The sequence below is a fragment of the Pteronotus mesoamericanus genome, unplaced genomic scaffold, assembly GCF_021234165.1.
Source record: "Pteronotus mesoamericanus isolate MK-2021 breed Mesoamerican mustached bat unplaced genomic scaffold, CSHL_Meso_final contig_246, whole genome shotgun sequence".
NCBI lineage: Eukaryota > Metazoa > Chordata > Mammalia > Chiroptera > Mormoopidae > Pteronotus > Pteronotus mesoamericanus.
This window is the reverse complement of record NW_026555104.1, coordinates 11728265-11800353: the sequence shown is the minus strand read 5'-3', so window position 1 is coordinate 11800353 and position 72089 is coordinate 11728265. Positions and strand designations below refer to the sequence as shown.

The following is a 72089-nucleotide window of genomic DNA, read 5'->3' as shown; positions in this document are numbered from 1 at the left end:
TGTGTGTGTGTAAATGGAGTAAGTCTGAACATACTATTTTCTAACCCAGTGGTTCTTAAACTTCACTGCACATTAGAATCATCTGGAGGCTTTGAAAAAAACCCAGTGTCCAGGTGGTGTTCCTATCAATTAATAAGAATTCCTGGGGGTGGGAGCAAGGCATTGATAATTTTTTAAAGATCTCTAGGTGATTCCCATGTGCAGCAAAATGTGGTAACCATCATTTTAAGCTTTTCCTTTTTTTAGTTAATAATGCACTATGGATCTTTTCCCTTGTAAAACCATATAGACCGATACAACTATTTTAATTTATTGCGAAGTATTTCATTGTATTGATATAACATTTATAGCCATTTAGATTGTTCACTCTTTCTTAAATAGTTTCTTTCTGCATTTCCAGGTTCTGTTTTAACTGTGAATGGTAAAACTGAGAACTTTATTCTGAACACTCGGATTGGCGCCGAAGAATCTCTGAAATGTGATGTTCAAAACCGCACTGGAGATGAAGGACTTCTCTGGTACCGAGAGCAGGGGTCCGTGGATTTGAAGGCTGGAAACAAAATCAATTCCAGCTCTGTCTGTGTGTCTTCCATCAGTGAGAATGACAATGGAGTCACCTTTACCTGCAAATTGCAGAGGGATCAGTCGGTGTCCGTATCAGTGGTGCTGAATGTCACTTGTGAGTAAGGGCAAAGAAGCTGCCAGTCAGTCTGTGTTGTGTGTGCTACATTAAGTAGGAGTCGAAATCTCAGTCCAAAGAGTATGTGCAGCCCTGACCACTGTGGCTCAGGAGTATTGGCCTCTGCACTGCAAAGGCTGCAGGTTCGATCCCTCAGGGTGTGTACAGGAGGCAACCAACCAATGTTTCTCCCGCGCGCGCTCTCAGCAATGAAAGAATGTCCTCAGGTGAGGATAAAAAAATTAAAAAGTGTGTGCATTTTAACATTTGCTCGATATTGCTAGGTTGTGCTATTTACGCTCCCACAACAAAGCATGAGAGAGCCTATTTCCCCACACTCTCATGAGCACTAAATTTGAAATTTGCCAGTCTGATACGGTATTTTATTTTAATTTTCTAAATTAAGAACGAGGGTGCTCACCTTTTCATAAATGCATTGGTTGTTCATATTTAAAACCTCAAAAGATGAAGCTTTTTGATGGCTGGGTTGCAGGAATTGGTAACCCACTGATGGAACTTGATGGCATTAGGAGACCTGCAAGTGACTCTACGGAGGTGATCGCGGTCTGGGTGGAAAGCTGGTTACTCATGAGGGTGGTACGGATGGTGGGGCGGGGGGTGATGTGGGTTAGGGGGTAATGGGGTATGATTTGGTAGAAAGAGTTCTGGACTTGAGTTCAGCAGACTTTTCTGTGAAAAATTGATGCCATTGCTCTTGCTATAAAAGGGGAGAGGAAATGCCAAGGAATCCAGCTCTGGAAAAACCTGGCAACCTGCAGCTTGAGTTTCCAGAGTGAATCATTTGCTCGTTACTGGGAAAAGGAGTTTTGTGTTTTACTTGCTGTGAATTAACAAATTGTGGTTTTTTTAAAAGCAAGCTTCCTCTTGTGCACTTTGATAGAACCTGAAACTATTAGGGGCCCTTGGAGGCCCTGTAATCCCTATAACATGACAGATGATGACACAGGCTCAGACTGCGAGCCTGAATTATCACAGCTGGCGCTGGGAACAGAACACAAACCCCAGGCTCCTAACCGAACGCCCTGCCCATTGTATCTTCCTAAGGGAGACATGGCAGAAATACCAATGTGATTTGATGGCTTTAAAAAATGATTTTCGGTTTTCCAACCTAAATCCACATTCAAAATCATCTTTATAACAACCTTGTAAATGTTGTTGTTGCTAAGCACATATGAAAAAACCAACTGGTCAGTGATTCATAGTGACAAACTGACACAAACTCATCAATCAATAAATCAAAATGAGGTACTAAAAACTGGCAAGAATAGCATGTGCAGCCCTGAGAAAGTATTATAATAATAAATAATAATAATAAATGATAATACGTTATTTGGGGGAGTGTGTGCAGAAACAGATCCTTTCATACATTGTTGCTGAAAGTATAAATTAAGGCCACCTCTTTTGCAATATCTATCAAAATTTAAAGGGTGCCTACCCTGTGACACCCAGCGTTTCTACTTCTGTTGGAGAAACACGTGCACGTGTGCATAGACACGTACAAGCATATTTACTGAAGCATTAATATTTAAAAAATGAAAACAACCAATTTACATCAAAATAAAATGATTAGAGAGTCATATATTATACTATAGCACTCTTAAAGCAATGAACTAGAACTCTGTGATTCAATGTGGGTATATCTCAAAAACATTCAAGTCATTGAGAATGAAGTCTTTCATGTAAACCCTCTCACCCTCCTAAAACAATACAATATATTTCCTATGGGCACATTATATGTATAAAAACTACTTTTAAAAAAAAAAAGATGCAAGGAGCCCTGGCTGGTGTGGCTCAGTGGATTGAGTGCCGGCCTGCGCGCCCTGGGGTTGCCAGTTTCATTCCCAGTCAGGGCACGCGCCTGGGTTGTGGGCCAGGTCCCCAGCAGGGGGCTCGTGGGAGGCAACCACACATGGATGTTTCTCTCCCTCTCTTTCTCCTCCCTTCCCCTTTCTCTAAAAATATATACAATCATAAAAAGAAAAAGATGCAAGGATTTCTGTCAAACCCATAACAGTGACTATCTCTAAGGAGTCAGGGAATGATGAGGATAGAGTCAAGGACAACCTGAACTTTATCTGAAATGTATTAATTTTTTAAAAAGGGAATGTTCACATATGGCTGATAAGCTTAAAATTAATTTTAAATCGTTAAATAAAAAGGAACAACTAATAGGACCGGCAGAATTGGTATATTTGGCAGTTATGTTCTATATTCTAGCAGCATCCTGCTTATCTGAATACCATATAACACCCTTGCTGGATAAAGATATGGAATTCAAGCTCATTCAAAGAACAACAAAATGTCATTCTCCTGAGTGTTATTAATAGCACAGCCTACTCAGGGTCTAATTATTCAGTGTGCAGTTTATACAAGCTCCTTTTCCCCTCCTTCTCCACCTTTCCCTCTTCCCCACAGCCCACTTTTCAAGCATTTTATTACTCTTTTGCACCTTAGCCAAAAAAATGCAAAGGGCATGGAGGGGAGGGGAGAATCAGTCAGCTCAGCCATTCCTCCTCCTAGATGCTGGAAAGGGCTGCTGGGGACAAGGACTGAAATTATTTGGTGAAGATAAATGTGTCTGACTATCCGTGGGTCTACAACTGTCCTTATCATAGAGGAAGTAAGGAGTTGTTCACACAGGGGGTGACAGGGAGGTGACAGGGCCTCAGAGTCATGTTCACCTTCCATTGATGTCAGAGTTGCCACAACTAGAACACCTTCTAAGAGGAAGACATTATTTCTAGAGGATTTTTTTTAAGGATTTTATTTATTTATTTTTAGACAGAGGAGAAAGGAGAGAGAAAGAGGGAGAGAAACATCAATGAGCAGTTGGTCTCACACGTCCCCTACTGGGGACCTGGCCCACAACCCGAGCATGTGCCCTGACTGGGGATCGAACCAGTGACCCTTTGGTTTGCAGGCCGGCGCTCAATCCATTAAGCTACACCAGCCAGGGCTATTTCTAGAAGATTATTGAGGAAATGCAAATATGGGTTGGTAAAATATGTGTCTGGGGTAAAAGTAGTTAAACAAAATGTGAAAAGAGAGGGTGTGAGGAGCACGTAAAGCTACTACCGCCACCACAATAATAGTACTAATTAGCACTGTGGTCAATTCTCTACAGGCATTATCTCATTTAATCTTCACAGTAATCCATGTGGTGGCTATTCTCCCATTTTTTTTAGACGAGGACACTGAGCAGTAAATTAGCAACTAAATGACTTTCCCAAGATCACAGTAAGTGATGTAGATGGCATACGGTCTAACTGCAAGGTCTGCTTTCTTAATATTATACTGTTTTATCCAACACTAGCAGATTGGTTTATTATATTAATTCTCAGAGAGCAAAGACTCAAGGCTTATACTCTTGGGTAGTGTTACAAATAGGTGCAGATTCATTATTATGTATATTTGTTTCATGGTCTGTCTTCTCTGTCACATTAAAAGTTCTGCTAGGTTTGGAAATGGATGTATGTTATTTACAATTGTATCCTTGGTTCCTAGCCCAGTGCTTGGCATACAGTAAGGCATTCTCATTTAATAAAGAAATTTTTGTCAAATGAATGAATTACTACATGAGATAGACTGAAGGCAGGTCTTGAATTCTGACAGTAAACTACTGCTTATCTACTGAATAAACGTAAACGCTTGAATCTTGCAGTTCCTCCTCTCCTAAGTGGAAAGGACTTCCAAACAATTGAGGAAGGCAGTAGTGTGACGCTGGTTTGCAATGTGAAATCCAACCCCCAGGCTCAAATGATGTGGTACAAAAATGGTAGCATCTTGATCTTAGAGAAAAACCATCACCAAGTCCAACAGACAAGTGAGTCTCTTCAACTGTCAATCACTAAGGTCAAGAAATCTGACAATGGAACATACAGCTGTGTTGCACGTTCATCTCTGCAAATAAAGACCAAGGACTTTCACCTCTCTGTCAAAGGTAACTCTCTTTTTAAATAACATCCAGCACAGAGAAAAACTCAGAATAGATGGTTGGTAAATATTTTTCATGACAATTATGATTAGTAGCTAGGATTTTCTATGGAGAATTACCCCATTCAAGGAGTTTTCCAGTAAGGATTCTAGTCCTTCCTTTTACAACAATTATGCCCATTCCATATAGGACACTGCTCTTTGAGCAAAGGTCCTTTTCTAGAACTATGTGGGAGAAGATGATGCTGGTAGGCTTTTCGGGAGGAGTATTTCCATGAATTCTTCTGGGCAACAAGGTTGGTAAGAACTGAACTTCTGAATTCATAGCCTAATAACAAACACAAGAGCAGTCAGAAACACAGTACCTGGACAAGAAAAGGAATCTCTAAAATCACGCCTAACTCTCAAGTTGTAACATATAGGCTAATCAGAAGAGGGAGTGGGGGAAAGTGGGAGGGGGGAGAGTTCTTTCTCAGCTTCATGCTTCTCCCACCCAGGTTTATCACCTCTATAATAATGGAGTGATCTTCCCTCCTCATAGTTCTTATTCATGCAAAAAGAGAAAGGCGACCTACCTGTTGTAGCAGATGCAGAAAATTCTCACGCAATTTCTTGGTCTAGGGCCAGTATGCTAGGAGCAAACAAACAAGCTGACGCTCCCATAGCTTGTTAGAACATTATTCACTTTGTCATTTGCCCACTTATTGCCTTCCTTGCCAGTTCCCAAGAAGCCAGCTGAACCCTGGCCAGGAGTGTTGGACTGGTGTGACCATAGGGCTTTTTATTCCTCCCCCTCTGGGGGGTCTAGGCCACCAACAGAGTGGCTGTCGGGGAGGAAGAGCTGCTGCTGCCCATCACTGTGATTACTGGCATGTTCAGTAATTTGTCCTGCAGAACAGCAAGAGCATGCCCACGGCCTACTTGCTTTAAAAACCAAACCCACAAATAAGCTAAGTACTCATGGGATAGAATCAGGGGAAAGGGCACCACATTGAAGCCTGTCGCTATTCATTCCTCCAGAACCACAAAAGCAGGGCTGGTGGGGCCTCAGGCCATGCCATTTCAACTGGCTGTAAACACCACACGGGATAATGGGAGAGTGTATCATCCCTCTTGGTTAAGAAGGAATCGAAATTGCACTGTGTCACGTGAAAAATACACAGCTTGTATGGCAAGCAGGATGCCAGCTTGACAAATTGGCTTGCAGGTGGGCAGAATCCTGTTTGGGGTGGAGCTCTTCCAAACCAACTTGTTTTTTCTCATTTCTTCCTGCTTTATTACTTCCCTGGTTGTTGACTGCCTTCACAGCATTAGCCCTCTGCTGCTGGTGGCCAGGTTTGCCATGAGCCTCTCTTGGTTGCATAGCCCAGGGGGGTAGTTTCTCAATGAGGCCATGCGGAGCTGGAAACGACATCACACATCTTTTTTCTTAAGTGCATGTGCTGGGATTATTTGACCTGTGAATTTGGAAGGAAACACCAGGTCTAGTTCAAATAAGAGAATAAAACAGGACAAAGGGAGAGATGCAGTTACACTCGCCAAAGTCACTTTTAGTAGAAGCTTGGAATCCAAAGTGAGCCAATGGTCAGGCAGTCGGTTTCGGCTTGTTTGTAGAGTGAAAGACATCATGTGTGTCTTCATTTTATTCAGCTTGGTTAAAAAAAAAAAATTCCAACTTGTGACTGAATTCTGATTTCCTAGTTGTCCCACTGTTGCCTCCTCTTCATTTTAATATCCCTCCTTGGCACTGCAAGTAGAAGGGGTCCCCCGAAAGGTGGAGGCCCTTTGGTGTGTCCCAGGGCTGGCAATTTAGCAGTTTCTCCAGAGGGTTGATGCACCACACACCCTCGTGAGAATAATTTCTAACAACCACCAAAGAGTAAGAGTAAAGGATGCCTAATCCATGTACTTCCCAAAATTATCCTGAGCAGGAACTGGACAAAAATGGGGAAGAAAACAGTTAAAAGGCAATTGGTTAGTGGGTCATACAACTATAGAGGGATAAAACCTATTTCATAATCTTGAGGTATGTGGAGCTTGGGCTTTAAAATTAGATTTATTTAAAGACTCTTCCTTCCCATCCTCCCCACCTTTTACCCCTCCTATATGGTCTCATGACCCTGTGTTCTTTATAATACTTATCTCAGTTTGTAGTTTTTCCTTGTTTACTGTCTGTCTCCCCAACAAGAATATGAGCTCCGAAAAGGCAGAAGCCTTCCATGTCTGCCTTATTTTTCCAAGGCCAGCCACAGCACCTAATACACCAGAATCATTCAGTAAATATTTGTTGACTACCTTTTTCCACAAATTCAGTTGTACAATATACAGTACACTCTAAATTCCTACAGTGTTATCTTGACCGTGATTGGAGTCCCTTCCCCTCCTAAGCTGGCGTCAGATTCTGGGGTCATTAAAATAACTGTTGACCTTAAGCACTCTTACTTTTGAAAGTTTCATCCCAGGTTGTATCAAACATAGTAAAATGAAGCGTACATTATGCCATATACTTTTCTGCTGTACCAGTTTTGAAAGGATGTTTATAACTTGCATATACTTTAACTTTTATTATAAGTAAATTATTAATGTGGTTCTTAAGGTTTAAATATTACTATTATTTAATAGTCGGGTTATAGTTGACACAAAGTTACATTTTATAGAAGTTTAAACATTGACTAATTTTGAATCATTTTGCCATTTTTTAATATTTTGGAGCCAATAGATCTTTTTTTTTAAGTTGTCAAATGTTTTCATTGGCCCTTGGAAAGCTCCACGTCCCAGCACCTGTGCCCTCAGTGCCTGATGGAGGACATGGCTCCGAGGCCACCTGCTGTTCAGAAAACCAGGGACTGAGATTTCATTGCCTGGTTGGCATGGTTGCTGCTGATCTCTCCCTAGTCCACATTAGGAGTAGGCTCTCTGTTCTTCCACGTCATTTAGAGAGAGATGAAAATCTTTGCCCGGGTGGGGAGCGGAGGGGCAGACTGGTGCTTAGAGTCGTACTTCCGCAAGGTCACCATGCAGCCACCTTCTATAGTGTCTTGTCAGCTGCTTGGGGTGTCATCACGGTATAGCTACAGGGGTCCCCGCTGTTTCTGGAGCCCACAGACCTCTCTCCCCTTTGTCCAGTGGGCTCTTCACCTTTTCTCTTCTTACTCTTAAACCTTCCCTCCCTCTCCCTCACTGGGGTACCTCCAAATATCTTTTGGACTTTTCAAAAGGCAGAAGAGACAATTGACTTTAGCCTACTTCAGCTTCCTGCATGGCAAAAAATATGGATGAAGAGAGCTCCAAACGCTCTGACTACTTGCTTGGGGCAGTTATTCATACGACCATAATTTGTCCTTCCACAAAGACATAGATTCAAAACTTGTCTCTGCCAGTTACTAGTTCTGTAACTTTGGACACACAAACTAATCTCTTAAAGCCCCTGGTTCCTTGCCTGTAAAAGGGGGATAATAATACCTACCTTTTGAGATTGTTGGGAGGATTTAATTAAGAGGATGATAACATCAAGTACAAGGCACCAGGACCAGGACATATGAGAAGTACATAAGTTAGATGCATACAAATGTTAGTTCTCATTCTATATGCTTACATTTCCAACAGACAGAGCTGCGACTGTACCAATAGAACCCATTATTGCTGCAACTGTGGTGGTTTTTCTGACGGTGTGCTTTGGACTAATTGCTAGAAGAGAAAGAATAATGAAGGTATCTAAGTATTCTAAGCTATTTTGATAAAAAGCCATCTAAATAAAAGCCAAGAACTAGCTCTATTAGTGACTAGAGTTAGGAGCCATGCTTGAACAACCAGGTCTCCCTACCATATGATCTAAAATGGAAGTTGCTTAAAGGAATGAAAATCGTTTGTGTATTATCAGTATAAAACAAAGACTAAAAGTGCATTTGCAATAGAAGACAAGAAGGACAATTGCTGTGGTGGTTGGGGTAGGGGACTTGGGCTGATTTGTCTTCCTTTTAAATGCCCCTTTGTTGCCACAGTGGCGCCTTTGGTACAATAAATAACTATAGAGAGGAGCATCTGCTCTAGACTTAGGGATCTGCAGGAGAAGGATGGCGCTTGGGCTCACCTTCAGAGCGGCCCCGGCTGTGGCGGGCTGGAGTTTGAGTTGTTGAATAGTTAACCTTTTTGGTTAGCATGATGCCGAGTATGCACATGCATGGGTTAATGCCAGACGTTTGACTCCACTAGTTAATCCAGTGCAAAGGGAGGCAAGTGTGGTGGGAGGCCTCAAAAGAAAGGTGAGTGGGGCCTAGCTGAGTTCATTATCCAGCAAAGGCCATTCTTCTTGAAGCACATGGCAACTGGGTGTTATTCAAGGCAACAATGTCTTTCAAGAAGAAATTTATCCAGCCTCTGATCCAATCCAAAGCATATTTTTTTTTCCTACGAGAAAAGAAAGGAAGGAAAGAAAGAAATACTCAATTGTGTAAGAATTCTGGAAGCATTTCTAATTAAGAATTATTAATATATCTCCTCTAGATTTAATAAAAATGATTAATGTGGCCAAAGGAATAAGACCTGGACCAGTGCAGAGGCAGCTGTATATTCTAGCCACTTCTGTACTGGTGTGTATTTTTCTAGGTTGGAGATTATCAGACATTTGAGTTTCCTGTCCCTTGAGCCATCTTGATGCATTCAAAATGTTGACCCATGGGCCTTAAAAAAGCCAGAAAACTCATTGCTCTTGTTTTGTTTGCCTTTAGCTCTGCATAAAGGATGAAACTCCTCAAAGAGATACAGCTTTGTAAGTACTCTGGGCTGGGGCCAGTGATCTGCCATAAGCAGCCAGGTAGCAGTGCCCATCCCGGGCAAACTCCTCAGCAGATGGGAGGTGCTGGAAGGTGAAGAAGTTCAGAGGAGAATAGAGGGTGGAGGAGGAATCTGTCTCTACCTACAGGAAGACAGGTGAGGCAGGTTGGAAGGTTGCCTAGAACTAAGAATATCTTTGGTCTGAAGCCTACTCTATCTTTAAACAATTTTAGGTTAATGCTTGTGCAACTGCATTTTATTGCCCCACAATGTAAATGACTGGGAGGCCCTACCCTAAGTGGAAGCCATTTGCTGTGTTCTCCTTCACAACCAAGTCAGAGGCCAAACTCCTCATCCTCAACCCTGCCTTCTCTGTGGTGCTCCCTTTGGTCTGTTGGCTCCAGCATATGCAAAATGGGCAATGGGGGGAAAAAAACAACCAAAGGTGTTCTTTCCAAGAGTATGAATTTACTTTTGAAATTTTTTCTTATTGTTATGATCATCACTATAATTAATTTCTTGGTTCATTTCAGATGAGAAAGCTGAGATGCCATCCAATACAGCAAGAATTGTGCACCAGGACCTCCTGATTTATGTAGCCCCATCTGTATTTATTGCTATTATTAAATTCACTCCTGTCAAATTGTCAGAGGTTATGAAGAAGTGTTTCATTAAGCACTTAATGGTAGTTGTCATGACTAATTTGATATGCTTGTGGAACAATTTTGTGGAGAAAGCTGTTAAGTATGAAAAGTAAGATTTTTGTTAAGTCTTTCCCTTAAAGGATATGTTAATTGAAATTTGTTCCAAAAAGGTAGGTAACTATTTACCGTTTAGAATATATTCTTCTAGGTAGGAGATTAGCAGATACGTGGGTATCACAAATCAGTGCAACACCACACACAAAAAATATGGGGCAACATAGAGTGATCAATTTTTTAAGTTGCCAAGGAAGCCCATAAAAAACATCAATTATCATCTACTTTCACTGTCATTTTAGAAAAGGAATGTTTTAGGGCTAAAAAAGGAAGGATGTAATCTCAGAATTTAAAATACTCCTTTAAATGGAAGAAACTTAGTATTATGAAAAACTCAGCATATGTCCTTATTTTTCTCTCTCTCTTTATGATTGACACAATCACAAACTTTGTGAACCTTATATAATGAGGAGGATGTGAAAGCAACAGGGGACATGGGCCGGACAGCATGTTTGTATAGAAGTATCCTTTGCTTATTTTTGCATAGTCATCTGCATAGATCTAGTTACTGTATTTCACTTATGAGTCAGACTGTGCTCTTCTCATATACTTCAATTTTAAATTGCAGCTCTTTTATCATTTATCACTGACTTCATCTGCTTCCATACTGTCTTCATTTTTCCCCTAAGAGTCTCTACTTTGCTTTCCCGCACAACTGGGGTGTTTTAAGAAGGGAGGCAGCCCTGGCCAGAACTGCCTTTGATGTCTCTGCCCTGCTCCCCTCCTCCCACTTTGTATTTAGGAAAAAAATGATTTTGTCTGATATTACAGTAGCTAAATGTGTCCAAGAGAGAGAAATGGGGATGAAGGATCTGCTGTCAGGTGTTAAAAGCCTCATATTGACATAGAAGAAAAGAAGAAATGAGCAGAATATATGAAATCTCAACAGACTTGTTCCTATGAGGAACAGGCATACCCTTCTGTTAAGCTTCTCTTTGAAACTTCAGCATGGAATGGACAGAGAGAGAGAGAGATCTCTGTGGTTTACAGATTTCTGTCTTCTCAGAAGCCCCAATTGGTTTTTGTGGGGAAGGCTTCAGATCTCATCTCCCATTCAGTGTTTCTCGAAGCAGAATTCAGAAGCCCTGTTAAAATGCTGTAAGGACAAGGTAGGAGGATTGTGAAAATCTGAATATTTAGACAATTAAGTAGAAGCCTAAAGACTATAAAGAAAAAGAAAAAGAACAGATCTCAGACAATGGTGTCTTGGGATACTGTAAAGTGGAAGAGGAAACAGAAAACATCCATATCTAATTGGACCTGGGATCAGGAGAACTGAGTTCCAGTCTTGGCTGTGTTACCTTGAGCAAGTCCTTTTTCTTTTCTTGGGCCTTTGGAAAATGAGTAGATTGGATTAGGAGGAGATTTAGGATTAATTTTCAAGTTAGTTTGAAAATTCTCAAAAGATTCCCACATAATTTAGTTAAATGCTGGAAGCAGTTGGCAAGGAAGACTGAGGACATAATACCTTTGCCCCACCTAGTAGAATAATGAATCAGTTTTGTTCCAGGACACGTAATAAGTTCTAGGGAATTACAGGTCATTAGGAAAAAGTTTCTTCACCCTAAGAAATTCAGTGACCTTGAACACTAGCACAGACAAGGAATATTAACTAGTTTCAACAGAGTGCAGCAATATCATAAATGGTCATTGCATTTCATTTTGCCTGTATTAAAAACTATATTTACTTTAAACTTAGACTAAAGCCTGACTTAGAAGGACATGACATTCAAAAGAAGCAGCCATAACCTTTTCCCAAATGTCTTTTCTACCTACTATGTGATACCTGAAATTCCAGCAATCATTCTCCTGGTTTGACTCTTAGGATGATAAACACTAGTGGACAAAAGACAGACAAATCTGGTTGCTCTCTCCCCCGGTTTTCTACCAATAAAAGCATATTTCATACTATTTTTCTCCTCCTGGGCCCCATTTTTGGGAAAGAACTGGTCTATCAAGCAAACTTTATTTAATAAATAATAGTAATCTGTTTTCCCAACTTTAAAAATTTTTATCAGAGATATTTATTTGCCAATCTGAATTTCTTTCATGACAACATAATTACCTTCCTTATGTAAATCCACCTAAAAGCAAAGAGATCTAGTACTTTAGTTAACCGGTGCAGGCTTTTAGTGGTTAACAATATAATCATTAACATTAGGCTTTTTGAATCATTGAAAACAATTTATAATCTACCTTCCTCACCAATTTTTACCCTTATCATCACCATCATCATGATTACTTTCCTGGGTTTTTTGGCCAGGGGTCTAATAGGGGCCAGGGAGATCAATGCGTATAGCAGCCTAGATATAAAACATCAGGGAGTAATGAGGACTATGGCAACTAGAGAGCACATTCTATGTCGAAAAGAGGACCAACAGATCTGATCCTTTAAAGAAGTCCAAAATATAGATTTTTATGTGTAATTCTTCTAATTAGAAAAAAAATTAAATCCCATGTGTCTGGGAATAGCTGAATCCTCTCACCCCAATGTATGCCAGTATCTGTTAGGTAAGTTATGACTCAGTGTTGATGGGCTTTCATCATCTGATGGAGATTTTTGTGACACAGCTCTAGCAGTTTTTATTTCTAGCCTCCCTCCCCCAAAGCTCAGGCATGATCGCAGGGAACTAAGTCAGAAGACAGTCAGTTATACTGTGCTGAGGACTTTATCTGCAACTTGATCCTGTAAACAACCCTATGAAGTAGTCATGATTGTCCCAACTTTGAGGAGGAGAACACTTGGGCTCAGAATGCTTAACTAATTTACAGAGAGTGACTAAGCTGGGATTTACACCAGGCTAATCCAAAACCTGGAGACTGGAGTAGGGGAGAAGATACCACAGAAAGGTCAAAGGTTGAATAATAAAGACAAACTTCAACTCTCTCACAGTTTTCAAAGAGTGATGTCAGTATCAATCCTACTTCTAGTGACTTGCAGAAAATTTATTTGATTGGTAGTAAGTAAAGGGAATTTAAAATAATCTTAGTTGAAGTGTTTTGAAAATGTTACACTTCTTGAGATAATTTGAGATATCCTGAAGTGTTGCAAGACTGGAGCTGAGAATTACTGCCTTAAATATTTTCTTGTCCTTCTGATGATACCAATAAACAAAGGGTTTGTTCAGATAATTTCTTATTGCAACAACTAATAAGATAATAAGATAATTTCTTATTAGCAACAACTCTAAAAGGTAGGTGTTGGAATCCCCATTTTATAGATGGTGAAATTGAGGATTAGAAAAACAACTTGCTCAAACTCACAACTAGCATGAGGTACAATTGGGGTTCAAACCCAAGGCAGTCTTACCCCTCAGTTCATGCTCCTTCTCTACCCTGCACTGTCTTGGGGCAAAGGGTGGGGATAAAACTACTGGAATGTGATTGAAGACATTTTACTGCTTTAGAGGTCTGGGAGGTCTGGGGTTTGTGGCAGAAATATTTATCATTCACTGAATATCCATGTGCTTTTCGTATTTCCTTTTCTCCAAAAGTCTATGTGGCTAGTTCTAGTCAAGGGGTCATGGGCAGATATAATGGTGTCACTTCCGGGCAAAGTAAAGCAGAATGGGTGCATGTTCTTTAGGTGCTTTCTTCCCCTGACATGGCAACTATGGAGAGATACTGGAGTGGAACAGAGCTACCTGCTCACATGGAAGTGAGAAATAGACCCTTGCATTAACCCACTAGATTTTAGGATTAATCTGTTACTGCAGCATAAATTAGCCAATCCTGATTAATATATGTATTTTCATTATAATAAAAATTCATGAGAAAATGTTACCTAGCTTAATGAAAGAATGTTTAATTTCAGGGGCAAATTCATAATAACCCCCATCCCTCCCATCAGGGACCCTGCGTCATATAAAATGCTGAATACCCTGCAATAAAATCATGTTTTCCCCTTCGACTAGACTTATATCTATTGACAACATATGACTCATATATTTAAAAAATTAGGGTCACAGTAGTGTAAGCCAGAAAAAACTAATTTGTCTTATTTTATTAAAAAATTATATTTAATCTCATACCAGTGACTATAGAAAAATAAAACCTATACATTAATCACAAATTCCTTAACACTCAGGTAATCTTTTCTCAAGAGCTTGTCTTTGCAATATCAAGGCTGTTATGTAGCAAACAACTTCTATCATGGGTAGTTTTTATTTACATAATATCGGAACATCTGGAGGATACTACTGAGATTCCCAGAAACCTGAGTTTTCGGAGAACTGTGTATCTGTGAAAAAAGTAATTGTAGATCTGGTGTTCCTGCCAATAGGTTCCTACAGGAAAGTGTTACTGTGGAAACTCATGAATTGTTTGTCTTTATTTCTTTGAATGCTCTAGATAGCAAAAACAGTGTCAGCCTCTGTTTAAATTATAGTTATTAACAACAACCTCATACATTTTCATGTTACCTAATAGTTTATAGAACATTTTAATACATATCTTTGATCCTCACAGATAATCGGTGAGATAGGAAGTGCTGTCCTTATTTAGGATTTGCAACTGGAGATACTCACGTCCAAGATCACACAGCTAGTAAGAAGAGTCATTCCTCTAATCACCCTGCCTCTTGGCTCTAAGTAAGCACTACAATTGCTTTCAGTTTTGTACAGGACAATCATTCAGCACTTTTGCCTTGCAGGCGATCGCTATATGCCAGGAAGAACAGAGACCAGAGATGAGAAATTAAATTAAGCACACACAGTTGTTGGGAATTGTCAAATTTTAGTTCTCTGAGTTACCTGAAGTATAGTGACTTCACCTAACGATAGTTCTACTCCTATAAGCACTTACATTGTACTTTAAAATACATTATGACTCAGTCCTTATAACGATCACATAACAAGGGTTCTATTTTATTATGACCATTTTACAGGGGAGGAAAATGGAAACACAGAGAATTTGTCATGTCTCCTGAGTCAAACAGCTTGTTAGTGGCTGAACTAGGACTCAGACCAAGGCAGTATGGCTCCTGGGTCCTTAACCTCTCAGCAAATTGCCCCTTACATTAATAACTAACTTATATAATATATCTTATATGGCAGGAACAAGCATGTATAGGCTCACTTAATCCATATTAGTGACATTTAACATTTGAATTCAAATAGAAAGTAGATAAAAGGAGACAGGGAGAAAGGGGAGGCTGAGTTTAAAAAGGCAGGATGGGGGAGGGAGAGGGAGAAAGAGAGACAGGGAGAACAACTTAAAAGTGCCTACTGATTAATGATGTTGAGCAACTGTTCATGTATATTGTCCATCTGTGTGTCTTTTTTTGGGCAAGTGTCCACTCAGGTCTTCTGTCACTTTTTAATCAGGTTATTTGTTTTTCTGGTATTAAGTTGTCTGAGTTCTTTATAAATTTTGGATAATAATCCCTTACCAAATGTATCACTGGCAAATATCTTCTCCTGTTCAGTAGTCTTTTTGTTTTGTTGGTGGTTTCCTTTGCTGTGCAAAAGCTTTTTAGTTTGATGTAGTCCCATTTGTTTATTTTTCATTTGTTTCCCTTGACTGAGGAGATATATTAGAAATAATATTTTTAATAGATATGTTAGAGGATTTACTGCCTATGTTTTCTTCTAGGATTTTTATGGTTTCGAATCTTACATTTAAATCTTTAATCCATTTTGAGTTGATTCTTGTTCATGGTGTAATAAGGTGATCTAGTTTTATTTTTTTACATATGATTTCTCTTATATGTAGAATTTAAAGAGCAAAATAAATAAACAAAATAGAAACAGACTGACGGATACAGAGAACAGACTGACAGCTGTCAGAGGGAAGGAGGTTGGTGGGCCGGGTGAAAAAGGTTAAGGGACAAGGATGTACAAATTGGTTGTTACAGAATGCTCCCAGAGATGAGGATTGCAGCGTGGGGAATATGGCTGATGATATCATGGTTGCTGTGTGTGGAGCCAGGTTGGTGTTTGGAGCATCAGGGAGACCACTCTGCAGAGGGCATGAATCTGTAGCCACTGTGCTATATGTCCGAAGCCGATACAGAATCATGCTGAATGTAGACTGTGATTCAAAAAATTGCCTGCCATTAGGCTTGCCATTCAACTCAAAGAACATGTATCCTAAAGTGAACGTGAGACAGGGAGGAGAATCAGCTCTCCTGGTCAGCCTTAGTTCCCTCATGACTCTTAAAGAGTGAGCCGTTCGTGTGCTATGAGTCTAGTGTTCAAGGATTCACATGTTTCATACAACATGGCCCCTAAAAACAAGCCAACTACTGCATTTTGTTCTCAAATGGAATAAAAACCTGCTCCGCTGTGCTTTTTAAGAGGAGGTGTTTAGGTCTTTGAAATGATATTTTCCCAAGGAATTTCCAAGGATAATTTTGACTACAATTAATTTTTGCCTGACTTTGGAACTTAATCCTTGAGTAAACCGCGGCCCACTTGTTTAACACGATCGGTGCTGAAGGGAGTAGTTGGAGTCGTAGTTTGTAATGCAGCTCTGTTATGTATAGTAAAAAAGTTTTATGAAAAAGTTTTAGCTACCAGGCATACATGAAGCTACGAGATGTACAAACAGTTGCTTGGAAAAATGGGCCTCTCCTCCTAGCTTGGCCACTAGAGAGCTTCTTACCACAAGGATACCCCATAATCTTTCAGACACTTCAAACTGAAGTATTAGATCAAAAGATAACAAAAGATAACCTCTAAGACCCTGTGAGCCCTCATATTATATGATTGATATTTAAATAAATTTAATGATAATGAAACAACTTTTAGGAGGCCTTACTGTCTCCTTGTGTGTTGTTTTGAAGACAGTATGTTCTTTCTGTAACAGATTCTCAGCCCTAAACAGGTCATTTCATTCCAGCTGTCATTTGTAGGTTTTATAGGCAGCTCAAGGACATCATTTAAAACATTCCACTAAAAAAGGATATAAACTTTGTTATCACTAAAGAATCATAGCCTTGAATTTCTGAATTTTATAGTTATAGTACTCATAAAAGTGTGTAATAACAAACTTGGCTCACTTGGAAATGACCAGTCTAAAGGACTTTGCTCCTATTTGACATGTGGATTATATTTATTTTTAAGAAAATATTTAATGATTTATTAACAAGTTCATAATTCTGCTAAAGATTTCTATACAATCTCTTTTGATCACTCTAAATGTAGGCATAATGCATTTTATGATTCCAAAATGCTATCAATCATCTAATTAAGGCTTCTATCATTGCTCTTTGTCACCCTGAGTGGTCATCATGATTCTCTAACCTATGTCAGACAATTAAAATGGGACAGTGTGTTGGAGGGGAGCAGAGGGATTGAGTAAAAAAAAGAAAGAAAAAGGACTCATAGACATGAACAACCGTGTGGTGATTACAGGAGGGAGGGGGATGGGTAGAGGTGGAAGAGGGTTTAAGGAGGATAAACAGTAATGGAAAAATACAACACAAAATAAACTATTAAAAAATGGGACAATGTGAAAACTTACCATCTGCATATGTGTGTGCTTTGGGAGCAAGAAAAGCTCCCTGGTTAGGTTCCATTTGTCAAAGTGTAGAGTAAAAGTGCCCATAAACCTAAACCATCCACCAGTGGAATATCTACAAACGGTTGCTTTGTTGCAAGTTGAAAAATAACATACAACAACACTTAGCAGTTTATAAATCTGCAGGTTTACTGTTTAGAGGGCATGTCTAAAATACTTAAGTTTCAAAATGCTTTCACTTACATTATATCTTTTGACCCTGATCCTTAGGCTTAGAGGGCTTAAATTCTTAGTCTTTGGAATCAGGTACCTGGGTATATATCCTAACTCTACCACTTTACTAGCTGTGTGAGGATATGCAAGTTTCCTAACCTCTCTGTTCCTAAATTTCCTCATCTGTAAAACAGGGATAGTACTAGATCTACCTACTGATTTTTGGTTATTGTAAAGAATAAATGAGCTAAAATTTGTATATTGTAAGACCTGCAGCATTTTAAGCACTCGATGAATTTTAGCTATTATAACTAGACTCCCACTTTTCAGAAAAGGAAACTAAGACTCAGATTAAATGACTGTTTATGCCTGTAATTAGTAGTTAGGACTTAAAGCCAGGTTTAATGGCCTTCAAACCTTGGCCTCTTAAGTACATGCACCTTTCTTATTTAATATAAGAATTCAGGTTTGAGGGCTTTTAAGGAACAACATTCCCTCCATCCGCCCAGTTCCTAAATAGAGAGACACCATGGTTTTCATCTACTTTCAGGGAGTGATGCATGTTATCTTTTTTTTTAGTTTTCCATGTATCCTGTGAGCGTGTTCAGTTTTACTTCTGTCTGATGAACCATTCTTTTTGGAAGAAGGAAGACAGAAAATTAAATTAAAAAATAAGTTGAAAAGCAAAATTGGAAATTTGATAAGAAAACATTATAAAGAGTGTACTTTGGAAAAGGTGGATTTGGGTCACCAACTCCTGCTTATTAACTTTATTCTGAGATTCTTATGCTTCGTCTCAAGAAAAGCCTCTGAAAAGAGAACAAGAATGCCATAATTGTTATATTTAAATATTTGCTTCAAATACTAAAAATCACAGTTCATAAAAAAAAGAAAAGAATTTTATAAAAAGCTATGGGTTTGTTCATTGAAGCTTTAAATAAAGCCAGTCTAAAGCATTCTGAAAAGGAAACCTGGGTATATGGTCTCCAATGGTATTTAATTATTATTTCTTCAAAGGTCCAATTTCTCCTGAAGCATCTCTGCCATTTTTTCTTCTATTTGCCCTTCTTTTCCTTTTTTCTTCATTTCGATCCTTCTCTAATTCCACAAAATTTAGGTTTTGGTAATCATAGGTGCAAAGAAAAGCTTTTTCAGAGTAGTCCAGCCAGGACCTCTTTGTGGCTAGCTTCTTGCAATATTCTATCAGTGCCTCATTTTGCTGTTCACAGGGATCTTCCTTTCTCCCTGGGAAAGAAAAATAGAGGCAATTTCCCTGCTTGTTTCAGAATAAGATCTCCACCCCTTGGTGGGCACAGCTGGCTTTCCCTCTTTGGCCCCTGCCCTTGCACTCTTTAGTTCCCCAAAAGAGACTTGCTGATTTAAGATCTTTGCATATGCTATTATATCCAACGAGAATACCTTCCCTCAGTCATTAACACGTAACAAAGTCTTGATTGTCCCAAACTCAGGTGATTGTCATCTGTTCCAAGAAGCTTTCCCTGAAGTTCCCAGTCTGACTTGGATATTCCCCTTCCACGCTCCACATCGCACTGTATAAACCTCTACCAGAATGTAATGATTAGGGTCAGAGTTAGGGTTAGGGTGATTCACCTCTAAAATATATGCCATCTTTATCTACTTCTTTTCAACTCCTCTGCTGCTTTCTTGATCCAGGTCACCATTCACCTTTTGCCTGGATAAGTTGTAGTCTCCTAAGGAGTCTCTTGCTTATATTCCTGTCTTTCTCCGGCCCATTATGTATACTGCAATCAGAGTGATCTTTTTTTAAAAAAAATTCAAGTATACAAAAATATATATGATGTATAAATTAGATATAACAAATAAACACCCATATACCCATGATAAATGTTTAAGAAATAAAATATTGCCAATATCTTTGAAGCTGACTGTATCTCTCCCTCAAAGATAAATACTATCTTGAATTTGATGTTTCATATGCTCTTGTTTTTTTTATTTCTTTTACCCCATATGTATATATCTTAAACAATACACTATTTAATTCTCCTTGCTTTTGAACGTTTAAAAATGGCTGCCTGCCATTTGTTTTGCCATTTGCTTTTTGCTCTCAACATTATGTTTCTGAAATTCATCCATGTTGATTTCCACTTCTGTGTAGTATTCTATTATATGAATATGTCATAATTCATGCAAATTCCTGTTGATAAACTATTGATATTTTCCAGGTTGTATGTATTCACCAACAATGTTGAAGTAAAGTCATGGTTTTGACTCCTAGTGCACATATACAAAATTCCTCTAGGGCAGGGCTAACAGAACTTCCCGTGATGATGAAAATTTTCTGTATTTATGCTGTCCAATACAGTAGCCACATGTAGTTACTGAGCACTTGAAATGCAACAATTGAGAAAGTAAAATTTTAATTGTATTTAATTTTAATTATTTTTAATGTAAATGGCCACAGTGGCCAGTGACTACTCTATTGGACAGGGTAGGTTTAGAATATATACCCAGGAATAAAGTTGCTACCTTATAGAGTATGTAAATCTTCAACTTTACAAAATATTCACAAATGTTTTCCAAAGTGGTAATTTTAATTTACAGGCCCACAAGCAGTGTGTAAGAATTCTCAATTGTACTTTTTAATGTCTGCCTTTAAAATGTTTGCCTATCTAGATATAAAGTGGCATCTTATTACAATTTTATTTTGCATTTTCATCATTACTGTTTATTTTCCATTCTTTCATTTAGTGAAATGCCTAGTTAGGGCTCTCCATGTGCCACTCCCCGCCCCCCCCCCCCCCATTTCTCTATTGTGTTGCTTGTCTTTTTCCTATTTTTATTTAGGACTTCTTTATATTTCTAATGTTATTTTTTCTAATTAAATATGTTGCAAATATCTGCGCTGTATGCTTAAAAACATAAATCAGATCATGCTCTTTCACTCCTTCCTATTGCACTTGGAATAAAATCTAAACTCCTTACTATAGCGCAGTGAACATTATAATTGACTCTCAACATCCATCCCTCTCCCCCTCCCCAAACCCCCAGCCGTTCTACTTGCACTCGGGAGAAGCAATGCAGCTTGGAGAACTGATTACTGCTGTGGGAATTAGACTGGCTGATATAAGGGTAATCCCATTCCCCTAGCCAGAGATTGGTTTAGGAAAAATCATGTGACTTCATTTTAGACAATAAAATCCAGGGAGAAATTTGCTGATAGCTTTTGAGTAAAATGGTCTTCTCTCTTAGGAGCGGTGAGAAAAATCCAGACCTCTCCCCACTGGACTTGAAGGAGGAAGCGTGAGGAGGAGTCCAAGGGGGGCGCTAATGCTGTGGGGGGCAGATCCCAGGGCTGTAGAAAACCTGGGTTCTTTATGACCTTGGTGGGCCCTGCTTGTTCCTATCCTGAGGCCCTTGCACTTGCTTTGTCCTCTTCTTGCACCTTTATCCCACCAATCCTCATATAGCCAGATCTTTATTGGTCACTTCCTCAGAGAAACTATTTATACCACCACTATCCCTGGCCAGTCACTAATACATTATGCTGTTTTAGTTTTTTTATCCCAATATTGAATATCTGCATATTTATGTTTGTGATGTGTCTCCCGCACTAGAATGTAAGCACCAGGAGGACAGGAACCTTGTCTGTCTGGCTTTCCTGTTTATTTCTATATCTAATACAGTACCTGACACATAGTGAGTGCTCACTGAATATTATTTTGTATGAATCAAACAAACTGATTAATTTCCTTTTTTATTTTCCACTGGATTGAAACTCCTGGAGGTCAGGGACTAATGTCTTATTCATTTTTGTATTTCGAGTGCCTCATACAGTTTAAACAGTGGCCCTGGACAGAACACAGGTGGTGGCTGACCTTGCCCTGTACCTTCTGGAAGGCTCCAGAGCCTGCCTACCCAGTGGACAGCAACTCGCCATGTTGGAACACCAGCACCCAAACACATCCTCAAGCAAGACACTCAAGAGGTGGACTCAGTGGGCACCAGAGCCTTGCTGAAGTAAGTCCTGCTCTGTGGAGTGGGCTCCTCCACAGCTGAGCCTCCACGGTAGTTGCAGATAAGTGGTCAGTGGTCATAGCCAGTCCTTGCAGCTGACTGCCCTGGGTAAATCCCTTCCATTGACCTTCCAACAGCAATCAGGGCTCAACTACAAGAGGAGGGTGTACTCAGCCCATGCAGTGGGCACACCTTGAGTACCCAGCTTGGATGATAGAGGAAGCTGTGTCATTGGACCCTACAGGATATGTACTACGTTAGGCCACACTACCAAGCCAGGGAATCATAGCAGCTCTGCCTAATGCATAGAAGCAACAAAAGGAGGCTGCCAAAATGAGGAGACAAAGAAATATGGCCCAAATGAAAGGACAGAACAAAACTCCAGAAAAAGAACTAAACAAAATGGAGACAGGGAATCTATCAGATGCAGAGTTCAAAACACTGGTTATAAGGATGCTCAAGGATCTTAGTGAAGACCTCCACAGCATAAAAAAGATCCAGTCAGAAATGAAAGATACGCTAGTTGAAATAAAGAACAATTTACAGGGAATCAACAGCAGAGTAGAGGAAGCTGAGAAACAAATCAACGATTTGGAACATAAGGAAGCAAAAAACAATCAATCTAAACAAAAAGGAAAAAAAACAATCCAAAAAATTGAGGATAATACAAGGAGCTTCTAGGACAATTTCAAGCATACCAACATTTGCATCATAGGGACATCAGAAGGAGAAGAGAAAGAGCGAGAAATTGGAAAGCTATTTGAAAAAAAAATAATGACCAAAAACTTCCCTAATTTGGTGAAGGAAATAGACATACAAGTCCATGAAGCACACAAAGTTCCAAACAAGATGGACCCAAAGAGGCTCACCCCAAGACACATTATAATTAAAATGCCAAAGGTTAAAGACAAAGGGAAAATCTTAAAAGCAACAAGAGAAAAGCAGTCAGTTACCTACAAGGGAGCCTCCATAAGACTGTTCGCTGATTTCTCCCAAGAAACTTTACAGGCTAGAAGGGATTGGCAAGAAATATTCAAAGTGAAGAAAAGCAAAGACCTACAACCAAGATTACCCTACCCAGCAAAGCTATCCTTTAGAATCAAAAGGCATATATTTAATCTCTCACCTGTCCTGCATTTCATTCTCTAGGTAGACATAAGTTTTCCTTTTCTTCCAAAAGAGTTTACCTGATGTTTCCTTTCCTTTCAACTTACTCCAGTGTGGCTTCTGTCCACCTTGCCCTTCCTCTCACCCAGTTTGCCAAACTCAATCTTATTTGACTGAAATTTTCAGGCCCATTCACCATCTTCTTGCCTGAGATTCCAGGACATAACTCTCCAGGCTTTTTCCTACCTCTCTGATTGCTGTACCTTTTTCTGCTGGCTCTTTTGTCTTCACCCAGTCTTTAAAGTTTACTGTTTCCAGAGCTAATGCCACCCCCATTTGGCATCTTGGTAAGAAGTAGTAAATGGTGCACCATACTGCCTGGGCACAGATCTGGGCTGGGGTGCATGGCTTGGCAAGTGGAGCGTGAACTGAACTTCAGGCCACATTCACCCCACTCAGCCTGGCCCCTTGTGCTGTGAACACCCCGTACGACTGCATGCTGCCACCTAGGGTGCTATTCTCGGTCCTCATCCCTTTTTTGTTTTTCTCTCTTTCCCTCTGCAAACTTGTTGCTTTCATTGTCCCAAGATCTCTGGTCCTATTTAATCTCTAGACGTCTTTTAATTGGCCTCCTGGACTTTTCCTGGGTGTCCCGTGAGAACTCCAAACTTGCCAAGGCCCAAACTGAATTCATTAGCTGCTCACTCACATACTACCAAACATGTCTATTTCCCTGTATTCCCCTTCTTGGTGAATGATACCACTATCCATCCTCTCATTCAACTGAAAACTTCCAGATTAACTGTGCCTCTTTTCCTTCCACGGTTCAAGGATTTTGTCATTTCCCAAAGGGATTACTGGAATAAATAGCCTTCTAACTAGTTCCTTATCTCCAGAATCTCTCCCCTCCAAATCATCCTCCCACTGCTGCTGGGTTTCTTTCTTTACATAGAACTGAGCATATTCTTCTTTGTTTACAAACATTTTTTGGCTTCCAATTATCCATATGATAAAACCCAGATGCTCAGGCATGGCATATAAAATCCTTCATATCCTGACCAAGCCTACCTTTCCAGTCCTATACCTTGTCACTGATCTCAAAGCCTTCTTTGCTCTAAACCACATCAGACTATGATGCAGTTTCTTGAACATGATTTCACCATGTACTTTAATTCCTCTGTGCCTTTGCTGGCACCTTGTACACCTTTCTTCTGTTCTCCCCTCCCCCCCTTTAAAAGCCTATCCACATTATGCTTACTTGTCACCTCTTTTCTCAGGCATATTTGGCCCTAATTAACAGCTCTCTCCTTACTGTTTCTACAGCACTACTGATACATTAGTACAGATTGTCCAAAGCGATTTTGCATCTTTCTCATTACATTGTGAGTTTCTTAAGGGCAAGATTAAGCTTTGTTAGTCTCCATATCACTAGCAGCTGCCCAGTATCTGGTATATGGTAGATACTGAATAAAATTTTAAGTTGAATTGGGCTGGATGCTTGAACATCATTTTGTGAAAGAACCAATGATTTCTTTCAGCATAATTTTCAGCCTGTTGCTTTTCTTCAGACATCAGAAGACTCTTAGGAAAGGACAGTGAATGGGCCCTATTGGAGATATTTGTTAAGCCACATCCTCAAACTTTAGCTAGATCTTGCTAGGGACATAAGGACTGTGATTTTTCAAAGGAATGATTGGTGTCTGAGTGTGGATTTTTCCGGATATTGGAGTTCCTTAGAACCAGTGATGATTTTCAAACTGGGATCTAGATTTTAGGTTCCACAGAAGACTCTCACTGTCTCGATGATAAGAAGATATATTTGTATTTGTTTTATCACCTGGGGGTTAACATCTCACTAAAGGTTGAGATTTCAGAGCACGCAAAACAATATAAAAGGACTAAACAATCTCAAAACCTTGTAAAAACGGCTGAGTTATCTTAGCCTAGGGGCGGGGCGGGGCGGGGCGGGGCGGGGCGGGGCGGGGCGGGGGGTTTTGCAGAGCGCCTGGCAAAAAGCGTTGTCTCCAGAACAGCATCGATGCTTAACACTGACCTCTGTCATTTCCTTTAGTTAAACCCCACAGTACCTGCTGGGCTAGGCAGGTGATAGTCACCAACTCCATAAAGGCCAGAATGGGTACTTTTCTTCGAATTAGCAGATGCTCATTTGTAGAACCGTGGTAGTATCGTCTGAGAGAGTGGGAAGTAGGTTGGTACCAATTTAGCCTCAAATACAAGAACTTGGTTCTTATTGGAATCGAAGCAACAAGTTGTCAGTGAAATTACAGTGACGGTCAGCAAAGAATGCCTTTATATAGGAAGAGCCTCTGGGTGCTTTTTTCTTTTTCTTTTCTTTTCTTTTTTTTTTTTTTGTGGCGAGTCAACCCGTCCTAAGCCAAGTCTGTGCTTAATATGCGGCCCCTCAGCTCCGCTCTGCCACCCTCTCTGGGCTTCTGAAAAGGCTTATGGAGTCAATTCCCCAAAGCTAGAGTGTTCGGGCTTCGGACTTTCATGACATTCCTCAGGCTCCGCACTCGGAGCCAGCCAGGTCCTAGTAGGGCGCTCCGGTGGCCCAGAAGCCGGATCCCAGTTGGCTGAGGGCGCGAGCGCCGCCCCAGGACCGTGGGCAGCGGAGAGAGGCTGCAGGGCCGAGCAGCCTCCGGAGCCGACCGGGGCAAGGACGTGGGCAGGACGGACCCTGGCAAAGAGCCCGCCCCTCGCTTGCCCTCCCGCGAGCCGGGCCACCAGGCTCGCCGGCGCTGACTCAGCAACGCGAGGGAGGGAGTTTTGTCCCTCCACGGACCCCGTTTCTCTCGGACTTAGTCCTCCGCCGCTTCCCCTCTTGTTTCCTCTTTCCGGCGCTCGGTGTGCGAGAGGCAGGTCGGGACTGCCAGGCAGCGAGCCGCTGTGCCACCGGGCGCTCACCAGAGGACCCCGAAAGCTACCGTTCCCCAGTCGGGCAGCGTGGGCACCATGAACAGCGTGGGTGAGGAGCCGCTCTTCCCCGCCGGAGCCCGGCAGCCGGGAAGGGCCGGGGCTGGGACCGGGGGGATGGCGGAGATGGAGCTCCCGGGGCGGGCTGGAGCGGCCTGGGGGAAGACAGCGTCGTTGGGGAGGACCACTGCCACGGTCACCTCAGGATGCTCTGATGAAGTTAAGAGCCAGGGTGTGGGAGTCCCGGATCAGCCCTCTTCAGCCTCTTTTTGGTGTTACAATCTCACTTGGTCTTCCAACAGGACTGAATGCGGAGAAGGTATCAGCTCTGATTCACAAACTGAATTCCGACCCTCAGTTCGTACTCGCCCAGAATGTCGGAACCACCCATGACCTGCTGGACATCTCTCTGAAGAGGGCCACGGTACAGGGCACTCAGCATGTGTTCCAGCACGTCGTGCCTCAGGAAGGCAAGCCGGTCACCAACCAGAAGTTATCAGGTGAACTCTTAAAACTTCCTGCACTCTTTGCTGGACCTTCCGGACAGTGCCCCATTTTAAAAATGGTCTTAGGGGAGCGGAGGTTTGTATTGAAAGAACTGGTAGAAGCTTCCTGGAGAACAGGCAGGAGTAAAGCCAGGTTCAAGAACATTACTTTGTGACTTGTTTTGGTGTTCTGCGGCTTGTTACTATGTTTTATTTGAGCACTAAAGTGACAAGTCCATGGTCATCTGTTTGAACGTAATTGACTAGACTCTGTGCTGAAGTTAAGTGATTGTATCCGCATGGGTTGGAGGTATGCATACTCTTGGTAAAAAGCAGACCAAGCAAAAGTGTTCGTTTCCTAGAAGACTCCCCCAAATTGCCTTGAAGGCCATATACAAGAGTATAAAATGGAAAAGATACAACATAATCGCATCAACACGTCGTGGAATGTTATTTTTAAACATGCTTCTTGGTCACAACTTGAGAAAATGTTGACTCAGTTACCATCAATAGACTATGTTGTAATACAGAAAATAATTCAGTTCTCATGTCTTACTGGTCAAGAGCTCTTGTTTTCTTATCTACTATCTAGCCCCACTGTCAGAAAAACAGCTACAGTTGAAAGGAATCTAAATGAGGAGGGCATTTTCACAACAAAATTGTACTAGTAGGACTTTTAAAAGAAAATCCTTACCAGAGGATATGTTTGTACTGATTTGAGAGAGAGAGAGGAAGAGAGAGAGTAAGGGAAACATCCATATGAGAGAGAATCGATCAATTGCCCCTCATATGCACCCTGACCAGGGATCCAACCCGCAACCTAGGTATGTGCCCTGACCAGGAATCGAACCTGCAGCCTTTTGGTGCATGGGACAATGCTCCAACTGAGCCACTGGCCAGGGCCTACAAGGACCTTTTTAAAAAAGTATTTATTTATTTCTTAGAGGGGGAGGGAGGGAGAGAAACATTGATTGGCTGCCTCTTGGATGTGCAGTGACCTGGGACCAAACCTGCAACGCAGGCGAGTGCCCTGAGCGGGAATCAAACTAGTGACCCTTCACCTTGTGGGGTGGTGCCCAGCCAACTGAGCAATACCAGCCAGGGCTAAGAGGACTTTTTAAAGTCTATCCATTTTAAAATTTCTCCCAGTCTATCTATTTTGACATCAGACCAGTGCTTGCTTAGAGCCAGTCAGAACTCAAACCATGTATTTAACATGGTTATATTTTATTATATGTAAATTATACATCAGTAAAGTTGATTTTTAAATTTTAAGGAAAAAATAATGACCTTGCAATAATTAATGTTTTGCTGTAGTAGAGAATGCGTGGGGTGGTGTGTACCATCAAGCTACAAATTATATCGTTAGTAATGTCACAGTGACCCTACGTAGTTTAGATTGCAGTAACATCTCAGGTTGTTCCAAAGAGCTGGGAAATGTTCAGTTGGAAGAGATCAGGTGTTATATATTCTGTAGCATCACTTTTATTTACAAAAGATACAAATAGCACATGAACTATGTAGTTTATTTTCATAAAGTGTTTAACAGTTCATGCAGATTCCCACTAATGGGAAATAATATAGTGGAGGTAAGAGAGGTGGCATACAGATAAACCCAAGGTAAAGGTGAATTAATTGAAAGTCATCGTTAATGACTTTCAAAAAACACTGCAGTTACTTTTTTTTTTCTGGTTGTAAAGTTACTCTTGTTCAGTGAAGAATATTTGCAAAATACCAACAAGCAAATATTTTTTCCGTCAAGTCTATATTGTGTGTGTGCACATGCGGCAAGAGAGAGAGGGGGAGAGAAGGGGGGCAGAATATGGGTGGATACCTTAAATATTGTTAGGTAACCTACCTACCTTTTCCACTTACCAATATACCGTGAACATATTTTCATATCAGTAAAAGTTATGCCCAAATGTAAGTCGTTATTTTCCCTCTGAATTTTTCTTCGGAAGAGAGGTACTCTATATTTGAGGCCTTATAAAGACTCTCATAATGAGCACTCTCAGTTAATTTAATCTGAAGTAGAATACAGTTTGGCAAAACATTATTTCTGAAATGACCTCAATTCATGTTAGGTTTGGATGCTTATAAAGATCAATTGATTGAATCAGATTTTTAAAAGGCAAAAAATTTGAACACAGTATATTCTTGGGTATTGTAAATAGGCCTTCTGAAATAAAATTGCATATGTCACTACAGGAAATGGTGATATTGTCGAGTTTGTGATTGTCCACTTCCAGGACAAATCAAGAATGTGAATGTATAGTTGAGGCATGGCATAAAATGTTCAGGCACATTATCATGCATGGATTCAAAGCATTGCTAGACATACTAGATGGAAGAAAAATGATGTGTTCTGATTGAAAGAAAGGATCTAATTATGGCGATGGCTCTGACGCCAAGACTCATGTGAAGCATATTTTAATTTTCATTGGGAGAAGGGGCATTGACTTATGTTATGGTTACCTTATATTGAAGCATATGCTGTATATTCCAGATTAAAGAGTAGGGTCTTTTTAAAGCTTTACGATGTATTGCCAAATTGCCCTCAGATATTTAGTACCTGTTTAGATCATTATCCAGAGTGTATCGTAATGCTATTTCCCCAACTCCTTGCCAATACTGGACATTATAAATTAAAAAATAAAGTTCCCCCACTTAAAGGGTGTCTTATAGTGAACTTAAAAAAATTTTTTTTCTGCCCTGACTGACTGATGTGGCTCAGATGGTCAGGTGATGTGCCACAAAACAAAAGGTTGCCAGTTTGATTCCCAGTCAGGGCACATGGCTGGATCGCGGGTTTGGTCCCTGGTTGGGTGCTTATGAGAGGCAACCCATCAATGTGTCTCTCTCACATCGATGTTTCTCCCCTTTTCTTTCTCTCTCCTTTCTCCTCTCTCTAAAAATAAATAAATAAAAATCTTAAAAAAAATTTTTTTTGGTTACCACTTGTATCTTTATGGCCATTAAATTATCTATGACCTCTGCTCATGTTTCTCTATCCGTTTTTCTTTTTTTTCTTTTCAGTTTTTAAACCAAGCTTTGGCCAGTTTTATTAAACAAAAATTTTGTATAATTTACTTTTCACCAGTCTGTTCTGGCATGCTTCTTCTAATGATATCAGAATCACCTGGATCAGTGATAGCCAATGTGCATACTCTGTAGTGTTTTCCATACATTATGCCCAGTTCAATATCATTGCCAGTGTAGTGATGTACATCAGTCCTAGGCAACATGGTATAGTATTCTATTTCAGATTTCCTCAAGGCTGGACAGTTGTTGGCAAGGATGACCAGTTCTACTTTGCCCTGTCTGATCAACTTCAGAGTCTACCTGTACCCCGAAAGCATGTACTTTCCACTTTTCATAACAAATTGGAGCCTAGAGTTGATCTTCCCCCGCAACTTTTTCATTTGTTTGTTTGTTTTTTGTAGACACCATCTTTCTGCCTTAGGTGTGGGGCGGCCCCCAACCAAGAGCAGCTGCCAAGATGGCCAGGGAGCAAGAAAGCACTCTATCAGTAGTATTTCTGATGTGAATTTCTTTTTTTTAATTTTTATTTTTAATTTACTGATTTTTAGAGAGAGAATCACTGATTTGTTGTTCCACTTATTCACACATTCATTGGTTGCTTATTGACCAGAGAGTGAACCTGCAGGCTTAGTATATCGGCACGATGCTCTAACCAACTGAGTTACCTGGTCAGGACCTAATGTGACTTTCTTAGGTGATTTATAATGGATTCTTTATGTGATATTAAAGAGATTTTTTTTTAATATGTTAAGAATATTACACCTTTGCATGTATATAGTGCAAATAGTAATTATTACTTTTCTTATATATTTTTTTAACCTTTCTGCTTTTTCTGAGTTGGTCTTAAGTTATCCAAGATCTTGTCATGGGTTCATTGTCAGGAAATACAATGTAATCTGTGTGAACACTCAACGTAATTTCTTGGTTTGCTTTCTTGTTTCAGGGCGATGCTGGATCTTTTCTTGTCTGAACGTTATGAGACTTCCTTTCATGAAAAAATTAAATATTGAAGAATTTGAGTTTAGTCAGTCTTATCTTTTTTTCTGGGACAAGGTATGGAACTGATCTTGAAAGTTTTTTTGTTTACTATCAACCTTAGAAGGGACTAAGTCCATTTTATAGATGCGACACTACTCATTCTGATTTCCAAAGTATCAAAAGTTGACTTTTTCAAAGGCAGAACTGGTTTTGGTTGGTATGTGGCTACTGACTAACCCTGCTGCTTCCTTGTTTCTTTCCTAACTAATTTAAAATTTTTAATTTTGTTTTTAATATTTTTTCCTTTTAGCACCTTTATTTAGCTTATTTGGTCTTTCTAGGACCTGATTCCCCTTCCCTGGGTAGTACTTAACTGAAAACAGTAAATAATTTTATTCCATTTTTTAAATCTTTAAAATGTATATGAGTGTCCATAAGATTAGTTTATTGATTGAAGGCTTTAAATAACAAATTTTATTTCAAAATAAAGCAGTGCCTTGTTTTGGATAAACTGTTGGAATGTGTGCACAGATATAAGAAGAAACTTTAAATATTTTTATGAGGCCAGATACTGATATTTAGTTACTACTTTAGTGTAAAAATACCTACTATGTACACATGAAACTAATACAATGTTATGTCAGTTATGCCTCAATAAAAAAGCTAAAAAAACCCCAAACAACCCACCAGAAACTGTTATGTCAATTATACTCAAAAAAAAAAAAAAAAAAAAAAAGCAGCCCTGGCTGCTGTTGGATTGAGTGCCGTCTTGCGAACCAAAGGGTTGCCAGTTCGATTCCCAGTCATTGCACATGCCTGGGTTGCAGGCCAGGTCCCCAGGAGAGGGTGCATGAGAGGCAACCACACATTGATGTTTCTCTCCCTCACTTTCTCTGTTCCTTCCCCTCTCTAAAAATAAATGAAAATAAAACCTTTAAAAAAAATAAAAAAGCAAACCTACCTCGTTGGGTCTATAGTAGTTCCAAGACTGCTGTTCTGTTGATAATGCAAATAAAAGTATTAATTTTATTTAACTTCTCTATTCTAGGTTGAACGCTGTTACTACTTCTTAAATGCTTTTGTGGACACAGCCCAGAAAAAGGAGCCTGAGGATGGTAGGCTGCTGCAGTATTTGCTAACAAATCCTGCAAATGATGGTGGACAATGGGATATGCTTGTCAATATTATTGGTAAGAGTCTTTCTCTGATGGAAATGAAACACAACACGATTAAGCAAGGCTCTGTAGTTAGGCATAGGCCATGTCTTTCATGGTTATGTACAGAGTAGCATTGGTCTCCTAAAGGGTATATAGAGAGCTCTAAGAACTTTTATCTCCCACTCTCACCTGTAAAGGTGAGATCTCATTTTTTAAATGAGACATAAGGAGATAGGTACTGTGACAGGTGGATTGGAGAAGAAAAAGTTGTATTAACTAAAAACTGATTTTCTATTTAAAAAAAAGCTTTTCTCTTGATGTAATTAAGAAATACATTGAAACTTCTATTTGCAAATGTCCTCATTCTAAAAAGGGTTGTCTTTTGGGAAAACCTCATCATGCTGGGCACTTTACAAAGTATGATAGATAAAAAAAGAATAGAATTAATGCTATGGTAGATGGATTAATATGGAGATTAAATAACCAGTTTAACTTTATGAAGCATAAGATTGTTAAGTTTTCTGAATTAAACCAACAAAATATGGCCTAGTTTTTAAAGCAATAGCTATTTTTTGCCAGGATTTCTAATGCTACAGTGCTAGAGTTTACTTTTACCTTACTGAACATTAAAATTTATTTATTTTTTAGAAAAATACGGCGTTATTCCTAAGAAATGTTTCCCTGAATCTCATACAACAGAGGCAACCAGAAGAATGAATGATATTCTGAATCACAAGGTACAATGATATTCTGAATCATATGGAGCAGGGTGGGATTGAATTTACTGGACTTACCTTAAAACTTCTTAAAAATTAACTTAAAAATTCCAAAGGGATTTCTGGATATTTCAGTATGTACAGTTTATGTACAAGATAGCTAACCAGTGTCTTTCAAAAGCAATGTAGCTATGTATTAACTAACAAAATAATTGAGATTAGGGTATGCTTTTTAAAAAAGAAATCTTCCACTTTTATTTCTGTTGATTTAAATATTTTCTTCTAAGTACTCAGGAAAGAAAGTCTTATGTTTAATTAGTATGGGGCAGAAGCATGCTGGGTACCATGCCTCTCACTTGGCTGTAGTGGAAGTGGTCTGGGACAGCTTTATGTACTAGGAAAAAAAAAAAGCAACTACTTGTGAGAGTTCCTCAAAGAGTATGTTAATTTCAGAGGCTTCCCCAAACCACATCAGTATAGTTTATTCATACACTAAAGATTTGGTGTAGTCACTGAACTGCTTTTTATTGCTTCATTTATCTTAATAAACCATCCTCTCTTCCCTACATAACCCATTTCCCAAGGAGGATTGTAAATCCTATAAAGATGCTTCTTTGCCAGCCAGACATCTTTTTTTCTGAGAACTGAGAATTGCCAGAATCTGCTCTCCTGATCTATGTAGCTAAATTGGATTTGTCATTCTTGGGCGAAAGATTACATTTTAAAATACACTGTAAATGTGTTTCCCCAATTAGAAGTAGGTTATTCTCAACCTAGGAAATGCTGGGGACTCTTATCCACAGACTAAAAGATCACCAATAATGTAGCATTAGGATCCATTTCAGATGGAAGCAAAATCCTCTTTAGCATCATAGTTAGATGTCACTCACCTGTATTTTTGGCATCTCTAAAAATTGAAAACAAAAATGAAAACTATATTGGGGGGTTGGCATAGCCATGGTCATAATGGTTTGGCAGAGAAGTAGACAACCAGTAAAATTCTAAGTAAAAATCTGTGAGTGATTTAATGGCATAATCATCTTAAGTCTCTTGTCTTTTCTAAGGATCACAGGCATTATGGAATCAGCTGTTTTCCCCATACTCAGACATGTAGTGTCACAAAGAGTACCATCTCTTACAGAGCAGGAGCTATTCATGTAGTATGTTTTGGGAATAATGCAGGTTTTTTGTTTTTTATGGAGTATTTTTAGCTATGTGTTCCAGTAGACTGGTTGGAGAAAAACACGTTTGCTTTTATGAACTTTAACCCTGGGTCTTGGCTGATTTATACTTCAAAATAGAACTGGCATTGGTCTGTTAGGCTCATTTACAATTAAAGTTGGGTAAATATTGTGGTGCTGAATAACTAACTTTCTATCATAGATGAGAGAATTCTGTATACGACTACGGAACCTGGTACACAGTGGAGCAACCAAAGGAGAAATCTCTGCCATGCAGGATGCCATGATGGAGGAGGTAATAACAATTATTTGGACTTTCTGTGATCCTTCTAAAGAACTCTCATAATATTCCCATCTGTTAAACTGATTAGGGAGTATAGTCATAGCACTAGATGTTGAATTGAATTGAAATTTACTTATTTTACAGCCGTAAAAACAGAGGTATAAATTTTGCATTTTAGTATGGGACTCGTACGTTCCATCTTCTAATTATCAGTTGAGTAGTATGTAATTCATTCTTTTATTCATTTCATAAATATTGAACACCTTCTGTGAGTTTGACACTAGGAATACAAAGATGAGAAAGACAGTCTCTACTCAAGGAGCTCAATCCCTTGGGAAGAAGAAACGCATGGATAATTATAAATCCTATGAATGAGATGTATAAAGAAGGATTTGGTGGTCATAGAGAAGAGAGTGACTAATTAAGCCAGTTGAAGGTTTCATGTGGAAGGTATTTGAACCAGCTCTTGAAAGAACAGTAGCAATTTACCAGATGGATAACACAGAAGGCCATTCTAGACAAAAGGAATAGCATGAACAAAGGTGGAATCCTCAGAGAGTAATGTAGCCAAAACACAAATTTTGTGAGTGTGATTGGTAGCAAATTAAGCTAGAAGGGCAGCAATGTGAGGGATCTCAGGAGAGACCAAGACTTTGGCTTTAATCTGTAGGAATAAAAATGGGAAACTATTAATGATTATATCAGTTAAAATAATGTATGTATAATAAAATTGATGGTTATATCAGAAAACATTTTGGAAAACCCAAAATGTGTTAAGCAAATATAAGCTGGTAATATTTATTATCATGGCAGTTAAGAATATAACTTAACTGAGGGAAGGGGGGGAGGGAAGGGTAGGGAGGGGGTCGGATTCGACTCTAGGGGGAGGGGGGGGGGGGGGGGGGGGGGGAATGTATTTAAAAAGTAAATAAATTATTAGAATTAACTTATACCATCCATAAACCAGATGAATATGCATAAACCTCTGAAATTGCTTTGAGAAAAGAATAAAGATTTCCCTTTTTTATCTAGTGGACCCTTAACTAGGAATTACTCACATAACAACTTCCTTTTACTGGAATGGACAATACTTATGTTTTCCTTTGAATTTTAGAGAGGAAGTATAGTGTATTTGAAAGCATGGTCTGGAGTCAGGCTGAGTTCTCACCTTCTTATTACTTAACAGCCATGTGACTTGGATCAGGTGCCTTAAGCTCTCAAGTCTCAGTTTACCTAAATGCGTAGCCCATGCCTAACACAATAGCTGTTTCTTAAGTATTTGTTGAATGAGTTAATACAGAGATTTCATTTTGCCAAATGCATTTAAAAGATCTCATACTTAATTCTTCTTCAGTGTTCTCGTTTGAGAGCGGTATCTGAGTGTAGGAGAAAAAAATAGCTAGACAGACGTGGGTTTCAATTCTGGCTCTATCACTTAATAGCTCTGATCTTGGGTAATCTACTTAACCTGTCTTAAGAATTCAGTTTGAGACTTAAAATATATTCTTCATTGGATTTTGTGGGAATCAAATAAAAATTAAATGTAAAAATGCAAGACATAGTGTCTGACACATAGCAGTTGTTCAGTAAATGTTCTCTCCCTGGCTGGTGTGGCTCAGTGGATTGAGTGCCAGCCTGCAAACCAGGGGGTCGCCGATTTGATTCCCAGTCAGAGCACATGCCTGGGTTGTGGGCCAGGTCCCCAGTAGGGGGCGTGTGAGGGGCAAGCTCATTGGTGTTTCTCTCCCTCTCTTTCTCCCTCCCTTCTCCTCTCTAAAAATAAGTAAATAAAATCTTTAAAACAATTTTTACAAAAACGTTCATTTTCATTTCTGCTTGGAATGACTGCTCTTGTTTAGGCCGTCTCTCTTGCATAATGTGCTTTCATTCATGATTATAGTGAGGTGGTAGAGTGTAGTAAGGTTGAAGTTTCTATATATAGTTATGGTAAAGGACCCAGATAATACTTCTTGCAGATCATAAACATCCTGCTGGCTTTTGATGTTTGCTTTAATGATGTTTGCTTTTAAAGGCTGTATCTTAAGATCCACTCCTGGCCATGGGATTGGCTGATATGGAAAAATAGTAAGACATCATACCAAATCCTGTGTGTGGATATTTTTAGGATTTTTTACTTAATGATTCTGCCTAAATTGTTGACTACAGAATTCTGTATGGTAGATTTTTAGATTTTACAATCCTCTAAATAACCCCTCTTTATTGAACCTGACTCTGGTAATGAGAAGTGTGGCTGTGGTTTTAAAGCCACAGATTAGTACCTATGATATACCTAGCCTTGTAGGTATACCAAAATGATGACTTCTTAACAGCCATAAAGCTCGGAAAGCTTTGAATGAAAGGAGTTTTTGCTCAAGGCATTCTTTCTGAGGGCAGAGAATTGCAGGTTGCTTGATGAGATGACAGGTCAGATCTGTTTTAGAAACATGTTGTCACCTCTATTGCAATGTTTTCTCACTGCACCTCCTCTTTTTTTAGCCTCCAGATCCCCTTAGGAGTATTAATGTGTTCTCTACCAAAACTCTGCTAAAAACAAAACATAAAACAGGCTAAAAATAATATGTGTTAGTGCCATGAAAAGAGACAAGAAGCCATTATTATTTGCCTAGGAATTTCTATAGCAGTGGCTCTCAGCTCTTAAAAACATCATATAGTCCTAAATTTGTTCCAGACCTACAAAATTGACTTCCTTGAAAAAAAGCCATTATATATATTTTAATTTTAAAGACTTCTGTGATTAAAGAAATTTTAACGTCAAAAATATAAAAAGACATACAGTAAAAAGTCCTTTTCCTCACCCTATTCTCTATCCCACACACCTTAAATTAGTTTTATTAGTTTGTTATTGTATTAGCAGTTAGATATCCTTCCATATCCTCCCATATATCCAGACATCTTTTTTAACAGTCAAATACAAGTATATATTATTTTTCCAGTCTTTCTGGGCACAGATGTTAGTATATTATTCATATTCTCTACAATGCTCTTTTAAATTTAACGACATATCTTAGAAATCTTTCCGTATTGATACATAAAGAACTGCATTTTAAGAAATATTTGCATGGTATTCCATTGTCTGGATATACCATAATTAATTTAACTAGTTCCTCTTAATGGACATTCTTGTTATTTTCAAACTTATTTTAAAAAAACTGCAACCCTGGCCAGGTAGCTCTGTTGGTTAGAGCATTGTCCTGACACACCGAGGTTGTGGGTTTGATCCCCAGTCAGGGCACATACAAGAAACAGCCAATAAATGCATAAATAAGTGGAGCAACAAATCACTGTTTCTCTCTCTCTCCCACTTCTCTTTCTCTAAAAATCAGTAAACAATTAAAAAAACAAAATAAATGCAAAAAATAATCTCATACACACATCATTTTTCATATGTATGTGTATACCTATGGATTATATCTCTACAAGTAGAAGTTTTATTGAATTTATTCGGGTTATGTTGGGTAATAAAATTATACAGTTTTCAAGTGTACAATTCTATGATACATCATCTGTATATTGTATTGTGTGTCACCACCCAAAGTCTAGTCTCCTTCTGTTACCATTTATCCTTCCCTTTACTCTCATCTCTGTGGGCTAGATTTGGCCTGGCCAAAAGTTTGTCCCTCCCCTCTAAAGTATTACCTTTTACACACCCTGCTAAACTACTTTGCTTTGGAGAGCAGGCACCTTCAGAATGGTATGCCCTAACATGTTGGTGTCTTAACTGCTTTCAATTTCGTCTGGTTTTACCTGACTTTGCAATGCAGCTGATTTCAGGAGGCTGTAGCCCTAGAGCTAATAATTAGTAAAATGAACTGCATATAGTTAGCTCAAAGATTATCATTTTCTATAAAAAAAAAAGAAGTCTTTATATAGATCTTCCACTTTGGAAGAGAACTAAAAAGGATCTTTTCATCATTTTCAGCTATGAAATAGCAAAGAACCTACAGTCGTTTGGGGAAAAACAAAAGCACTGGGGGAACAGTGATGACCAAGGCAGACATGGTCCTTTCTCCCAGGGACCCGACAACACGCAAATAAGCAAGAGCCCATCTGATGTGATACTTGTTATGAAAAACATAAAATAGTGTGATTGAGAGGGTGGACAAAAACAAATCTAAGCTGAGACTTGAGTAATGAGAAGAATCCAGCTGCGTAAAGATTGGGACACAGCATACCAGACCAAGGGGACAGTAAATGCAAAAACCCTAACTAAGGTGAGAGAAAGCTTGGCATTTTTGAGGAATAGAAAGGAGACATTATGGCTTGAGCCTGGAAAGAAGGTGGGAGTGGCTGAAATAGATCTTGTTGAGGAAAAGAGAGCCAGCTTATACAGGGCCTGTCAGCCATGAGAAGGAGTTTGTGTTTTATAGTAAGTGGAGTAAGAGTTGGAAGGGGGTTTAAGTTGAAGAGTGACATAGTTTAATTTATGTTTTTAAAAAAATCCCCTGTGGGTGCTTTGAGAATGGATTGTAAAACAACAGTAGAAGAGGTAGGGAGACCAGTTAGGAGGCCATTATGGTTGCATAGATGAGAGATTATTGTGGTTTGGGTCAGGTTTATGTAGAAGACAAGGAAAAAGAAAGAATTGGTAATATCACAGTATCTTCAACTTGGGGACTTGCCGATATGAGAGAAGGCCTTTTGGCAGTTGGGGAAGTGTGAGGGAACTAGGGTGTGGAAAGGGATATGTGAATGAGAGAAATAATAATTGAAAAAGCAAAGTGTTGGAGGAGGGAAAAGAGTAGATGTGGTCCAAAGTAGGGCTTTCAAACTTGAACGTGTGTATGAATCCCCTGGAGATCTTGTTAAAATGCAGATTCAGTAGTTCTAGGGTGTGGCTAAAGAGTCTGCATTTCTAACGATTTCTTTGATTCAAACACCACTCTAGAAATAGCCTGAAGTCTAGTAGCTGGTCTAGAAGTAGCCTTGACTATGGAGCTCCCTATATAAGCTCATTCTCTTTAACATGACAGAAGGGCACATAACTTTTTTAATGAACCTTTTTATGTGTTTTCTATGCCTGAAAATATACTTAATGCCTTCAGTAAGTACCTCCCTGCCTGCTTTTGCAGGCACAGGTTTATTTTATTTTATTTTTGTTTGTTTGTTTTTTTTAACAGATCCCTGCCTTTCTTTCATTCCCCAGCAGAAAACAGTAGAAAGTTTTCTTCCCTTTCCTCTTTCTCTGCATGTCTGTAGTCACCCAGGTCCCTACTCCTTCCCTCTTCTCACTAGCTCATTGCCATCAGCATTGAACTTGCTTCAAAGTTCAGCTATTTTCTGTGACCACTTTTGTGTGCTTGTGGCCATCCTGCTCTGTGATCAGTAGATCATTTTACATTTGAGCCTAGTTTCTCCATCAATAAAACTAAAAACTAGGGATAGATAATTTCTTAAGGACACTGTAGCTTTGCATTTTCATAATAGAAGTAAGTAATATATCTCTAGTGCTTTAGACTTTATTGTACTCTCTCAATAACCCAGTATTGTGTCTGCCTGTAGCTGGCTTTAAACTCTGACCCTTCTGTGTGTTTGTGACTGCTTGTCCACTATGCCATCCTGCCTTTCTCCCCTCACTTGATGTCTGTCTGCTAGTTAGCTGTGGGTGTGGAAATTGACTCAATCCCACATGATTGTCTTAAAATTGGGAGCTACGGATTCTTTCCCCATGTTCCTTGTCTCAGACTTTCTGTGTCCTTTTCCTTTTTTTTCATTCCCTTTCCTGATTGTGTTATTCACCAACATTCAGTTCTGTAAAATGACTTGTGTTCAGTGTCTGGTATCATTTTGTTCTGAATGCCTACGGCATCTTTATGAGAAGCAGGTGACACTCCCCCATTGCCCACCAGAGAGCAGACTTGGATATCCAGTTTTGGACCTTTGGGAACAGAGAATGGTTTTTCAGAACAGCAGAGTCGAGAAAACATATAGTTTCAAGAAAATACAGTATCAGGGACCCTGGAGATTATACTTTGGAGATTTTTTTTCCTAAATTAGAGCTCGTTTAGCTATCCTTAATTGGCTTGGAGCCAAATATCCTTCCTAAGTGTTATAACCTGACTTGAATGGGAATGGTTTTGAATATAAAACAATGCAACATGTCTCAAATCACAGTTTTACTAAAATCCAAGAGAGAGAGATGTGATCCTTATCCTCATTTATTCCTTATATGTGTCCTTGATAAAAGTTCACATTTGTAAAACATATGCAATAGGATATAAGTATAAGTATCTTACAAATGGATTAACTATAGAATTGCTTTAGAGAGCAAAAAATGCAGGTTTCCTCTACTGCATTTTAGGGGAGAAGGAGGCAACGATTTAACACTTTAGGCAGGGAGTCAAGTACACCCTAAGGTACTCTGTAAATTATAGTCTAAAACATTCATACTTATATTCAGAATGTGCTTAAAAGTAAACAGAAATTTACTTCAGTGTCTTAATCTTTATTGGACCTGGGCCTACCCTCTTCCTTTTTCGGTCAGGGCCTGGCTGAGCTGGAAAAACCGTCCTTGGATGACTGAGAATCAATCAAAATCCCATAGATATATGTTCAAACACATGTGACAACGATTACTAGTTGAAAATATATATCATTTAAATCTATAAAACTCATCTCACCCTGGCCAGGTGGCTCAGTTGGTTGGAGTATCGTCCTATATACCAACAAGTTGGTGGGTTTGATTCCCCTGGTCAGGGCACATGCCGAGGTTGCAGGTTCAGTCCTTCGTCAGAGTGTGTGTGGGAGACAGCTGATCAATGTTTCTCTCTCTCTCTCTCCTTTACTCTCTCAAAATCAATGAACATATCCTTGGGTGAGGATTAAACACATACAAAAAGCTTTCCTCATCTCATTGTCATTGTCTTGACCATAGTCACTAGAGGCAATGTCCTTGTGATAAAGTTGCCATTTGTGGCCTTGGTGCTCTGCAAATACAGGATGACTCTCTGGTCCGTGTGAATCCCAGAGCTCATTAATCCATGGCTAGAAGAGCTAAATTACAGTTGCTAATGTGATGCCCTACCTCTTCTTTTTGTGCCAGAAAACATCCTGAGAATGATATAACATTAAAAGAGAGATGGTTTAAGGGTGGTTTAGGCTCATAAAAACCACAGTAAATCCTAGAAAAGGAAGAGTCAGTCTGTCTCGGAAACCAGAACATAACAAGTAAAAGGCAAGCATAACTTCTTCTGTAAATTAATCTGCCTTTGTCAGAAGACAGTAGAATCAGGTTCTGTCTTCCATAATAACACATGAACGATGAGTCTCTTTATTCTTCGTTGTAGTTCTAATGTCATAGGCAGGCCTTCCTTTTTGCCTGCTTTTAGGGTATCTTTGTGATTTGGTTCAGGTCATCCTCTGATACCTATCATCCTGCCCTGGTTGAGATCATAGAGATAGAAATAGCCCATAGAATTAGGAGGACATTATTTAAAAAATGAAATAGTTCCAACTGGTCCAAGAATGACTACAACATGCGTAGGATTGGTTACCCTAATCTTACCTGTATTGGTACACGTCTTCTGGAAATTTAGACAAAGTTGTGCAATCATTTCATCCAATACAGAATTTGTCATTTTATAAGATTCTAATTTATGAAATGAAAAAATAACAGTGTATTTTGAGAGTCATTGTTCTTCCCTAACTAGAGGAAAAAGGAAATGGCCTTAATTATAAATGGAATAGATAAGAGATGATTGCTGTAATTGGCTTGTGACAGGTGTGACTCCATGGTCTATCAGACAGAAATGGACTGGAGCCCTCACTGGTGTGGCTTGGTTGGGTGTTGTCCTGCAAAGTGAAAGGTCGCTGGTTCCATTCCTGGTCAGGGAACATGCCTGGGTTATGAGTTTGGTCCTCAGTTGGGGCATGTACAGAGGCAACTGATCTGTTTCTCACTCATATCGATGTTTCACTCCCTCTCTTCCTTCCTCCCTTACCCTCTCTCTAAAAATAAATGCATAAAACCTTATAAAAAAAAGAAAGAAATGGACAGAAGCTGGCATGTTTGACTTAACTACCAAGTTCTGGATGGTGGAGTCTAGGGAAATGTTGCCTATATACAAAGTAAGCCCTCACTATCAGGATGTTTTTAAGAAAGCAGAACCCAATTTGAACTCCTAAATTCAAATTTCACACCAGTCGCTGGAGAAGAACTTTTGATTTAAAAAATGTATTTTCAGTGTGGTCCTTCTAGGGTTCACTGGGATATGTCTAAGACCTAGATCTTATTTCTAGTATATTAAGACCAGCAAAGGAGACATTAGAGAAACATAAATGGCACTGTGGAATTAAATGTTAAGTTTTTATGCCAGAAGTATTCAGAAGTATTCAGTTAGTGTGAGCTGGAATAATTAGTGAAAACTTTCTGGAGGAGGGGCATCTTGCGCTGAGCTTTAAAGCATGGGAGTGGGATTGGGATCTAAGGAACACAGGAGACAGAGACACGGGAGACATGAAGGTGAAGGTGATCTGAGAGCGTGGAGCAGGCACAGTAAGGAGAGAAATGGCCAAGCCTGACTGGAGTTCAGAGTCCATCCTGGGAAATAAGGGTGGGTGACATTACGAAGAGCCTTTAAAATCCGACCATGCTTTTCAGGGAAATGCAAATTAGAACCAATTGAACCATTGCATAGCCACCAAAAAGTAAAATTACAAAGTCAGGTGTTGGCAGGAATGCAGAACAACTGAAACTCTCCTACTTTGCTGGTGAGTATGTAAATTCCTTCAACTGTCTTGAAAACTATTTGCATAGAAATGTAAGCAACATTATTCGTAACAACTCCAAACTAAAAACAGTTCACATATCCATCAGTAGGAGAGTAGAAAAATTGTAACATATTTACAAAATGGAATAATACATAGCAATAAAGAACAAATTACTGTTACAGCACCATGAGTGAATCTCACAGCATTATGTCAACAAAGGAAGCTAGGCACAAATAGTATATATTGTATAATTCCATTTATATAAAGTGAAAGGACAGGCGAAACTGTCAGTGGCTATAAAAGTCAGAATAGTGTTTACCTTCAGGGAGGTTTGGTTTATTAACTGCAAAGGGGCTAGTGGTTTTCTGGAGACCTGTAGCTGTCATTGATGTTGATCCGAATGGCAGTTACATGGATATATATGAATGTAAAATATTGAATTAAGCTCTATACTTAAGGTTATGTACTTTGTATATGTACTGAATGTAAGTTATGCCTATGTAAAAAAGTAAAAAAAAAAAAAAAGTAAAAAAATAAATCAGGTCATGAAGTTTGGATTTGTTGTGGGAAGTAATAGGGAAGCATTAATGACTCCTCAGCAGGAAAGCAACTTAAAGAAAGTGATGCTTCTGTAATTAGCCCTGGCTGGTGTGGCTCAGCGCATTGGGTGCCACCCTTCGAACCTAAAGGTCACTGGTTCAATTCCCAGTCAGGGCACATGCAGAGTTGCAAGCCAGGTTTCCAGTTGGGGGTGTTTATCTCCCTTTCTTTTTCTCTTCCTTCCCCTCTTTCTAAAAATAAATAAATAAAAATTTTTAAAAAATTATTCATCTTGTAAGGAGGTGGAGAATAGAACAGTGTTCAGATCAGCTATTTTATCTAGGTCAGATATAGTGCCAGATTTTGTAGGAGATGCAAAATATCCAAAATACTTAATTTCTCTTAAGTCTTGACTTCCTTTGAAAAAAAGAAAAAAGGAGGGGAAAATATACCTGAAAAGAGTGTAATGAGAATTAAGTGAACCTAGCCAGATTTATAGTATCTAGCACAAAATAGGCACACATAATAAGTGTAAGATTCATTTCTCTTGAATGTAATGGAGTACGCAAATGTGTGGCACCGATAATGCAGGGGATAAGTGATGTGATTGGATCAGGGTGGTACAGGTGGAGAAAGAAAGGGCAGATCATAGTATTATATTTTTTAAAGATAGAGCAAATTTAATTAGAGGAGGAAGTACTTTCTGTACTCTGACTTTATACAAGGTATGTCTCTATTTTTGTCTTTTTATAAGATGAAAATAATATAAAATGGTATCCTTGGATTGTTCTGATGCCAACTTGAAGGTGTGACATCGTTAGAAAATGTTATGGTCTCACAACCTGAAAAATGGTACCTTACTAACTAAAAGTTAATTCTTATTTCAATAATACTTTTAACAGACATTGTGACCCAACTGAAAAGTTAGTGACATTTCTCTGAGTGGAGACCCCATCACAGTCAAAGCAAAACCTAGGAGAATAAAGGGAAGGAAATCCATTTATAAATATATGTCATAAATTGATATCTGAAATAAAATCAGCAGAGTAGCAACCCAGGTCTTACTGTGTATCAGTGGTAAGCAACTTTTTGGCTAAGGAACTTTAATTTGCAGGGCAAATACTAAGCACTGATTAATATTTCAGAATTGTATTGTTCAGAGTGTTTATTTAAGAATTCAGAAGTTGACTGATACCAAGTCCTGGACATCAACCTTCCAATTTTGAAACAATATTAGGTTTCCTGTGAAATTCCTGGCTTGAATTTAGCCATTGATTTCTTATGTTTCCCAAGTTTGAGGAAAATGAAAAGGTAAATAACTCTTTCCCCTAGCCATCACTCACCTGTCCTCCTTTCTTCCAGGTATTCCGAGTGGTATGCATCGGTTTGGGTAATCCACCAGAGACATTCACCTGGGAGTATCGAGACAAAGATAAAAATTATCACAAGATTGGGCCCATAACACCCTTGGAGTTTTACAGGGAGCATGTCAAGCCTCTCTTCAGTTTGGAAGATAAGGTGGGGACTGGCACTGGCAGCCACTGGCTGTTTACTTTCAAATGTCTGTTACTGCAAGGAAGGGTGTAAGATTCCTGGGTTAACATGCATGATCATCAAACTAGAATGGAAACACACTTCCCTTCCCCTTCTTCCTCTGAGGTATTTTATGGACCTAATAATAAAGTTGATCATATCAGGGCCCCCTCTTTAGAAGACCTTTCTAACTGTAGGCTAGCATTCCGTTTAATTCCCACATGCTCCTCTGATTTTGGGCCCAGAATCATTCCCAGGTGCAAAGACAATAAAAATGTATTGGATGTTTCTTACTGTAGTTTCAGAGTACCTTGAAATGTACCCTCCACCCCCCATTTCCACCCGGGGACTCTTACGGAAAGGAGCAATGTCCCATCCTAATTTTTCCTGCTCTCTTCCGGTCTTCTCCACGGCCTAGCAAGATGACCAGAGACCCCCCTCCTTCATCGTCATTTTGACCCTTTTATCAGCAAATGGCTTTGTTTTATGCTTGGAATCCCAACTCAGCTGAGGTATTGCTGGATGTTGAGCCCATCTAGGAACACGAGAGCAGGAATCTTGTAGTGATGGGATCTCCACCTTGCCTTACTCAGTGCGTGTAACTCCTCAGAATTACTTTTGGGGGTAATTCTTGTCAGTAGGAAAGATGCAGCTCCCAAATGTGTCCCTCACACTAATCAGAATGTGCAAGGATCTCTGTCACTGACTTTGTCACCTTTTGTTTCTTTGTTAATTAGCAATGTGTTTGCAGTGCTTATTCTCGTAGGCAAAGGTGATAAGCTTTGATGCAGACATATGAACTGAGAGGAGAGGTATGTACCTTTCTTGGCATTCCTGGTTTTGTGTTCTAATCAACATGTTCTTGATCTCAATAGGTTTGTTTAGTGAATGACCCTCGGCCCCAGCACAAGTACAACAAACTTTACACGGTGGACTACTTAGGCAATATGGTTGGAGGGAGAAAAACTCTCTATAACAACCAACCCGTTGACTTCTTGAAAAAGATGGCTGCTGCCTCCATCAAAGATGGAGAGGTTGGTAGTGTTTCTGTGTCTTCTGCACTGGGGTTAAAGCCTCTTCTTCCACTTTGGTGTAATACGATTTATGTTGACTTTCTTCCTCTTTCCTCTATTTCTAGGCTGTATGGTTTGGCTGTGATATTGGAAAATACTTCAGTGGCAAGCTGGGCCTCAGTGACATGAATATGTGAGTGCAAGAAATTTAAAATAGAAAGTCATTTGTAGGTTGTTGTTGGCGTGCACTCTTGATACAAAATGACTCAGCTGAGGTTCACCCAAAGAGTAAGGTTGGCCTAAGTGGGGGTCTCTTTCTTTCCATCATGTAGAGTTTAAAGACTCTAAACAAACACTTCACTTACTTATATGCTTTAAACTGGGAAGTCAAGATCATACTTCATGTCTGCATTGAAATTGTTGGGATGTTCCTAAAAAGCCATCCTATATGAGAAAGGCACTTTAAAAAAAAAAATTGATTACTGTGTAAATCTCAGACATTTGGGAATGTAATGAAATGTTTTCTAGACCTCTTGTTTGCCATTTGATCCTTCTGAACTATTTCTATTACTTTGATGACTTATATGTATTTTTTAAATTTATTTATTTTAGAGAGAGAGAGAGAGAAAGACAAGCATTAATTTGTTGTTCCACTTATTTATATAAGTATTCGTTGATTCTTATATGTGCCCGGACTGGGGATCAAACCCCCAACCTTGGCATATTGGGATGACACTGTAACTGAGCAACCCAGTCAGGGTGATGACTTACGTATTTTGTCTCTTTAACAACTAGAACTAATTTACATACGCACTTTAAAACAGTCCTCCTGGTTGTTGATGACAATGAAGGTTCATTTGTGAATAAAATTATGCAAGATTTGTGACTATTAAAATATACCACTTTAGAGTTACTTATAAGTAGTTGTTACTTGTAGGAAGTTGAATGAATAACTTGACAGTTAACAAGAGAAAAGAAACCTGCCAAAAGAGAATTCATGAATTTTTAACTTTGCAAATATTCTCCAATATTTTTGATACTATTTATTTAAATTTCACAGTCAACAATGGTCTGAATGAATTCAGAAACGGGGTGCTTCTACCAGCTGAAGACAGACCATTTTTGATAGCATTCAAAAGCTTTATTTAAAGTTTCCTTGTCAAAATGACAGTCCAAGCACATCTTGTCAACTGGTTGGTAGGGGGAGTTTATGTTTAATCCCTTCATATTTTCTTGAGCACTCTTGTGACACATAGAGAATAGAACGCCACTGAGAGACTAAATTCTGTGTGTACCCAGTTCTCTGGAGAGCTACAGTCCATGTTTATTTGAGCTATTGGGCCCCTTCAGTTTCTTCTCTGTTCCTTTTACAACCAGAAGCTATCTTTCCCCCTTGATTGTACTCTTTATTCTGTACTGTCATTTTTTTTTTTTTAACAGCTATGACTATGAATTAGTGTTTGGTGTCTCCATGAAGAACATGAATAAAGCAGAGAGGCTGACTTTTGGTGACTCACTTATGACCCACGCCATGGCCTTCACTGCCGTCTCAGAGAAGGTACGACCCTCTCAGCATGCCCACCACAGTGTTTACACAGATGGACCTCCGTTCTCCTGCAGACTCTTTGTCCATCAGAGCTTCATTCAGAGAGTGTATATGAGTTTTGGTAACAGTTAGCTTCCAAGCAAGACACTGTAGCTGCGTCACTTGAGGTTTGGGCGCATACCCGGAGGCAGTAAAAACAGGAACTTTCCATGAGGAGCAGAGTTTGGGTCAGCAGGGAATAAGGAAGGAACTGCTTTTCTGTAACTTTGGAAGTTCTTGGTGTGAAGAGAGGTTGGCAAGGGAACCTGGGAAAAGATCGTTTCTGTTGAATAAGGAATTTAAGTGTGCCCTGAAAGTGTCCATATCTTGATAACTTGTGTTCAGACTTACCTTCCTTTCACTCGTCATTCAGATTCTTCTGCAGCAAAATGTCCAACAGTATTTATGGACTCCACGCCCTTCCATTACTGCATTTATACAGAGCTTCAGGAAATTGGATATAAAGTATTTTGAATTTCCTATGAAATACTCTGAATAGTAATATCACTATTTCTAGGATACGCTGTCAGAAACCACCGCTGAAACTTCATCTTTCACAAACAAGCTTCCCCAGCTCTGGGCTGCAGAGTGGATATTTTACACCTGTGCTCAGGGACCATGAGGAAGAGAAGACTTCAGACTGCTTAAATTTTTCTACCATAAGCAAAGATGTTCTTTTTATAACCTGTCTAATTCAGGAAAAGAAAGTCACAGAATAACTAACTTGACATTAGAAGAAACTTTTAAGAAATATTTTAATAAAATACCATAAATAATAAAGTAAAATACTAAAGTAAATCAAATAGAATAAAATACTAAAATACTACACTGTTCATATTTATATATTTGGACCTACTAAATTCAGTGGCTTTATAACTAAAGTTTCTAAAATTAAGGTTAAACTTTTAAATTTTTAGAGAACTATTAAGAAACAAACTAAAAACCTTATAATTTCTAAGACAGGTTTGGCTTTCTATCATTTTCTGTCTCAAGAGTATTCATATTTTTCAGAGTTAATAATCATACATACTTATGAAGAAATAAAAATCATATATATCATGTCATATTCTCAGGAACTCTTATTCTTTATCATTTTTTTTCTTTAGGGGAATGGAGCTACCTTACATGCTAATAGTATAAAGGGGAATTTATATTATCACAACTGGAATTTTATAGTGAGATTTTTCTCTTCCTTCCTTCTAGTTTGAGTTTTTGACCACTGAGCCTAGCTTGCATTGTATTTGAGAGATAATGCAGAGATAAATGCCAGTAGCTGTATTTTGGGATATTCTTTCTTATTGCTGCTTCCATAGAACCCCTGTAAGGGAAGTCCTGTTATTTTTCTGTGTGTGTAGGTGACAGAGAACATCTTGATCTAGGTCATGCAGGAATTCATTGGCAAAGGGAAGAAGAGGAAGCATTTTCATACAGATTCCGATGGTGGTATTTAACAGGAAAGTAAAGATGGACTGTAGTGGGGGGGGGGACAGAAAACCAAACAGGCATTTAATAGGCTAGTCTTAGAATGTAGAGTTTAATGATGTAGCTTTGCAGGTATCTGGGGCTAAAATAAGAGGTAGTACAGATAAGGGTGTTTGAAATTTGTGCGTTTGGTTGTTGGCTATTTCTGACCAGAAAATTACTGAGATCCAAGAAATCTGCCAAGAATAGAGTCAAATCCCATGCAGCTGAGACTCATGCAGTTCTATGCAAGCGGGAGCTGACAGGTGACATCATTAGATAACACAGGAGCCAGCTCCCTTCTCACGCTACAGAGACTTAAGTTGTTCGGATATCGTTGAATGCCCTGACTGAACATGGAAGAGAGAAGTCTTTCCCCCAATGAAGCCTTCCTTTTGTCCCTCTCTGTGCCACTACAGTAAAGACTATAAATGAAGGTTTTTATGATGCATATCATTGTTCCTTTAAGGAGATGAAAATTAAACTTATTTGATTAAGGAAAATAGAAGAGAGAGAACAGTAGTACTGCCTTGGTTTTGTTTCATGAAAATAGTCTTTTTACTTTTGCTTTGCCATTCAATCTCTATTGGGTTTAATTCAATATTGGTGTAACTGAATCAGTAAAGGCACACATTTGGAGAGTGTCAATACTTGGTTTCCCTAAGTAGAAAATTAGGTTGTATGATGAAAATGTGTTTGTTTTCCTTTGTAAACTCTGGCCAGATCTTAGAATCATTTCTAAAATAAATACATTGGGATGCCTTTGCAAAGAATGCTGATCGATTAAAAGTGAGAGTGTTGGCTTCAGATGGTGTTCACTGCTTTCAGTAATTTAATATTTTGTTTTTCTTAGCCAAGTAGCATTTTAATATGTTTATTTTCTGTATAGACTAGAGTGTAAAGGAGAAAATAGTACAATTGCTTTGTTAAGTTCATTGCATTTTTACCCCAAAAGCTTAAAACACTTCTGTTGGAGTCTCCCTTTAGTTACAGTAGAAGAGACATGGCCCTGATCATGTATATGCCGGCGTATGTCACGGCTGAATAGAGAAGGCTGTTGCTTCTGAGTGGCTGAAGAAAAGCTAAAATTAACATGACATGCCGGCAGGAGGGAAGTAGTTTCAGACTCTCCACCCTTATCCATTCTTTTGCAGGATGATCAGGATGGTGTATTCGTGAAATGGAGAGTGGAGAATTCGTGGGGTGAAGACCATGGCCACAAAGGTGAGCTGAAGCTGGTAATGCCAACTCTGCTCTCTGCCCCTAGAGATATGGGTAGAAATCTGCCCTAGTGTGGAGCATTTTTCAGTAATTTGTCCCTTTGGATAGACTATTCTAGAGAAAAATCTGAGGATCTAGTTTGTCCGCAGGACCTCTGTGACCAAAAGAGAATGTCTGAGTCACCCAAGTTGATGCTGAGAAGAATATGGGCCAGCATGGTGACCCTACTAGACCTCTTTGTACCAGAGCACATTGGCCAGTGAGAAGATTGAGTGCTCTTTATCAGGACACTTGCTATATAGCATTTGGTGCATTTTCATCTCCTGTACTAAGTCTCTAGAAAGTCAGCGCCTCTGAGTGGGAGAATGGGATTGGCAAGAAACTGTATGCATTTATTGGAGACTCTAGGAGTTGCGAAGTCTATGGAGTAAAAGAATGCTTTGGTTACTGTTTAGAACTGTGGTGTTATGACAAATCAAAACCCAGGCAGAAGTCATAAATAAATTATAATGATTAGGCTTTAAAAAATTCCACAGGTAATATATGAGTTGTCAAAAAATAAAATATATAGATAAACAAAAAGAAGAAAATTAAAATCTCTAATAATCTTACCACCTACAGATCACCATTAACAGTTTAGAGTATTTTTTTCCTTGCAAATTTTTGAGACTGTATTTTTTTAAAGATTTTATTTATTTATTTTTAGAGAGGAGAAGGGAGAAAGAGAGAGAAACATCAATGTGTGGTTGCATCTTATGCGCCCCCTACTGGGGACCTGGCCTGCAACCCAAGCATGTGCCCTGACTGGGAATCAAACCAGCAACCCTTTGGGTCACAGGCCAGCACTCAATCCACTGAGTCACACCAGCCAGTGTGAAACCGTATTTTTAAAAGCTATTTTTCATAGTAGATAAAACCCTTTTAAGCAGGTTTTATGTGTTAATTTTTAGGGTTTCAAAGCAAAAGTGGTGACTGGTATAGAATATTATGCATGTGAGCATGTATTTGCATGTGCGCAATGTGCTGGTGGCATTTGTTGCAGCTCTTTTTCAGATTTCATATCCCTTACTTTTAGTCAGTGGATTTTGGCTAGGAAAATGTATTGACCACAACTTACTAAATTAGATAGAAGACTAGGAGGAAAGCCAATGAGATACCTAGACACTTAGAATCAAAGTTCAACATACATACCTCTCCCCCAAGTGGGAATCAGCCAGAAATTTTCTTAAAAAAAAGATAAAACGGAGATTACAGCAACTCTTTGCCTATTACCTCCCTCAATGTTTGGAACAATGATCTTTCCAACTATGTTCCTGGGAGCCCCAGGATTTCCAAGGGTAAAAGATGGTGGAGGAAGAGTGTGGAGGCTGGGGAGTGAGCAGATGGGGCTTCAAAGGTTTATATTTGAAATCTTCTGTCTTAGAAGAGCCTGTTAACCTGAATTTTGATTGAGCAGCACAGGCCTATATATGATGGCCAAAACCTAGAGGCCATTGAATCTGTCAGTCCAGATCTTTCCATCTCCCCATGAAAGGATCATTGGTGGGTTTTGGCTAATTCCTTGGGATCTGCTGTGAAACTCAGCAGCCCAGTGTTTATATGTGAACAAATACAAGTGCTATTAGTGCATTTCTGTTCATCAAAAGATAGTTGCATGTCCCCTTTCTGTGATTTCTGTTACTGTTCTCTGATTACATGGTGCTTATTAAGTTACTTCATGCATTAGAGTGCAATGTATTTTTTAATTGGTGATTTCTTATAAGATGAACTTCATTCTGAGGCAAATGCACGTTGGAATCATGTAGAGATGGCGTATAAACCTTAAAACTAGAAGAAAGCTTAAAGATAAACAATTTACAATTTACTTATATCTGTAAATTGATGGTAGTTAACAACTGAATGCAAGGGAATAGCTTATCTTGAGTGGGAAGAACTTGCTATTTGTAACCTTTTAAAACATATGATATTGTCAGCTAGTTTCATTTTCGGTCTAATTTGGTACCTGTAGTTGGATTTGTTATCATAGAAGTTACTGTCTAAGAAAAGGACTAAAGTTATGGTTTGTTTAGATGAGCCTGGATTACTTGGCTTGCTTTGGTTACATTTTTCTATCTTTAATAGTCACTGAGTTTGTAGGTAACAATGCTATTCATTTAAGAGAGGGTAAGCACTTGTAAAGGCAGGAAAGTGCTCAGTGTTTTGGGTAGTGTGAGTTACTGTTTTTATTGCAGTACTTTGAACCTAAATACCTATTCTTAAAGAGAATTCTTGCCTCTTTGCTAATTTTTTCTTTCATTCAACTGTGCCTCTCTACTCTGACTTAATACTGTGGGTATGTAGGTTTTGCTTTTGCTGATTTATTCATTCTGTTTTACAGTCGTCCCTGTGTATCCACAGGGGATTGGTTCCAGGGCCCCCTTGAAATGCCAAATTCTGCAAATTTGGAAGTCCCTTATATAAAATGGAAAATGATGTATTTGTATATAATCTACACACATCCTCCCATTTACTTTAAATCATTTGTAGACAGTTATATACATAATACAATGTAAATACTTTATAAATAGTTGTTATACTATTGTGTAGGGAATAATGGCAAGGAATAAAGTCTGTATCTGTTCCATGCAGATATAACCATTGTACGCCTAACTATAGAATGCATGTCAGCAACAACATAGCTTTTTTCCCCTGAATATTTTCAATCTGTGGTTGGTTGAATCCACGGGTATGGAACATGCAGATACAGAAGGCCAGGTGTTGAGAGAGCTGGAGTCTTGAGCCCAGTGATCTGCTTGTAATCCTTTGTAGTGAAACCCGCAGCTATCCAGTTAAGATTAAAGTAACTTTTTTTTTTTTTTTCTGAATAACTGAAATGCCTGAGATTATACAAAGCTTCAGTAAAAAGCCAAAAGATAAAATGACCTGAGTGGAGGTAGGGAATAGTTCATTCATAGCCAAAATAAATTATTCCCATGTATTTTTTGGTAATGAAGATTTAACAGGAAGGAAGGAAAGAAAACATGATCTAATTTAACTGGCACACTTGGCCTGACCTTAAGAGGATGTATACTATGTTATTTTGCTGGTGATGTGTGTTTATGCCAGCAGGGCCCTCCTTCCTGTCTGTCATCCTAGTGAGTACTGGCTGGCACGTCAGAGGCATAACCTCCGTTTGTGTTCTCTTGGAGACCTGACGACCTTAAACAGCATTGCTGGGATTTTGTTTCTATAGATAACATTGTTAATAGTTTGTTACTGTTCTCTTCAGGATTTCTGCCTGGTAAGATTGACGGTTTCTGAAAAAGTAGTGTTAATACAAACTGGAGGTAAAGAGAGCAGAGATACCTGGGCAGGATGCCCTTGCCCTCTGCCTAGTCTTGGGCCTTAGTTTTCCCCTGTTGATCATGTTCATGGCCATAACCGGACTATTTCCCAAAATAGACAAAGATTCCTTCTGATCACAAAAGGCATAAAAGGAGAAATTAATTATTGTCTTACTGGGCCCTTTGGATTACTTTATGTTGGTGAATTCTAATTCCTTAGCTGGACTGAAAACTGGATGCGTATCTAACATGTTGTAAACTCAATATGGCTTTCTTTTCTCTCCTGCTTCTTGAAATACTTAACTATGCATTTCTAAGTTGTTTATGAATCATGTCAGAAACAGATTTCACAGTTGGATGAAGGAACAGACCTTGGAACTTGTTACATTGTCTTTCATTTTGAAAAGCTTATAGGTTTATTAGAATAAGTAGTTTGTAAAATTTAATCTGAGAAGAAGATAATTTTTAAATGAAGATGACCCTAGTCTGATACTAGAGCCTATTTTCTTAACCACTAAAATGTGCTTCCTCTCAGCATCTCTGATCAAGAAACATCTAGTCCACTCATGGGAATAACAGATAAGTCATGATCTTTTTTGACCAGAATCTAGTGACTGAGGGGATATAAAACTGTATAATGCATCTGAAGACACGGTGTAAATGTCCCATGTCAGGAGAAGGGGCTCTAGAGGCACCATTTGTCAGGGAATGTGAATAAGGAAGAAGGGCTAGGTTTGTGTCTAAAGTGAGCACATTGGGAGACAGGTAAGTAAAAAACTGGATGTAGTCATCCCAAATTTCCCAGAATTATTTTGATTCTGCTTTATGGTTTTGTTTGTTTGTTTGTTTGCAAATGCTGCTTTATAGGTTTTTTTCCTTAATTCTTTTTATCATGGACAATTTTAAGCACATAAACTTTTGATATCAAGGATATCAAAAATAGGCTCTAGTATCAGACTACGGTCATCTTGGTTTAAAAATTATCTTCTTCTCAGATTAAATTTTACAAACTATTTATTCTAATAAACCTATAAGCTTTTCAAAATGAAAGGCAATGTCACAAGTTCCAAGATCTGTTCCTTCACGTGGGCCATCACACAGCTTCAGTAGTTATTAGCGTTCTGCTGTGCGTATAACAAAGTATTTTTGGTTGCTAATAAAGTAAATTCTTACACGGTTTCCCTAATGAACCAGTCTTATGGAACTTCTTTATGATTGGTTCACATAATCATGAGATGGTATTCCAGTCCTAAAGTCTCATATAGCACAGGTCTTAATGTGGACCTGTGCTATTAATGTTTGTTTAATATCTTGCTTCATAAGAATTCAATATAATGTTTGTTTAATCTGGTTTCTTAATATGCTAAATAACAACTTTTAAGTGAGGGTAGGTAGAATGTTATTCTCTATTCAGTGGTCTCTGAAAGAAAATCTTTATCTTTTTAAAAATTCTGTCTCTCCTGCTTTTCATTTTGAACCAAGATTAATGTTTCATTTTTCAAATTGCTTTTGTGTCTTTCAGATACATCAGCATTTGAAATTGTTTTTAACCCACATTCTTCATCTTTGCTTACAAATAAACTTCTCTGTTCCTGATTTCATTTTAATAAAATTTCCAAATTCCCTCCTAAAAAGGGGATATCTTGATGATTTCAGTTATATAGACTTTGGCATATTAGAAATTAATCTGGAAAGAAACTTATATGCCTGATTCAGATTATATCTGGACTTTTGCTGCTTTCTGAAAACGGGTAGTATGGCCTCTAGCTGCCTCACCAGCCAAATTACCCTGTGTGATTTTAGAGACATATGTCCACAGCAAGGTACAAAATTCATCATATCCTTCATATTATGTTATATTGCAGAACTAGGAGAGAGAGTTACCACTTTCTTAGATCCTGTACAGGATCCTCCACAGAGATTTAACTCCTTATGGTTTCACCTTTCTCCATTGGTAATGTGGATAATTACCGTTTCCTTATGAGGTCCTACAATTTGTCTGTATGTATATATCCATCAAATGAAATGGTGTGTGAAAGCAGTTTTCAAACTGTATACTGCTATATGACTCTAAAGAGTTTGATGAATATTTCATATTTCTGTCAGAGGTACTCAGGACATGTAGTTCATAACATCTTGCTTCATAAGAATTCAAAGCTTCCTAATATATTTGTACTTATTTTTCCTCATGACTTCAACATAGAGTAACCCAAGATATGAATTGTGAGTGATTATATCCGTGCTTTACGTGAAAAAAACTGAATCTTATTGAGAGGTTTTTTGTTTGTTTGTAAAATTTTATTTATTTATTTTTAGAGAGAGGGGAAGGGAGGGAGAAAAAGGGGGAGAGGAACATCAATGTGTGGCTGCCTCCTGTGAGCCCCTCACTGGGGGCCTGGCCTGCAACCCAGGCATGTGCTCTGACTGGGAATCAAACCAGCGACCCTTTGGTTCGCAGGCCAACACTCAGTCCACTGAACCACAACAGCCACAGCTTATTGGGAGGTTTTGACTTACTCAGTTGCACAGTGTCAGAGGTAGAATTGGAATTCAGATTTCTTAATTTCACACAGGCAGCTTCCCTAAAAATGTATTGGGTTGGCCAAAAAATTCATTTTTTCCCCATAAGCTGGCCGAAGTAGTGCTTGGTTGTTTTTAACTTCATTCAAAACAATTTTGTTAGGCTGTATTGTGACAGCTGTCATATCAACGTGCATTAAAAAAACATTAAAATTGGTGAATTTTTGTGTAGCTATTTTAATATTGAGGATGGAAGAACATATATATACAACATTTTCAGCATATTATGCTTTATTATTTCAAGAAAGGTAAAAATGCAACTGAAACACAAAAAAAGATTTCTGCTGTGTATGGAGAAGGTGCTGTGACTGATGAAATGTGTTAAAAGTGGTTTGTGAAGTTCCACACTGGAGAGTTCTTGCTGCACAATGTTCTTGCTGGATGATGCTCCACGGTAAGTAGACCAGTCATAGTTGATAGTGATCAAATCAAGACATTAATTGAGAACAATCAACCTTATACCACACGGGAGATAGCCAGCATATTCAGAATATCCAAATCAATAAAGTTATTGTGAAAACGAAAAATGTATCTTTTATTTTATAGAAAAAACCATACAGACTTTTTGGCCAACCCAATATATACTTAAAGATAACTGATTATTTGCAGATCTCTTTGGGATTCCGTTTTGTGTTTCTAGCACAAATAATATGAATTTTAGACAATATCGAGCTGAGCTTGCTAAAACAAAAGAAAATTGTATGAGCTAAAAGCAGAGGCTTCTGATTTCCTAGAAAAGGGCAAGATACAAATTTGTTATGTCACATCAGGGTTTTCCTGTCTCTGCAGGCTTGGGAACAGTGCCGCTGCCACCACATGCGGGTATCTGAGTTCTTGCAGGGGCCTCCTCATCCTCCATTTTCGTTAACTAAAGAGTCTGCGTGACGGGGATAAAAATGGTGCATTTGAATAGAACAGGAAGAGTGCGCTCTCGGATTGACTGCTACTTATCCAACTGTGTGGCTAGGAGAGGGCTACTGCTCGTGAGAGGGAGACAGAGCCCTCCGACCAGGCATCAGTTTCAGGGATTATCCCCCTCACATTTAATGCAGGTTTTTGTGTGTATATTTGCTTCCTCCTGTAGAGAGGCTCTGCTGTTTTCACCAGATTGCCCCCCAGCTCTGTGCGCCTTGGTGTGCGAAGGTCAGGGGTTTGGAAGCCCAGAACCTGGAGCCAGTCTGCCTCAGTACGCATCCTGGCAATCCCACCTTTTGTCCGTGTGGCCCCGGTCAGGACACTGAGCTAGCGAAGCCTTAGTTTCCCCAGCTGTAAAATGGAGGTAATAATTGTACCTACCGCAGTTGTTGGGAGAGCTGTGCCAGGCATATAAGAAGTGCTCAAAAATATTAGCTATCATTGTACTGTTAATGTTCTCTGTGGGCAAATGAGGGCAGGAGAACAAGAACATAGGCCCCTTCACCTTTCCTTTCTAGAGGAGGCTGTCTGACTCACCCCTGGTTCCAGCCTTACATCTCTAGAAATTCAGGGCCCTCGTGGGAGCATTGTGCTGCGTTGCCAGTTTACTGGAGGGATAGCTTGTCATGTGAGCTTAGTATCATGAGAGGAGCAGTGGAGGTAAATAAACTGAGTGCTGAGGGGAAACCATTAGCAGCGGCATCACCTCACGTTTATTGTCGGGATGCAGGGAACCTTGCACAGACCGTGGTGAAATGAATGTCCCAGACCCCTGGAGGAAGATGTATTTACTCATCTGGGACACAGGGAGGGAATTTGAAGAGGGCTGTGATGTGGCACAGCGACATTCATGGTGTGCTCCTCAGACTGTAAGATAGATGATAAGTAGACTGAGGAAAGAAAAGAAGAGTTGATTTCTCCAGGAAGGCAGATGACAGAAAGAGGAAGAATCAGGGCTCCCTGCGTGGGGAGACAATAGGGAGACAGGAAAGCTGAGGTTATTGGAACCAGTGAGGGGTTAGAAGCCAGGGGACTCGGTGACATCAGGGAGAACTTGGTGGTAAATAGTTCTACAGCAGAGCAGTCAAAAAATGAGTCAAGGAAAAGGCTGTGGGGTTGGATTTTAAGGCAGTTTTTGGAAATTTGCCAGAGGGTGAGGGTAGGAGCCCAACGGTCCTGTTATGCCACATTAGCAATATTTTAGTGCTCAATTCCTTCAAATGCTGGGCAAGGGGGCCAGTTGAAACTGGGACGATTGCAGCTGTATATCTTGCACCGTAGGTGTTGGTGTCGCATTATTCTTTAATGTAGTCTTTAATATATTAATGTATCTTTAATGTAGTATAAGAACAAATATGTAAAGCATAAACACAAGAGTAAGTACAAAATAATGTAAGGGATAAACTGCAAGGGAGATGGTGAGTGATTGGAAATGTGAAAGCGCCTTAGCAATTCATCAGTGGTGAGTGGAGTTTCACGAAAGATGTTAAGATTGTGGCTGTTTTTTGGAAAGGAAGTGGCGGGCCAGCCAGGAAACGGTGTCTGAGAAGTAAGACCAAGAAATAATGTGGCCTCCTGTCCATGGAGCTCTTGAGGAATGATCCAAAAGCAGGCTTTGCCTGAAACAAATAGGAGTAGTGGTAGCTTGGGGGTCTGAGAAAAGTCATTGAATTTCTGCTAGAAAACAGAACCTTGGAGGACATGTAAGTTTTCCTCTCCTGTCCAGCAACAAGACCCTGACGGAACTGTGCTCTCAGACGTGCCTGGATCGTGCTCAGTGGCGCAGGGAAAGGGGAGTCAGAGACTGGCTGGAGAGTTGCCCTCTTGCCTCAGCCCGGAAGTGGACGGGCTTCTTCTGGACTCCATAGCAGAGGGCACTTCTCAGGATGTGTAGACCTCTGCTGACCGAATTTCTCTGTGGTTCACTGGTTTAAAAAAATATGGCCCACAAACCAGAACAACTCTTTCCCTACCACGCTTTGCACTCTGCTTTTTTTCCTAGTAGATTTTCCAGGGAAATAGCATCTTCTCTAATTTTGTTTTTGAAGGAGGCCACAGTTAATATCCAGCTACAAGGGTATGCCTTCTCTTATCAGCAAAAGGTTCAGGAGCATAAATGTGTCCTCACCACATACTTTTGTGTTTACTCTGGAGGAAAAAGAACCCTCTTCTCAGATCACTGTCCAAATGTCTGTCTCATAAGTGATGATTTTAGTTCCCTTCCTCTGGTTGTTTTTTTTTTGAAGGGGGACGGGGTGAGGGTCGGGGGCGGGGGGGTGGTTAATATCTAACCCATGCTGTTTTCCATTCTTCTAAATACATGTGCTTAGAATACATGGCATCTCGTTGATTTAAAGATACAAAGACCTCATAAACGGGCCTTGCAAAAACTGGGCATATGACTGTTGATGTGGGATTTGTGAACAGATGAAATTGGTTCCAGGCAGCTAGGTGCCTAAGCTAGATTATGTGGTGTAATCTGTTGCCAAAGTCGTAACTCTCTGCTGCTTTGCTGCTAAGTGCTCTGTTGGAGGAAGACCTGGATTTCAGTGTGGGCTGTGTGCTTTTAGATGACTCACACCAACCCTGCCTGACTTGTAATGTTGCGAGGATTAAAATCAAAACAAGGATTGCAGATGTGAAATTGAATTGTGAAGTGTCAGCTCCCTACAGATTTATATGGGCGTGTGTGTTTGTTTTGCTTTCTAAAGTATAATTCACTTAGTAAATAATAAAATTACATTGTTCCAAAATCAAAATACAAAAAAGTATATAAAAGAGTCTTGTTTCCATCTCTGTCACTTCCCCTCCTCTTCTTTCAGGTTACCGTTCCTGTTCGTTTCTCAACATCTTTCCAGCATGTGTTAGGGCACCAAAGACAGCACACGTTATACCCTGCTCTGCATCTTGCTCTCACTTCACTTAACCATGTGTCTTGGAATTTCCTTATCAGTATGTTTCCACATTAGTACAGCTTCATTATCTTCCGTTTTCTGGATGCACCATAGTTTATTTAACCAGTTCCTGTACTAATAGAACTTGGGTTGTTTCCAATCTTTTGCTGATACAAACAATAGTGCAGTGAATTAGTATATGTACAATGCTTAGAATAGTGCCTGACACATAGAAAGAACTAAATAAATATGAGTTATTATTGTGCATAAATAAATACACAATGTATAATATTGTGTGCATGCAAGTACTATATGTCTGTAGGGTAAAGTCCCAAAATGACATTACTTAGTGAAAAGGGTAAATAACTGTATTTGCAATTTTTCTAGATATTGCCAATATCAAATTCCATTCTATAAGGATTGTGTTATTTTGCACAGTTGCAACATACTCTATATCAGCGATCTTCAACCAGTGTGCTGCAGTAATTTTAAAACATGCATGTGCCGCGGCACACTGGTTGAATATTTAGTGTCAGGTATTGCATGTTTTAAAAATTCTTGCAGCACACAGGTTGAAAATCACTGCCCTACATACATGTAAGGTATTGGGCATGCTTTACACAGTGGGTACCTAAACAAGGTGCTTGATTGGTTGTCACTACTTAGCTATCCATTAAAAGCATGTATGTTCATAATCGGGGGACTAGACTCTGTCAAGGCCTTAGCGGATGATGAGTTTTTCATTGAGACTATATTTCTGATGTTTTCTTACCACTTATCCTACTTTTTTCTCATATTTATTTTTTCATTCTAACAGCAGGAAGATGTTTGGAAGCCAGAAAGGAAAAGATTGATAAGCTGGACTTCATAAAAATAAAAAGTTTTAGTAGACTAGAAAATACCATAAACTAAATTAGAAGGCCAATTACATAATGGGGAAAATGGTTGCAACCAGTATTATAATATATAAATATTTAGTTCACTATTAGTGATTACTGTGAAAAGGGCACACACCAGTTAAAAATAGGCAGAGGTCCCAAGCAAGCATTTTACAAAAGAAAACTGAATAGCAAGCAAACACATACACAAGTTGAGTCTGGACCCAAAGAGAGTGTTGTCATTCTATATACTGTGTATTGATGAGGATATAAGGAAATTGAAAGATAATTAAGGGTGTAACAACGATTTAGTTACAAAAATGTTTATAGCAGTGTTGTTCCTAAGCATGAAGAAACAATCTGTGTTCCAACAGCAGGGGATTGGTTAAATACATTTCAATTTACCCATACAAAGTCAGCACTTAAACACTATGATGTAAATAGACGTGCTTCCCTTTTTTATCAATACGAAAAGAGCAATATTGAAAACTGCATACTTGGTACTTTGTAATAAAAGAACATGTGTGATATCTTGTTTTTATTAAATGCATACAGTCTATATGTAGAAACTATCTAAGATGTATGTAAAACTGGAAGAGGGCTTATCCCGAGGCAGTGGAATTGTGGGCAGTTTCAAAATTTGTGTTCATCTTCTCTTTCTGATCCACTTCTTTCTCCTGCTCCGCTTCCTTCTCCTCATCTTTTTCCTTCTCCTATGTTTTCCAAATATTTTGTAATGATCATAAATTATTTGGGTAATCTTTAAGGACTCAAAAAAACAATACAACATTTCAGAAATTCAGGGGGGAGTCACCTACCCTACAATATAAAATTACAGTTTTTTCATGGTTCCCCCCCTATATATCTGTTTGTAACATAGTTGTAATAATAGTGATATACCAATTTTATATACATTACTCTTATCACTTTTAAACATTTTTCTCTGTTACGACATAGTCTCCACAATTTCATTTTACATGACTGATGTTTCGTGGAGTGGTTTCTCACTCTTTAGTAGGAAGTTTGAAATGTGAGACAAATGTCAGCAAGGTTTTTGCTTTCTTTTCTGGAAACCTTTCTTCAAACTCGAGCCATCAACAGCAGCTGAAAGAGTGGCGGTGACCTAAGGAGGCCTGAGCAGACCGGCTCCTTTGGTCCGTGCTGCCAGACAGATCCATCAGAGTGGAACGCTTGGCTCAATTTTATCACAGCCTTTTTTACAAACAGCAACAACAGCAAATATTAACCACAGAGAGTTTGTGAGCGAGGTGAAATGCTTCATAGAACAAAGTCATAAAAAATATAAAATATATCTAATTCATAAATGCTAATATATTTGTCACCTTCATCTAAGCTCTCTCGTAGGATTTCAGAAAACTGTTTTCTCACAGTGGCCATTTTATTCGAGGAAAGTTGCAGCCTCTGGTCCTTAAGCCCTTTTGCCATTAGAAAAAAAGGCATTCACTGAGGAAAAAAGAAAAGAAAAATCTGCTGCAGGGAACTCAAGGTTAAACTTTCCCTTAAACTAACCCATTCAAAGCTATTCTGTTGTTGAGTTCGTTTGGCCTAATGTTCTAGGGCTACATTCACAGACGCTGTTTTTCCCTTTACAGACCAATAATGCCCTTTCTCGTAAGTCGCCACATTCTTGAGGGTCTGTGTACTTACTTGATTTCTTCCTCATTGTGTGTAAACAGGACATTAAAGTTGAAACAAAATTTAATTTCCCCTTAGGTCCTAAAGCTGACTTCCTTTATCCATTTACCTATTTGTTTCCCTAAATGTAACCTTGGGATCCCTGAGGCAGGTTTTCCTTTTCTTTCCCTTTTTCCTCAGGGAACATCTCTTTCTAATGGCCAGAGGGCGTAGAAGCTGCAACTTGGCTCAAATCAAAATGGTCGCTTTATAGCTGCCTGAGTGGGTTCTTTGCTGCTCCCTTGAGTGTCAGACATACTGATCCCAATCTTCTCAATCAAACTCCAGGACATGCAGTATCAAGTGTCACAGCAGCCACAAGTTCATTATCTCCTCGGAGTGCAATTACTTTGCAGCCCCCAAGACTGTGGGGTTTTTGTGGGCCCCCAAAGAACTCATATCCTGAAGAGAGAGACTAATCATGGCGGGTCCTCTTGGCAGGGACATCGAAAGGGTGGACTAGGATTGATAGGAGTTTTAATTTGTGAGGACTTAATCTGATCTGCTTTTGGAACAAGATGTGTAGATGTACTTATTGTCCATTTTCTCTGTGCATCCTTTGAAGACTCATTTGATTCTGTGATGATAGTATTGTCATAAGGACACAGAACTTTATTACATGAATCTGCCTCTGTCCTTCACCTGCCTGGCTATCCAGTGCTACTCTGAGGATTTATTCAGCCTGCATTATGGTAAGGGGAAGGATGACTAATGTCTCAAATGGTGCAGTGTTTAGTAATCTGATCTTCTGCCCACCGGAAGTTCCTTTTGGGGAAGGCAGATACTGAGTTTCTCAGGAAGCAGTTTCTTAGGATGCAGCAAGAAATGGCGCCGGTCAGCCCTTCAGGTGACCAGGCTTTGGTTGCTAGGACTCAGTGGCAGTGCTGTAGGTGATGGTAAGTAAGGGCCAGGTCCTGACTGACTGATGCAGCAAAGCCAGCGACAGGACTGTATAATCAAGACAAACCAGACACGGCACAGCGTTTGTCTGCACTCTCCTTCCCTGTGCCTCCTGCCAAGGAAAGGAGCACTGGGCAGGAGGCTGGCATCAGGGGACAAGGCTGCCTCCCCTTGCCTAACTGGGTCAGAGCCCTTGAGCACTTTTCCGGGCATCTTCTTTGAGGGCGAGCATGCTGGGCCATGTCAGGATGAGCTGGCCTTGCCGTCTGTCAGAGGTGAGGAGCAGGACTGGGCGTAGATGACCTCAGCAGCGCAGTTGTGTTTTCAAGTTAAATAATGTCCTGTGTCACACCACTTAGCTTACAAAATTAGGCTTACCATCATGTTGCTTTTAAGTATTTAAAACTGTCTTGCTTTTAGAGTAGCAGTTCTCAGAGTATGTATGGTCTGAGGACGCCTGTGGGTCCCTGGGACCATTTTAGGGGGTCTGCAGGGTCTTCCCTTCTCCAGCAACATGTCTGTCTGAGGTCAGGTTTTCTCCATCTGTTTCAACCTGAACAGCAGATTGCAGCAGATTGAACACAGAAGGCAGATACAAGAACTCAGCTGTCTGCCGCAAAGCCAGACATCACACTGTAAAACAATACCACTTTTCTAACTGAAGTTTGTTTTGGAAGATACAATTATTTTTTCCTAAAAATACATTATTTATATTTGTTTTTATGTTTTGTACTCTTATTTTTATATGCATTAACATTTTAAACTTTTTGTTTTGAGTATTATTACAGTAAATATCAGAATTTATAACCCACACAAACCGCTTTCAGGTTCTCCACGTACAGTCTCGCCCCTGGGGCCAAGGATTTTGAGAACCGCTGCACAAGAGGCCCCCCTTCAGGGGAGTACCTACATCGTCTCCCTTCCCCTTGGCTCAGTGCAGTGAGAAATGATATCTCACAGACCTGGATTTGCACAAACACTTTCAGAGAAAATTGTCTCTTGTCTGGTATACGGTGGGTGCCAGGTGGGGAAGGTGACAGCGGCAGTGGTCGTCGGTAGTTGCTGGAGTCCTCGGATGTGCAGGTGCGCGCCGTGCCCCTTGGGGGTGCACGTTGTGCTCCGCACTTGCTCCCTGGCCCAGTCTTGTTTTATCACCCACACTTTAGTCTCAGGCAAAGCCCCTTGCCCCCGTTCAAGTTTGTTGGAAGTGTGTGCCTCAAGGGGAAGTTGTATTGTCCTGTTGGAACCTGAGATACAGGTTAATCTTCCTAAGAGGAACAGGCAGATTTCTACCCAGGCTACCGAATGACACCGCGCTCCTCCTTGCAGCTGAGCTCTCAGCCTGGGGCGCAGCTTGGCTGTCTCTCTGCAGCCTGCTCTCTGGAGGGGTCCAACAGCCTCAGAGGCGAGGATGTTGCTGTCTCAGTCTTCCAGTTCTGCCTGCCCCTCATGGGAGATCCCCCTAGGAAGGCAAGGACTGTGTTAGCACTTGATTCACATAATATCATCTGCAAATGAGTGCCTACTTGGGAATGATGGCATGGCCTCCTCAGGATTTCCCTACCAGCTTGTTGGTTATTCTAGAATAGAGAGGAAGGAAGAAGAACAGCCAGTGATGCTGAGAAGGTGGGTAGGGTAAGAATGGAACTGGTGTCCTTGCCCTTCTGACCATGGAGATTAATCCCCTCAGCGTGGCTGTATGAACGAGACACATTTTCACCTGCCTTCTAGGGCCCTCCGCTCCTCTTCAGTGAGCAGCCTGGACGGTGTCGCCACACAGGACCTGCTAGCAGCCTGAAGTCCAAGTCCTGGCTCTGAGCCTCACCTGGGTGACTGGGCACGTTACTTCGTTACTTTGAGTAACTAAGGTTACTCTGAGTGCCCCAGGTTTTTAATTGGTAAAAACATAGCCATGCCTGTCCTGTCTGCTTCACAGAATTGCTACTAAGACCTAGATTAAGTGAGATTGTAGATGAGAAAGTGAAAAACATGTACAAATACTAGTTTTGTAAAAGGCTTCTTTATAGCCAGTAGGGTTTCTGCTCTTTGACCCTTGCCCTCTGGACTCATGAGCTTCTATGCCTTCCTCCAGGTTACCTGTACATGACCGATGAGTGGTTTTCTGAGTATGTTTACGAAGTGGTGGTGGACAAGAAATATGTCCCTGAAGAGGTGCTAGCTGTGTTCGAGCAGGAAGCCATTGTCCTGCCAGCCTGGGACCCCATGGGGGCTTTGGCCAAGTGATATTGCCTCCAGTTCTTTCCTCCTCCCGTGGAACCTGAAGTCGCTGCAAAGGACAGGTCCAGGAACTGAAGCCAAAGTTACACAGGTGACTGTGTGTGCCCACAGGACACAGTCAGACTCTTGGAGTTCTACTCCAGGAACCTCTCAGAGAAGTGTGCTTTATGTTGAAACAAAATATTCTTAAAATAAAAGGGAAAGGCCGGGTCATATTATCTCTTCTCCTCACCTCCAGCAGCTCAGGATCTCTTAGTGTTTTAATCAGATGTAATTGTTTGTCTTAACTCTCAAAAAGGTTTGGTTCAAGCGATTTAGTATGGAGAGAAAACAAACCTAATGCTCCTTGTCCCTAGAGTAGAGTTGGGGGAGGGTTACCCTAAGATTTGACCTCTCAAAACTGCATGCTGCCTGGCAGTACACACTGTCCTTCCTAGATGGCAGTCACTGAATTCAGTTTTTTCAAGGCGATTTTATGTGCCTCGAATAGCCCAGGAATGGGAGGTTGATCAAGTCTGACGTGATTCCTTCCTCTTGTTTTGAACTGGGGGGAGCATAGCTCTACTTGAGTCGGGGTTAAGTAGAGACTCAGAGAAACTTGGGTGAGAGATCAACCAAAACTTTATCATAATCTGAATTATAATTACCAGGAGGCGCTCTGGCCAAATGGTTTTAACTTCGGCCTCTGAAATTGGGAGTTGGGTGGGCAGGGAAAGGTGATACCCATTCTTTCTGACAACTAGATGGTGCTGAGAAGCTTTTAAATAAAACACTTTGCTAAATGAGCGTAAGTTGGCTTATTTGGTCTAAGAAATGTTTCTTTTTTTAATTTTATTTTTTTATTTATAAATCATGTTAATTCTACTACACTTGTCTCAATTTTTCCCCCTTTACCCCCCTCCACCCATCCCACCCCCATCCCCCGCTCCCACAGTCAATTCCCACTCTGTTGCCCATGCCCATGGGTCATTCATACACGTTCTTTGTCTAATCCCTTCCCCTTCTTTCCACCACTGTCCTCTTTCCTCCTCCCCTCTGGAGAAATGTTTCTTTATTTAGCTACAAAGGAAGACAACCAAGTGACTCACGTTCTACAAAGTGAAAAAAGAGCAAGACGGTTCAGGGCTCTCTTGCTTCATCTAGTTTCTAGGGTGTGTGATCCTTCCCAGCCTGTGCTGATCCTCACTACCCTCGGCAAGGGCTTCCGAGCACCATAATTAAGAGCGCTTGTGTCCCTGCCAGTTAACCATTTTTTATCCTCAACTGAAGATATGTTTGATTGTTTTTTTATTTGTTTGTTTTAATTGATTTTAAAGAGAGGAAGAGAGAGAGAAACATCAGTCTGTTTCCATACACGTCCCAACTGGGAATCGAATCCACACCCTTTTGGTACAGGATGACACTCCAACCAGCGGAGCCACCGGCCAGGGCAACCATTCTTGCACCCAGATCCAGGGTCCCTACAAGGGTGGGAAGGGTTCAGCCTTAGAGTGTGCTGGAGACTATGTATTTTACTGAGACTGGGCCTTCCTTTTGCAGAAAGCAAGTAAGTATAGCTTCCTAATGAGTGTTTCCATCAGCGCCTGAGCCCTCTGTCTTTCTGGCTGTCCAAGAATCTTCTCAGTCCCAGCAGTGCATATTGTCAAACAGTACTTTCCAAGATAACATTAGATAAAGGCTCAGGCTTTAATCAAAGTATTACAATACTCTAGTAATCCTGTCCCAAGCAGGATAAGTAAGTCGATTTCTAGACACATCATGGCAAAACCTTAGAACACATCTTAGAAGCATGCAGGAAAAAGACAGGTTGCCTCCAAAGAAAAGACGATTAGATTGACAACCCAGCTTCTCATCAACAACTATGTAAGCCAGAAGACAATGAAATGTACCTTCGAAGTGCTATGAAAAGGTAAGTGTGCATCTAGAACTCTATTCAATGAAACTGTCAAGAACAAGAATGAAAAAAGACATTTGTACTCAAAAACTGTTGGCAGCACCCATGCCTTTCCGCACCCCCTTCTTTCCCCAGGGCATGCTCCCTCCCTCCCCACTCAAACCAAACCTGTTCCTCTTTCCTCTCTCCCTCTCTCTTCCCCCCTCCCTGACTTCTCCCTCTCTCACTCCCTCTCTGGCTCTACACTTAAGCTCCAAAGTTACTTTTTTCCTGAGCCCATTTCTATGTGCTCACTTTTTCTACCTCTGACTTTCTAAATAAACTTTCTCTTACAATTTGGGCAAAAAATAATAGTAATAATAACTTCCCCAAACAAAAGGGAAATGATCCCATATGGAAGGTCTGAAATGTAGGTAAAAGAAAGTGATAAATACATGCATCATCTAAACAAAGTGACTGTGGGTGAATCCTATAGAGTTCAAAACAAGATAAAACTAAAGTATGTGAAAACAGATAATTAGGGAGGTAATTGGAATAAACATTCTAATGTCCTGTCATTCTGGAAGGCAATAAGTATATTGATTAAATTTTGACTTCAGTATGTTCATTATATGTGCTAAAAATTTCTAGATTAACTACTGAAAAATAGAGGATGTAGTTTCCAAGCAAGAATATAATCAATGTGTAAAAAGACAAGATAGGGGAGAGAAAGAAAAATGTAGGACAAATAGTGTGTCCAAAATAAGATAGTAGAAATAATATAAATATGTCAGTAAATACTGTATGTGTGTATGAATGGGTTATGTTTCAGAAAAAAGACAGTTGGTCAAACTGGATTTTTAAAAGAAACTCAGCCATAAGCAAACAAGAGACATCAGCAATTTAGGATATAATGAAGGATAAGAAAGATTTATCAGGCATAAACTAACCAAATTAAATCTGGTATAACTATACTAATACCCAGCAAAACTAAGGCCACTCTGAATAACCCAATAGACTAAGCGCAGGGTGTTGTTATTCACAGCCTTCCTGGATTTGTACAACACAGTGGCCCTGGAAATAGGCTTTCAAGTAAAAAACATTACTAGAGATAATCACTACATAATTTACGTATTTACTTGATTCTCCAGAAAAATAATAAAGGTTTTTTTGGCATTTTAAAAAGTCTGTTCAAGTACAGTTGTCTCCATTTTCCTGCCATCACTTTCCCATGCCCCACCCACCCCACCTCCCACCCTCAGTACTTCCCCCCTTTGGCTTTGTCCATGGGTCCTTTATACATGTCCCTTGACAACCTTTCCCCTTCTTTCCCTGTTATCCCCCTTCCCCTACCCCTCTGGTTACTGTCAGTTTGTTCTTTATTTCAATGTCTTGGGTTATATTTTGCTTGCTTGTTTTGTTGATTAGGTGCCACCTATAGGTGAGATCATATGGTATTTGTCTTTTACCGCCTGGCTTGTTTCACTTAGCGTAATGCTCCCCAGTTCCATCCATGCTTTGCGAAGGGTAGTAGCTCGCTCTTTCTGCTGCGTAGTATTCCATTGTGTAAATGTCCCACAGTTTTTTGATCCACTCATTTACTGATGGGCACTTAGGTTGCTTCCAGCACTTGGCTATTGTAAATTGTACTGCTATGAACATTGGGGTGCATGGGTTCTTTTGAATTGGTATTTCAGGATTCTTAGGGTATAATCCCAGCAGTGGAATTGTTACCAGCAGTGGAATTACTCTAAAGATTCTTAATTAGTATATGTCTACTAATGCTACCTCAGAATACATAAAACAAAAGCTGACAACTATATGGAAAAAAAATATTATAATGGAATATTTTAACATCTCAGTTATTCAGAGGTCAAAACTGTGAGTGTAGAAAAGATTTAAACATTTAATAATTTTGGTATAACGGACATCTATAGAACATGGTGTCTAACAACTGTACATTCTTTTTGAATACATGGCACTTTTTCAAAAATTGACCACATACTGGGCAATCGAGTGTTTTAGCTGTCTAAATTTCAGGGATTTTTAGGCAGTGCAAACTATACAATGCAATTAACTTAGAAACCAAAATGAAAAGATAACTAGAAGACCTATTTATGTTTAGAAATAACTCATAGGTCCCAGAAGAAATTATGAAGAAAATTTAGCCCTGGCCAGTGTGGCTCAGTTGGAGCATCATCCTGTACACCAAAATGCTGGGGGTTTGATTCCTGGTCAGCACATACCAAGGTTGGGAGATCAATCCCCAGCTGGAATGCATACAGTAGGCAACCAACTGATCAATGTTACTCTCTGACATTGATGTTTCTCTCTACATCCTTCCACTCTCTTGAAAATCAGTAAACATATTTTTAAAAAATTTAATCTGAACAATAATAAAAATACTATGTATCAAAGTGAGAGAGACAGCTAAAACAGTAAATTATATTTTTTATATTTATTAAATGTAAGAAAGACTGAAAACTGAGCTAAGCAACTGTTTCAGGAACTTAGAACAGCAAAATGAACTTGAAATAGGTAATAAGATGTGCTGAAATTAAACAGGATCAGCAAAGCCACAGGTTGGGTCTTTTAAAAAAATGAAGTAGATTAACGTTAGCAAGACTGATCAAAAAACACAAAAATTTAAAAGGACATGATTATAGAGGCAGATATTTGAGAAATAGGAGACACTTGACTGTCAAAAGCGACAATAAAGGGATTTGTTTAGAAGATAAGTCCACAGCTTGGCAGGAACAGCAAAGGAGAAGCAATGAGCTAGAAAGCAGATAGAGGTGTTGAAAGATTTAGCAGAGCTGAAAAAGTTGAATCCTGAGCCAGTGATAAACCAATTTATAGTGCATAATCCCCAAAAAGCTCAGATAGGATAGAGCCAGGTAGACTTACTCTGGAAAGTGGGAGTGAAAGGAGGGTTACTAAAGGATTGAATGTCTGTTAGAGCCCCTCCCTCCTTTGTGCAGCCAGGTGACTCCCTCCCCTTGCTCAGCAGCCAACTCAAGATTTATTTTCGAGAGAGAAAAAGTTTACGGTCTGGAGGGCAGAAACCTGGCTGGGGGTGAGGAGGGAGTATTTGCGTTATGAACATTCTCCACCACATTGGAACTCTAGTGGCCAGAAGGTTGGGAGTCTTCTCTAGGATATCTCAATTAAGCCTAGAGGAAATATGCAAAGAACTATTTTATGGTATAAAGAGTTATTTTATGAGGCTGCCGTGACCCTAACAAGGGGAGCAACAGAAAAAATTACACATCTCACCCATAAACATAGGTGCAAAACTATATTTTTAATATAGTTTTATGAAATATATAAAAAGCTAATCTTCATAACCAAATATTTAATAAAAACTATTTCTCAAACAAAATTGGGATCCAACGGGGAGAAACAAAAAACGGATATGTCTTCTGAAGACAAAGGGAAATGGGTCAAAGTTTTCACCAGAGATCTGAACTGAAAGGGTAATATTTGGGTGACTGGTTGAGCGCAGCAATGGGAAGATGTGAACTGTATTCTATAACTCTTTGGAGTGATACTCTGACTTCTGGGAAGTCCTCGCCAGCCCCAGGGCTCCTCTGGAGACATGTAGAGTCATGCTGACACTTCCCATCCAAGAAGCCAGTGCCTGATAAGGAGGGACGCCTTCGGGATGTGGTTTCTCTGGCTTGCCCTTAAAGAACAGCTGCATTCTAATTTGCTGTTGGCAGGGCCAGGGCACTTGCTCTTGGACTCCCATCCCTCCAGGTGTGTGGTGGGGGTGCACATTGTTCCTGGCTCTGGCCGTAGTCATTGGTTAGGTTGGATTTTTCTCTAAGTAACTCCAGATGAGCACTCTCCTATTTAGGACATCTTGTTCAGAAACACAAAACTGATTGTTCCTCCCTGGAGTCCATGATACAATTGATTGAAAACTACGAACACACTGGGAAGAGTTGTTTTTGTTTTCCTCTTTCAAACACCAAGCCCTTTACAGTTTCCCACAGAGGGAAAGGAAAGGAGGGAACGAATGTTCGTTCTTTGGGAACAGGAGTGTGTGAAGATGGGAAGCCCTTCTGCACTCCTCTTCCTTGGTACAGTTCGCATACTACTTGCTCTCCCTTTTCTAGAAAAGCTCTAGTTGGGTAGCTCCTCTTAAAGTGGGTGGAGTGGGCCCTGGAACCATCCCTCAGGCCACCTCATGACGGTTTTTGTTTTATTTTTTTTATAATCAGCTGCAGAACAGAAGGATAGGAGAGCTGAGGCAGGGTGGGTGTATGGTACAAAGTCCCAGAGTGTGCTTGCCTTGTAAATTACAGACTCCCTACTTCTCACCTGGCTGGGACCTCTTGGGTTGCCTCATCGATTCTTCTCCAAATCAGACAAGAAGTCCCTTATGTGCCACCCGGACGCATTCAGGGATGGAAGCACACAGCCTCCCACACTCAATTTCCTCGCTTACCTTCGCATTCACTCTGTTCCAGCCAACCTGCTTTGTCCCTCGGACACACCAGGCTTAGTCCCGCCTCCTTGGTCCCCGCCGGCTGCAGCTCTCCTGGCAGGTCTTTGCATGGGTCGTGGCCAGACCCCCAGGGCCAGCTCAATCACCTCATCTAAGAAGCCAGCTTCCCCTTCGCGGTGGCTCCACCACCTCCACACCTTCACTCGCTGTCACTCGCTTTCTCTACTGGCCCTGGTCTATTTGTTTTCACAGCCCTTGTCACTTTTTAAAAAATAGATTTTATTTATTTATTTTTTAGAGTGAGGGGAAGGGAGGGTGAAATACAGGGAGAGGAACACCGATGGGTGATCGGTTGCGTCTCTCTCGCCCTCAACCAGGAACCAGGCCCGCAAGCCAGACACGTGCCCTGACCAGGGATCAAACTGGTGAGCTTTCGCTTCACGGGATGATGCCCAACCCACTCAGCCACACCAGCAAGGGCAGTGACTATCACTTTCTGAAATTATCTTCTTTATGTGTATGTTTATGTATATTTTCCCCTGG

General features: G+C 39.8%; 2 protein-coding genes across 3 annotated transcripts in view; both read left to right on the top strand.

Annotated features, from left to right (window-relative positions):
- The window catches only part of TMIGD1 (transmembrane and immunoglobulin domain containing 1), a 10700-nt gene extending 1295 nt beyond the window's left edge, over positions 1-9405 (top strand). Inside the window, exons 2-5 of the mRNA XM_054572975.1 lie at positions 401-679; positions 4362-4640; positions 8240-8343; positions 9361-9405. Of these exons, the coding sequence (XP_054428950.1) occupies positions 401-679; positions 4362-4640; positions 8240-8343; positions 9361-9405 (707 nt within the window). The remainder of the gene's footprint in view (positions 1-400; positions 680-4361; positions 4641-8239; positions 8344-9360) is intronic.
- A 16354-nt stretch (positions 9406-25759) lies between these two features.
- Positions 25760-66000, top strand: BLMH (bleomycin hydrolase). Of its 2 annotated transcripts, XM_054573262.1 has the most exons (12): positions 25760-25927; positions 26178-26375; positions 30346-30455; positions 31429-31570; positions 32186-32274; positions 33637-33729; positions 44347-44502; positions 45393-45551; positions 45656-45723; positions 46971-47088; positions 49731-49800; positions 65075-66000. In XM_054573262.1, the coding sequence occupies exons 1-12, from the start codon at positions 25915-25917 to the stop codon at positions 65224-65226; spliced, it is 1368 nt and encodes a 455-aa protein (XP_054429237.1). In that variant the 5' UTR covers positions 25760-25914; the 3' UTR covers positions 65227-66000. The 2 variants fall into 2 exon arrangements, with proteins under 2 accessions (XP_054429237.1, XP_054429238.1); XM_054573263.1 differs by lacking the exons at positions 25760-25927; positions 30346-30455 and having other exon boundaries at positions 26184-26375.
- The last annotated feature ends 6089 nt before the right edge of the window (positions 66001-72089 follow it).

Bases quoted from the DNA above. Each gene is read 5' to 3' on its own strand.
- BLMH (XM_054573262.1), top strand. The intron at 31,571-32,185 runs GTAAGAGTCTTT...TTTATTTTTTAG, and splicing joins TATGCTTGTCAATATTATTG to AAAAATACGGCGTTATTCCT. The intron at 33,730-44,346 runs GTAATAACAATT...CCTTTCTTCCAG, and splicing joins AGGATGCCATGATGGAGGAG to GTATTCCGAGTGGTATGCAT.